At 50.2% G+C, this 71,122-nt stretch overlaps 1 protein-coding gene across 1 annotated transcript; it reads right to left on the bottom strand.

Annotated features, from left to right (window-relative positions):
* Positions 1-11,979: 11,979 nt before the first annotated feature.
* Positions 11,980-69,022, bottom strand: Rassf3 (Ras association domain family member 3). Its single transcript, XM_051176171.1, has 5 exons — positions 68,850-69,022; positions 18,473-18,580; positions 16,275-16,491; positions 14,831-14,940; positions 11,980-12,595 (listed from the first exon to the last, which is right to left on the bottom strand). Exons 1-5 carry the CDS (start codon positions 68,958-68,960, stop codon positions 12,446-12,448), a joined length of 696 nt encoding a protein of 231 aa, XP_051032128.1. The 5' UTR covers positions 68,961-69,022; the 3' UTR covers positions 11,980-12,445.
* Positions 69,023-71,122: the final 2,100 nt, after the last annotated feature.

Below are 71,122 nucleotides of genomic sequence, written 5' to 3'. Positions count from 1 at the left end.
TGAGGAATAATCTTAAACTTGTCACTATCTACAGAAAATGTTTTCTTTTTAAAATGATCCCTCACGAGAAGGCAGAGGGTACCTCAGCCGAGCACCGCTGGGGTGGACGGCCCACTGCGGCCTTTAGCGCGCCAGCACGCTTCAGGGGACTGTAAATTCCTTCTCTAGCCTCACCTGCCGTGGGCATCACCCGCCCAGGCTGTCACCCCACTCACTTAGGAAGTGCCCTTTGAAGGACCCTGTCACCGCTGCACTTTTCAACAAATTAAAACTACTTCTGTTCCAGTGGGGTGTGTCCTTTGTTCTAGTCCATAAGCAGCGACCCTCACAAGGCTTGAGAAGGTGGCTGCTGCTTGGGGGTTTGTGGTGGTTCTTTTGTTGCTAGAACCGAACTCAGGGCTGACAAACACACATACCATACATACATATATTCATACATACCACACATATATACATACATATGGTCAGCCCGCCCCACCCACATCACCTTTGAGCTACTGTGTAATAACAACTAACCTAGCAATGAAAGTGAACCATTTCCCCGTCCATGGTCTCATCATCGGGGCCTGGGAAGACAGCTCAGTGGACAAGAAAAGCTGTTCATGCAGAGGACCCCAAGTCCAGTCCCCAGCACCCACACGGTAGCCAACAACCATCTGTCACTAGCCCAGGGGCCTCCTGCATGCACACCAACACACATACCATTGTTTTGGAAAGAAAACGCATCCTGATAACTAACCATTGCCAGCTCTTAAGTGGATAGTCGATGCACCTTTGAAGATGCTGGCCCAGGTGTTTGATCCATTTTCCTAAGAGAGAAATGACTGACATCTTGTGGGAGTCAACAAATGTTCTTAAAGGGGTGGATACCTGATACTCGAGGCTTACTTTGTCTCTGCCACCACTTCGCACAGTGGGTAGACAGACTGCCTCACGCACTGGGTTCTGTCCCCATTACCACAGAAACTGGGTGTGGTGAGGCATCTTCAGCTGCAGAGTGAGGATAAATCCTGGTAAATAACTTTATGTGGCTCTGTTCCAAGTTAAGAAAACAACTGGCCACAAATTGTCAGCCCCAGGCATCCTGGCTTACTTCATAGACACCAAGGAGACAGATGTTGCAAAGTTGACGGGTTACTGTCTGGAAAAGGTAAGTTGGGGGCTGGAGAGATGGTTGCAGAGGACCCAGGTTTGGTTCAGCACCCACTCTGTGTGGCTCAGCCAGGCCCAACACTCTGTAACTCCAGCCTCCAGACATCCAACGCCTTCTCCTGGCCTCCACACATGCACAGACCCACACGTCTACTGAATTAAAAGTAAAAATCCTTAAAAACTAATCTGAGCGTGTCACGATGTCAACATCACCCGGATGAATCACAAGCCTGTTAGCCACACCCCCCACGCCTGTGGGTGTCAGGCAAAGTCCCACACTGAGGGACACACATGGCAGGCACATGGTGGGTTTTGATGCAGGTGAGGAGCAGGAAGCTGAACACCCTACTGTTTACAGCAAGCCTGCCCTTTGCCCCAGAGGGAGACATTACCTCATCCATTGAGGTTGCTCATTTGCATGAACAATGTTCACAGGCTCTCAATCTGATGCCATAGTTGACTCCTACCCAACCACTCTCAGCCAGGTAATAATAGCAGGTGGTCAATTAGTGGGATGCACTCCCCGCCCTGTCCACAGAGTCCAGAAGCCAGAGCAGCCATCCCCAAATGCTATGAAGTGGTCAGGAGAGCTGCTTTTTACCCCTGTAGTTATGAGTAAGGAAAATGAGCACATATATTACAATCTATGTTGTGTGTGAGCACGTGTGTGCCCAGGTATGTGGGTACGTGTTAGAGGAGAACCTCCAAGTTCTTCTCTTCTACCATGTGGGTCTTAGGAACTGAACTAGAGTCCTCAGGCTACACAGGAAGCATCTTTATCGCCACATGGGTGTGGGGACCCCAGCTGTGATTTTACTGGGAAAAAATCCCCAGGACGAGCTGGCTAACTAGACCAGCAGTTACCAGTGAGCTCTCTACAATTGGAGATCCTGCCCAACACACACACACACACAGATAAGCAAACATTCACAGGAAGCAAACATTCACATACATACACACAGCAAACATTCACATACACACACACAAACAGAGCAAACGTTCACAATCACACACACAAAACATACACACACAGAGCAAACATTCTCACAGCAAACATTCACAAACACACAGAGCAAACATACACAGCAAACATCCCATATACACACAAATATTCACATATACACACAGCAAATATATACACACAACAAACATACATGTACACACACAGCAAACACACATGCACATATGGGAAGGGTGTGAAGTAAGAGCACCATTTCTGGCAGTACCATAGTTTAGCAGTATCCTAAGTTACAATGCTTCAGGGCTGAGCTGTCTGTGCATAACTAGGATCCCTGCACCCAGCGGTCAGGAAGTCAAGAGCAGTCTTAGCTCTGCATCAAGACTGAGGTCAGCTTCCCTCCCTCCCTCCCTGTAAGACCCAAGCTGCTCAAGTGCACTTTCTCTCTCCCCCCTCCCCCCCCCACCCCGTGTGTGTCCATCCTCTTAGCCTGTGGCTCTAACTGATGGTTATGATAGATTCCTAAAGCATAGGAATAAATAAAGCAGAGAAATAAAAGGTGCCTATAATTTTGTTTACCATTAAAACTCAGCTGGATAGTGGTGGTGGTGATTGTGACTGTCTCTAATTCCAGCACTCAGGAGGCAGAGCAGGCAGATCTCTGTGAGTTCAAGGTCAGCCTGGTCTACAAATTCAGTCCCAAGACAGACACCAAAGTTACACAGGGAAACCGTTTCCAAAAACAAAAAAAACCTCATGGGCCAGATGTGGTAGTGTACACCTTGAATCTCAGCATGATCATTCTGTCCCTTTCTCGTTTTTGAGTAAAATTCATGGGGCAGATTTCCCCTTTCAGCTTAATTAATCAAACTCACAAAGCTAATTAGTAAAATATGGATTTTTAAAAAAAAAATAAAATCAGGATTTCAAAGATCCAGGTTTGAAGTTAGGAATGGCGGTGATATACCTGTATTCCCAACACCTGACCTGAGAGTCTTAGACCAATGGCTGCATGTTCAGGGTCGGGCTGGGCTGTATCCTGAGTTCTAGGCCATAGCAAAACTTTCTCAAAAAAAAAGGGGGGGGGGTGCTGGAGAGATGGCTCAGAGGCTCTTCCTGAGGTCCTGAATTCAATTCCCAGAAACCACATGGTGGCTCACAACCATCTGTAATGAGATCTGGCGCCCTCTTCTGGCACACAGGCATGCATGCAGTCAAAACACCATATACATAATACATAAATCTTTAAAAAAAAAAAAAAAAAGGGGGGGGGGATAAAAAAACCTCCTGGAACTTTAAGTCCATCTTATGTTTTTTCTCTTTTTTTGGCCAGGGGGTTGAGTTAGAGTGTGGTTGGCGGTTGAGCAGTTTTGAATAGTTTTGCTTTGGCACCAGCAGAGTTGCTTGGGAAGGAGCAAACTCAGCTGAGAAAATTCTCCGGCCAGACTGAACTGTGGATAAGTAAGCCTTCAGTACATTTCTACTGATAAAGGATGTTAGACAAGCCCAGTTAACTATAGGGTACCACCCTCACCGCCGTACAGGTGGTCCTGGGTGTGTAAAAAACACGTGATATCAACCCTGGGCGAGTGGTACTAAATGGTTAAGAAAACAGGCTGAGTAAGTCAGGAGGAGAAAGGCAGTGAGCAGCACCGTCCATGGCCTCCGCATCAGCTCCTGCCTCCAGGTCCCTGCCTGGGGTTGCTGCCCTGACTTCCTGGGATAATAGAGCACAAGCTGTAAAAGGAGCAAACAACAGACCGTTTCCTCCCCAAGCGGCTTTTCAGGGTCCTGGTGTTTTATCACCGCAACAGAAACCCAAATGAAGACAGAGGGGTTGCTAAGGATCGAACCCCGGAACATCCTAAGGCTGCTCTACCACTGAGCTTCTGCCCCTGTCCCATATCCCTTTTTGGATGGATCCCATTCTTTCTGGGATTTGCAGGGTTTGTCCCTCCTTGCCAAAGCTTAATCACAGCTTAGAGCAAAGCTGGCCAGTGGTAGAGGTCAAACCGGTCTCCAAAGGGGACAGAAATACACCGTCCAGGTGCAGTGACCCATACCTGTATGTAACCCCCAGCATTAGGACTTAACCAGTTTGTGGCCATTCCTCCTCAGTTCTCATCTCCCAGGAGACAGGAGGATTACAAAGTTCAAAACCAAACAGCTGGGATATGTTAGAACTTGTCTCAGGGAACCAAGGCCTGGCCACCCTGCTCGGCAGAAGCACTCACCACTGTGCACGCCCCCACCACATTTATGTGAACCGAATACCCAGGCTTACAAATAGACTCCCCACCTCTTGATACTAAAGAGTAGATGTGTCTTAGTGCAGTGCTTGCTAAATGTACTCGCACGTGTTGGAAAGTATTTTAATGGGCTCACCAAATCTTCTCTCCCAAACACTGACACAAGGGGAGAGCCCAGCTTAGACTGTCAAGCACCTGTTAGAGTGCATGTGCGCGTGCACGCATGCACACACACGCACGCACGCCTCCTCTGAGTGCTGGGGAAACGGCTCACACACTTGATTCTATTCTATTCTGCTTTTGCCCCTAAGACCTGAGCTGCTTTGTGTCCTTGCTTCCCTCCTCCTCGGCACATCCCCCATGCTTGTATTCAGTCAATACGATACACGGGATTCTTACTAGGGATCTGGAATGAGTAGCAATGCCTCTCATGGGAGCCACCCGCCTTCTTCTGCCCTCTCCCAAGACTGTTTCCACAAAGAGAGAAGCCCTCGGTGCCGCCCTCAGTCCCCTGCACAGAATGAGGAGAACCTGTTCCCCTCTGTCCCCCCCCCCTGCAATGTCCCAAAAGCCCCGCCCAGAGCTGAGCCACCTGCAGACACTGCAGAGGGACTGAGGCAAGCTGCAACTGGGTGCCTGGAGAGGGAGGACCCTGCTGTCCCCAAAGCGACCATGGGGCTGTCACCACACCTGTCTAGGAAGTCTCCCCCCCCACCACCACCACACTTGGGTGTCCCCAGCTAGGAGAGATGCAAAGGAAGCTGAAGATTATGTCTGGTCTCAAGGAAATCACCAACTGAGGAAATGTGTTTCTGTTGTGGGGGACTTTTCCCGGAAGCCATGGAGACAGGGCTTCGCTGTGTGGCCCAGGCTAGCCATGAAGCCACTCCTCCTGCCTGGGCGTCCATCAGGAGTGCTAGAATGACAGATGTAAGCCTCCGTGCCCCACTGGGGGGCGGGGGGCATGGGGATTGTCAAGCATGGAAACACGTGCACTAAACAAAGGTCGAGGCGTCCACATGGCCCTCACCTGTGGTCGGCATCGCTCCACGTCATCCTCACCTGGCTGATAGGACAGCCCATTGATCGATTCGAGGTTGTCAGGAAAGAGCACACTTTGTAACCGCCTCTGTGGGAATCACGGGGTGGGGGTGGGGTGGGCTGCAATTGAGCCTGAGCCTCTCATCCAATCGCCCTATGATTAAGTCAATCCATCTCCTCCTATAAGCGTGAGTTTTTAAAATACAAACGAGACACTTAGCAGTGCTCACTCCCGGGAGTAGATTCCCTCAGAGTCACACACACTTTGCTGTGACTCCACAGCCATGTCTGGTCAGGGTCAAACGCTCTTTAAGTCAAATGGGAGGCGACAGAGACAGAAAAGGTAACACCAGCTTCCAAAAGGAATACTGGAAGACACACAGAGTGGGTGAAAGGGAGCAGAACCCAAGTGCTACCTCAAAGATGTATTCTTTCGGGGCTGGAGAGATGGCTCAGCAGGTAAGAGCACTGGCTGCTCTTCCAAAGGACCTGGGTTCAAGCCCCACTCCCCCACATGGCCGCTCACAGCTGTCTGTAACTCCAGTGCAGACACGCACGCAGGCAAAACCCCAGTGTACATATAAAAAGGAACTCTTAAAGTAGATGTCATGTATGCGTGTGTGTATTGTGTGCAGTTGCCTAAGAAGGCCACAGGGGGCTGCCCGAGCTCCTGGAGCTGGAGTCACAAGCATTGTGAGCTGTTGAACATGGGTGCTGGGAACCCGGGTCCTCTGGAAGAGCATCTCTCCAGCTCCCTTAAAGGTGTCTAACTTTGTAACATGCACAGCGGGTACATCAAGATTACATAGGGCTGGAAATGCACACAACTCAAGGAGTCAGGCTTCTCCGTGTTTGGGGGGGGGGGGGACGGACACGTGGGGGAGCGGGGATTCCAGTTCATCTGCCACAGAAGCAAACTCCTCTCACGTTAAGGAACTATGAACAAGAAGCCTGCTCCCACCTGGCTGGCAGAGAGGAAAAGAGATTCCTAACTCTTCCCTTCGCCAGTGCCAAGCGAGGAAGGAAGGGCTGCTTTTAAGTTTGTGGTTAAGTTGTGCAAGCCACCAGGGCAGCCAGCCACACTGCCATCAGAAAAAAGGAAGGCAGGTAACAGCAGGGTTTTGCTTTTACCCCAACCCCCTCACATTTTCATGCATGTGCTTATGCATTTTTTTTTTTGCATGTGGTGGAATGTATGTGTGGAGATGTGCACACACATGCACGTTGAAGCCCAAGGTTAGAGGCACGCAGCTCTCTCTGACTTCGAGGCCAGCCTCCGACCAAAGCATTTCTACTTTGAAAAGGGTTCCTCTCGGAGAGGATGCTTTTAGACAAGCTTTAGAGTCAAATGACGGTTGAGAAAGTAGCGCCTGATGGTACCCAACACTCCGAGATCGGCATTGTGAGGGTTCACTACCTCATCTCACCCTCAGAGCAGCCCTGTGACAGAAGCCAACCACTCAGGCGCTTCCCGCTTTTCCATCCTGGCCAGGTCTCAGGTCACCACCCCTGTCGGTGGCAGGGTGGTGGCTCTCCCTGTAATATCAATATTGGGAAGCTGAGACAGGAGGATTACCATAAGCTGGAGGCTACCGTGGCTGCACAGTAAATTCTGAGCCAGTTTGGGCTACAAAATGAGACCCTGTCCAAAAGTAAAATTGGTCAGTTAATGAAACTGAGAGACTTGGAGTTTCTTTCCAAGTCAAGGGCAGAGCTTACTAATATAGATGAAAGATGATTAAAAATAAAAGGTAATAGGAATATGCGTATCAGCTGGGCTGTAGTATCAGCCCACGCCTCTGATCCCACGTGACTGGCCACTGGGCAGGGACCCCAGGCACCTTTAATTCCAGCACTTGGGAAGCAGAGGCAGGTGGATCTTTGAAATCAAGGCCAGTCTGGTCTGCAGAGTTCCAGGACAGCCAGGTGTAGGTATAGACAGTTTCTGTTCTGCTTAGTCCCACTACCCTTCAGTCTCAAATAAACATACTGAGGTTTACATTAGTTACAAACTGTTTGACTGATGGCTCAGGCTTCTTATTGGCTAGCTCTCTCAATTATTAACCCTATCAATCTACCTATTTCCATATGGCCTCACCGGAGAATGAATGCCCGCCCGGGCACCCTACCTTCCCAGTACCTCTCTCTTCCCAGAATTTTCATTGTCTTGTAGCTCTACCCATACTTCCTGCCTGGCAACTGGCCAATCAGTGTTTTATTTATCAACCACTAAGGACATTTCCCATCAGCCAGAGCTACACAGAGAAACCCTGTCTCAAAAACAACAACAACAAAAAACCTAACAAACGAAAACAACAAAACTTAGCCTGGTTCAAACAATTCCCTCCCTAGAACAGAGTGAAACTCCTTGAAGTTTAGAGCCCTGCTGTATTGCTGTGTGTATCAACATTTCAGAGTACCAACTTACCTTCCTTAGAAACAGGAGACGGAGCTCAGCGCCAACGCGTGCAGTTGAGAACCTGTTACGGTGGCAGAGTCCAGAGACAAACAGAACCTGAGTGGCTGGAGGGTGGCGGCAGAGCACACCTTTAATCCCGGCACTCCAGAGGCAGAGGCAGGTGGATCTCTGTGAATTCGAGGTCAGCCTGGTCTTCAGAGTGAGTTCCAGGACAACCAGGGCCACACAGAGAACTCTGTCTTGAAAACCACCAACAACAACCAAACAGCACAGACTTAATGTCTTCAGAAAAGTGTCTCTTGGAAGTCAGTGTTTGAAACCTTGAGCTGCTCCTGGACTCTGCAGCTATGGAGTCAACCAGGAATCTGACAAAAAGACACAACACCAGACCAGAAACCAAAGCGTAAACCCACCCCTGCACGAGAGCCTGATGAGATCAACCTGGAAGTACTTCTCCCTAGCTGGCCACTCCCCGCTCTGTCCCTTACAGCTTTCACCTGGCCTGCCCCCAACCCGTTAACCCTTAAGCCAAGATTCTGTCTAGAACACGGAAAGAAGCAAACAGCCGCTTGCAGCAGAAACCGGCATGTGGCAGATCCTATATACTTAGTTCCATTGCAGAGGACGCTGGTCTTGAGGGTGGCGGAGTGGGTCATCTCCCAGCAACTGTGGATGTTTGCTTGAGCTGGTCCTGAAGCCTCTTTTTTCCCCCGGTAGCTCCAGAAATTATTGGACCAACAGCAAGGGTAACTTTGGGGCTGGTTCCCTGATCCGACCCCTCCTCCCCAGCCAATCTCTTTAGCCTCTTCACGCCACGTGCCTTAGATAGCCCTTCCTGATGGTTCTCAGTAGCACTAACCAAGCTGGTACAGTGTGGGCCTTATAAATAGATTGGAAATGTAAACAGGGCGTGTGTTTCTTTCCTTTTTCCAGACAGGGTTTCTCTGTGTAGCTTTGGAGCTGTCCTGGAACTCAGCTCTGTAAACCAGGCTGGCCTCGAACTCACAGAGATCCACCTGCCCCTATCCCGAGCGCTGGTAATAAAGGCGTGTGCCACCAATGCCCGGCTAAAGCAGGCTCTTCCTTGGGCGGTTTTCTTTGACATAACATCTACGAAAATAATTGTTCTGTTGACTAACACTTTGCAACACACACACACACACACACACACACACACACACACAAACACACACACAAAAAAAAACCCTCCCACAATACATAAAAAAGCAAAACAGCTGTTGTGTTGCCACTTTGAATACTTCTAAGAAAAGTATAGTCTGTGGTTTTAGTTTTTGAGACAAGGTGTCTGTCTCTCTCCGTAGCCTTAGCTGGCCTAGAACTATCTACACTAGGCTGGCCTTGAATTGAGAGATCCAGTTACCTCTGCCTCGTCCGTGTTAGTTAAGAGATTTTTATTTTATGTGTATGGGTATTTTGCCTGCATGTGTTTGTGCACCAAATGCATGGAATGCCCATGGAGTCCACAAGAGGGCGCCAAATCACCTTGAAACTGCTGGGAAATGAACCCTGCTTCTCTGGATCAACAGTCAATGCCCTTAGCCACTGCACCATCTTTCCAGCCCCCAGAGTATTTAATTAGTGGTGGTGGTGGGGCTTATCAACTGACAGTATATTTTGTAAAGAAGCCTCCCCTGTATTACGCAGAAGTGTCTATCCAGAGTCCCTTCCTAGGGCCTGGCAGTCACTCCAACACGGCCTCTAGGGGGCAGTATAGCAGAACACTTTGATCAAGGGGAGGCAGTCCCCACCAAATCCAAGAGAACTTCTGCATACCAGTTGCAAAAACGGTGTAGGAACCTAACACCGAACATTCCCTGCTACTCCAGTGGCCTGTTTCAGGGGGACAAAAAGCCAACAGGACAAGAATGGCAGGGGCAGGCGGAGGTTTCTACGGACAGCCTGCTTCTGTTGGCGTCAGGCACAGGATCGCCACTTTGCAATGTTCTTCAGTGCTTGCATGACTTTTCTTTAAGTTTCCAATGTGTATGTAGTTCACACGGGAAACAATTTTAATGTCCAGCACAGGCAAACACAGGGCCAGAACAAGGAAAGAAAAACGGTGTTTAGAGGAAGGATGTGCCCCTCCCCAGAAACAAAACAAAACCCTGTGAACACTATTGAATTCTGGTATGTACGTCTCCCGAAGAGCTTGTTCCAAAACTGAATATATATTACCTTATCATAAATAAAGGCATACAAATATCAACTAACAACTTCAATTTTAATAGTAGGAACAATTTTGCCATTCCAGACACAATTACAGGGGAGAAACATCTTCCCTATAAAAATAAAACTTAGACTCATCAACATTATAAATATAGCTTTAAAATCTAGATTTAAAATGCTCCCCTGCAACTCCACCCTTCATTTAACACCATTCCGGTACCATCACATTCTGGAGAGAAAACAGTATTACAGCAAAGCTTAATTTCCTTTTTTTACAGGATTCAAACAATGGTTACAAGTAAAGCTCTTTGGCCTCTGGGGGCCTTTTCCTTCTTTTACGCTTTAAGAAGGCTGCAGGAGCCAGTGTTTGGGAGAACAGCAGTCTTCGGGAATCAGGAAGTGGCCGGTCTTCACTTCCTAAATCACAAGTGTGGTGCACAGGACAGTGATGGAGGTTCGGATGGATACAGATGAGGGTTCCTGCATCACTCACTCTACTTCAAGTAAATAAAATAAAATAAAAAAAAAAAAACTTCACAGATAGCCATCAGCTACTACTTTTAGGTTCTAACAGGGTCTTAAACTGAGAAACTAATGCCTCACAAAAAAACTCCAAGCCTACCGGGAAGAGTAATCAGAAGACCAGGTGGCTGGCCGGAGACAGCATACGCAAACCCAAGCCACGGTCTCAAGAGTAAAACCAGTAAGGAAACCAGGAAGGCATTCCCTGAACAACAAAGGCAGAGTGTTGGGTGACGGTGTCACTAAAACCTCAATGATACACTAAGAAGAAAATTGCATGCAAAATTAAACAAGATGTGCCGTTCATATTCTATAGCTAGTTCTACTGTTTCTGTTTCTTTTCCAACTCTTCCTAATAGCGTAGAAGATCTGATTGTCTCTGGAGCTTGTGCAGCACAACCCGAACTTGGATCTGCCCCCTCCCCCTCCCCCCTCCCCCAGGATGACGTTCTCTGACAAGTCAGGAGAGTCACCACAAGGGGACAGATACTCAAAAGGCACGGTTCATAGAAAGGTAAATAGCCGGGACACCTTGGAATTTCCAAAAGAATCCATTAAGTGTCACCGAGTTAACAATTCCTTGGGAATTTATAAACAACAGCAAAATCTATCTAGACTAAAAACAGACCGACTGTAAGACCCCTCCGGAAGCCCAGCACCGCCGGTCCCCCGCTCTCGGATCTGCAAGCTGCTTCGAGGGATGGCCATCCTCGGGAGGTTTCTATTGCACACGCACTGCTTTGGTTGGAAGGCACAGGCACACGTCCGTTAAAATAGTTCCGTAATGAAGGCCTGTGGTGCGGTCACCCGGGCGTGGACTCCTTCTTTGGGACCCTTAGTCAAATCTCTTCTAGGCAAGGATGTGGTAGGATTGGGCCTTTAGTCAACATCCCTGTCCTCTACTTTGTAAGAATTTTGGAGAGGGGTTGGGGGCGGGGGCAGTGATTGTCACAAGGTTTGCTGTGAGCCCTGAACTTGATACATCTAGCTAAGAGGTGGAGGGTAGACAGCTACCCTTACCTAAACTCCATTATTACCTCTGAGAACAACTTCTGGGGGGGGGGGGAAGAAACTGCATTTGACAGGAATCAGCCGTGCTCAGCCCCACCTACACAGAGAAGCTATATGCCTGGGGACCGTCCAGGACAGAGGCCAGGTCCAGCCGAAGGAGTCCTACCTCAGTCAAGGGTAAGCTGCCACAGGCATGCCTCCTTTGGACTTAGCTCCCAGCCCTTCAGCTCTGACCCCCAACTGTACAACTAGCAAATCCAGCAGTCTGAAAATGCACTTGGCATCAACCCTGAATGCTCTTAACTCCTTTACAAATACACCTTCCTCCTTTATCGCTAACTTAGACGCTACATCACCTCCCCAAGCCATGGGCTCTCGCCTCTCTCCTCTACCTTCGCAACATGCACTTTGCGTTCTTTGTCAAAACTCTTACAAAATCTTTTTCCCGACCCCCCCACCCCCCGAGATCCTAAATTCCTGTCTCTCAGGTCACGGGGACAGACTGTTCTGACAGAAGAAAACCAAGCAGCTAGTTCCACCACAGGGCAAGTATTCCAAAGCTGCACACCCTGAAGCTCAACAAAAATCGCATAAAGTCACTAGAAGAAAACAGGGGAAGTCAAGCCACAGTCCTCGTTTCCAAGCAATCCAGGGTGTGCCTGATGACCACAGGCTCACAGCTTGCAAGAGGTAACATTGCCATGCCAAGACGGGACAAGTTTGCAGAGTCCCTTGTGCCAATCCGTGAGGCGCGGGGTGCCGCGTGAGCAGGCTTTAAGAACTGTGTCTGGAGAGAAACGAGGGTGATTCCCAGCATGGTGGGACACGGCAGCGGCTCTCTGAGCAGACACCATGCCGCCCCTTCATGGTCCCGAGCCGTGCCATGCGGGCGGGAAGCCCTAGGCCTTAGCCAGGCTTCCACACCTCACCCAGGGCGTCCTCCAGCTTCTGCCTGTAGGCCGTGTAACGCCGTTTCAGGGTCTGAAGCTGTTCTTCTTCTTCTTTGTCCAAGATGCGCAGGAAGTTCTGCAGCTCCGGGAGGCTGAAGGCTTCCCACTGTGGGGGGCAGAGAGGGAGGTGCCTCGTTAACTCACGGTCACGATTATTTCAGTACCCCCCCCAGGACAGCTCCTAGTGCAACCAACCCTCCAGAGGGATCAACTCCCCATATCTGCCTCCAATTCCCTGCATCTGCATCCCAACTCCGCACATCTGCATCCCATCTCCCCGCATCTGCATCTCGAGTCAGTCTTGCCTGCCGCCTTCTCATCAACTCCAGACAGTTCTGGAGTCCATCTGCTTTCTCATCCGTCCTACATGCCAGCATCAGCCTTCTTGTCTACCTCTTGCTCTCTCCAACCACCCCTGGCCCTCCCACACACACAGCCACGGCAAGCACTCGTGGTTAAAAGCATTCAGTTGGCACCCACTGAATGTTTACACGAAGTAAGCAATGCTCTTGCTCCCCAGTCCCATGTTTATCCTCACTCAGCACCCCACCTGGCTTAGGGCATGCTCTCCCCTGCTCTGCTCTGCCTAGCAATTTCCTGCTCGCCCTTCGGATCTTGACGAGCACCTGCCGTCCTGAGGAGATTGTCAGGGAAGGATCTTCTCCCTCACCTTCCCATGCCAGGCTCCCATTTTGCCACTCAGAAGCCCTGCTCACAATCCAGACTGCAGTGGCTGGCACAACGCTTGCTTAGTGTCCTCCCTCACCTGCGCCCGCCCCAAACGGCAGCTGGATGTGTCTCACTACTCGGAGTTTGTTTCTAGTCCTTATAACAGTTCTAGTGCCTCAGAACGCCCCTCCCCACATCAGACACTATACTGCACGCGCACACACGCACGCAGGCACTACACAGCACACACAAATGCACACGCGCGCGCTCACACACGCAGGCACTACACAGCACGCACAAATGCACACACGCGCGCGCTCACGCACGCAGGCACTACACAGCACGCACAAATGCACACGCGCGCGCTCACGCACGCAGGCACTACACAGCACGCACAAATGCACACGCGTGCGCTCACGCACGCAGGCACTACACAGCACTCACAAATGCACACGCACACGCTCACACACGCAGGCACTACACAGCACGCACAAATGCACACGCGCGTGCTCACACACACGCGCGCTCACACACACACGCGCACACAGTAGGGAGAGGACAGTGTGAAGCATCGGTGGGCAATGCCATCTTTTGCCGAGCTTGACGACACAGGTGAACTGACTCCTGCAAGAGTCCTCTGACTTCCACACGCATGCCACACCAAGCCCGTGAGCACAGATCCACACCAAACAGTAAAATATAATTAAAACATTTTTTTTTTATAAAAGCACCAACTATCAAGGAAACTGCTTCACAAACTGGGTGACCCGAGCTCTACCCTGGGACCCACCTAAACAAATGTGGAAGGGAACCATCTCCACCTGGCTGTCCGCTCATCTCTACTTGCGTGCCATGGTATGATCGAAGATGTGTGTACGTATGTGTGATACACGTGTGTGGTCACATCTTCAGTCATCACCACGTACACATATTACATGTGTGTATGCATATACATACATATATATACGCATACAGTCCTGGCTGTCCTGGAACTCACTCTGTAGACCAGGCTGGCCTCGAACTCAGATCTGCCTCCCGAGTGCTGGGATTAAAGACAGGTGGCGCCACCACTCCTCTAATAATAACTTTAAAGGAAGTATATTTTAGTGTCACGTCACAGATCTCTCTGAGTGGAAAGGCTAGAATAATTAGATTTGCCTCAGGTCTTGTCCCCCATCTAAGCACAACGTTGGTCCCCTGTTCTCCCAGCTTCGTGGACTGACTGCCTCACAGGACACTTCAGACCTCTGAAGTCTGGGGACACGGGCTGGAGAGCTTGTCCAGGACCACTGAGAGCTCCAGATGACGTGTAGGGCAGCCTGACATGCTTCTCAGTGGACACCCTAGTACACCCATCATCCCCGGGGAGACAGGGATGCTCTTGCAAACAGAACTCCCGGGTCCTTGGACCGGATAAAGAGGGAAGCGGAGTCCCTTCGTTTCCCGGGGAAAGAGGGCTGGCCTGGAGTCTTGGTAGCAGATGTAGCTCTCTCTCAATCCTGTGGAGCTGGAAGAGGTGACAGCTGCTCTCTGTGTGGCTCCCGAGGGACACGTGGCAATATAGCGTCCTCAGAGAATTGTGCTCTCCCCTTCCTACCCCCCCCCCCGCCCCACCTCCTCGGGCCGCCTGTTCTGTGTAGTTTGATGCCAAGGTGAGCGGTTCCTCTCTTACCTCTCCAATTTCATGTTCTCGAAGAACAAAACTAAGCGTGTCGGTTCTGGGTCCTGCTACCAAACGCAGGTAGAGTGGGTGTTCCCGGTCAGAGAGCTTGCAGGCATACACTGGGAAAGGTGACAAAGAAGAGGTTACAGAGGACTCCAGTGACGCCGAGACAGTGTCCCCCATCCCACCCCCATCCTGACCATCACAGTAACAACCCAGACACCCCACACCCCGTCCTGACATCACAGAGGCGCCTACACCCACGCCTCTGTATCCCCAATCTAACCCTAACACCACGGGCCACAGTGCACAAACTGCCCGTATACTCAGCCTTGATGAGGAGAAAGCGAGTTCCAATAACAAAATAAAATAGGAATTTGCCTCAAATATGCCTATGATTCTCCCTGTCCTTCCTGTCAGAGCGATGGCAAATTTCTGTGGGGACTAGGAGGCCCCTTTAAAAACCATGAAAAGGTCTCAACCAAACACAAACCCAGACCTCTCTGCAGATTAAGAACTTGCCAGGCACTTGTCACACAAACGTGCCTCCACACAGAGGAACTCTAGTGTCCAAAGATACGCCAGCCACAGGGCGACGGCCGGCTCAGCACAACACCGCCACCTTAGATGGTGCAGCTGATGTCCAGGTGAGCTGGCAAGCTAGAAATGTCGTCAGCCCTTCCCTGTCCCTCCATACTTCAGATGCATCTTACACCGTAGTGTCCTGGTGACTGCTGCTCCTCAGCCAAGCAGCTGAGCCAGGCTTCAGGAGGGCCGGAGCTCTGCCTGCCTGTCTCTCTGCTCCCGAGGGCCTGTGTTTAACAAACTGGGGCAGTCACTCCGTGCACGTGAAGGACATTACCGTCACGTCAAACTCAGATTGATTTCTTCTATGGCTGCTGTAGGCTTTTCCAGAAGACTTATTCAAACGCCTCACCCAGGACACCCCACCCCATTTCCTGGGGTGACCTAAATATTCTTTCTATCCACTGGGCATGGGCGCTGATTCAGACAAATCCTAGCTCAAAACACCACTTTTTTACACGTGGAATGGGTTACACGTGTGCCTCCTGGTCCATGAAGCCACCGCACACGCGTGGCGTGGACTTCAAATGTGAACGCATCACTGAAGACTTCAACCACAGAAGTGTTCCTTTGTGTCCTCGAGGGCAGGAAAATCACTGTCACCTCAGCCTCACGAAACCTGCCCCCTTCTGGACAGGCCAGCGGATAGATCCTCCACACACGTCTCCAACACACGGCGGCCTCGGAGACCCTCAACCACTCTTCAACTCAAAAAAGATACTCTGTGACATCCATCGCCCACCCCAGTCTGCCCCTGGGCTCTGACACAGCTTAGCGCGCACGGTATCCATCAGCTGTCCTTCCCACGAACACCAGGGATGCACACAGAGCGGACAGGCCACGCGCGTTCTGAGTGTGGCGATGTTACCTTGGCCATCCCTGTGACAGCGCTTATAAAGTGCAAACTTGGTGGGGCTCTCCGTCACCAGACACTTCTTGAGCAGGGCCTCGATCACCTCCCCCACGGTGTTGGCACTACTGATGTGCAGTGTGTTCACACAGTCGCCGCTCCCGGGCGGGGTCTGAGTCGGTTTGTAGAGCTCCATCTGCACCTTAATGAAGCCAGTGTAGATCCCATTTGAATTCTGAAGAGGGAAGAGAGGCCATACTGAGTGGGGGGGTCGGCAGGACGGGGAGAGGGGTACACCGTCTAAGCCACACCACACGGGGCGACCTCAATGGGGACGCGGATGCGGCGGAGGAAAATGCTGCCGCTGCCCAGCCCTGAGGCTTGAGCCCCCGAAGCCTCCCGTGCTGGGTCAGCAGCCATCTGAGAGGACAAAGTTGTCCTGTCAGCACATGCCTGCTACACCGAAGCCGAGGTCATCTCCGCCCGGGGCTCCAGACCCCCACCCCCCTCCAAAAGGAAGGTCACAGTGAGGGCCCTGAGACCAAGTCAGCAATGAGTGGACACCAGGACAACGGACAGGCTGGCTTTGTCCCCAGTGGGAGCTGACTACCTCGGCTGCACCGTTCGGGACACGCATGCCCAAACCTCGTCAACGACAGGGATGGTTTCCTACAAACATTGGATCTCCGCTACAAAAACTGGACCGCCACTTCTAGCTGCCCGGGCAGTCTTCACCTCTATAAGAACGCATCGCTATCATGTTTTGTTAAAACAAATCATCAGTGTTGCTTTAATAAATACTATGTGGTAGAGCGTCAAGAACTTCCATTATTTTTCTTATTTTCTTCAGGGTCAGTTTACAGATTTCCTGGTTCATTCTTGTATGTTTTGCCCTCCAAGGAAGGGCACCCACGCGCTCAAAGACACAGGCATACAGTAAGTAAAACAGATGGAAGGCGGGGAGGGGGGAGGGGAGGGGGAAGGGAAACCCTGAAGCTGGACTAGTGAAGTTACCGATACCTTGGGGTTATCTGACCCCCACCCCCACCTTCTCCTGCTCCCTTTAAGGCCACTGGGGAGGCATCTTTTGTCACAGGGCTTCTGTGTGAAAGCTCCGGCCCACAGGTTAAAGTTCACATGGGTCACTTTTAAGCAGGTCACTGTGACCTTTCAAAGATCTCTACCAGTTCACAGGCAAAAGTGACAGTAACAGACCGGGGTCCACAGCCCTGGGAATCGGCACCAGAGCATGGTGGGTGCCTCAGTTCAGTGTCCCTGGCCCTGCTGGCTCTGTGCATCACACGGTGTAGGACAATGCTGTAGAAACTCGTAACGCTACCTTGAAGGACGTTGAATGCTCTATAACACGCTTTATATGGACGGTCAAGGGGAGAAAGCTCTTAGCTGACTACACGCTGATCCGAGGGCACAATAGATCCTTCCAAATCTATTCCACACCGGGAAGAAATCAAAGGAAGTCTTCCTAGGATGGGGGCTGCTTCAGACATGTCAGACGGCACCCCGGCGAGGAGGAGCCACAGATCTATTCCGGTAAGGTGTTAATGCACTGCACTATCGTGCCTGGGCCGGCACCTGCGTCACAGCGCGCACGTGGAAGTCAGGACAACTCTGGGAGTTGTCTGTCTCTTCCCACGTTCATGTGCAGTCCAAGAAAGGGTCTTCGCCCTCAGAGCCTTCTCACCCACCCCAATCTCACCTTCTGTGCCGGGGGCGGGGGGGGGGGGGGGAGGGGGCAGGGTGCCCCCCCCAACTTAATCATTTCAACCTCAGCTACAAAGAGATTAAACTCTGAAAGTTGCAGAAATGCCCCCTTTTCCTGTGGCCCGTGAACTGTTACTACATTAAGAACAGACAAATCGTACTAGGGAATCCTCGTATTTTTACTTTTTTGACTAACCCGTGTATTACTTGGTGTGTGGCCCCATGAGGGGCTACGTGACGTGGGCCACAGCTTGCTCAGGGAGGCCACGGTGGGCTTTCTCCTATTGCTGCTGCTGATCCCAGGCTACCAGGGCCCGAAGCTCCTTCGGAGGTCCCCGATTCTCCGAAGGGGTGTTGGTATTACAGATGTGCACCGCTCCATCTGGCCTTCTCATGGGTCTTGGGGATCAAACCTGCTAACTTGTACCTGCTGAGCCATCTCCCTGCCCCCATCTGTCTTCTGGGAAGAGCCAACTGAACCAGGAGGTACTTACCAAGGTCATCGTCAACTTGTCTGTGACGGCTAAGTTGTACTTATGGACTTTCTCTTTGGTTTCCTCTTTGCTGAGGTAATTGTGAGTTTCCTTCTCTTTCTCCACATCCTAGAAGAAAAACAAGTTATGTCACACATGAACAACGCGGGGGGGGGGGGGGGGGGGGCAGGAGATATGCAGAAAAACCAGGATTCTTCTGCACTCCTCAAAAGAGTAGCCAGGCACATTGCTCCTTGAGACCCTCGCCGCTGCTCTATTTCAAACCCAGCGGGCTGGCCACCGAGTGTGCTTCTCACCCCCCACACCGGTCTTCCTAGAGGAAAATCAATCCAGCAGCCGCTAAAACCAAGACTTCATTAAATATTATTTTGCAGATCTGTCTTTGCTGAATTTTCCTTCCACAAAAATATCATTTGGCACAGTACCAGCTACCAGACATTTCCACTTCAAACAATTGTTTATTTACCTATTTATTCTATCCCACACACACACACACACCGGGCAGGGTTTCTCTGTGTAGCCCTGGCTGTCCTGGAACTTATAGAGATCTGCCTGCCTCTGCCTCCTGAGCGCCACCACAGCCAGGCACATGTCTCATTGTATAACGCTGGCTGACCAGGAAGTAACAGAGATCTGTGCCTCTGCCTCCTGTCTGTAGCCACTGCTTCGAACAGTATTTACAAATATGCATCCCGAGCTTCTCCCAAGCACATTTTATTAATGTTATGGTCTCTCCAGCTTCACGGTCTGTATTAGTAGCAAACACAGCAGGTAAAAAGTGCCAAGTCACCAGCAGTAGCATCAATGATTTGTCAAACTATGCCAACCACCAGAAGGTCCCTATGCCAAGATACCAGTGACCAGACCTCTACCCACCACCCTGCCTACTTCTCCCTACATTCTCTCTCCCAGTAAACTCAAAGGGGAAATACCCACCCGTTAAATTCTCCCATGATCCTTTAGAATTCACTAATACTTTATCTCCTGAAGATCTCAAGTCCTACCTGGTTTTTGTCAACTTGACACAGAGAAGAGTCATTTGGGAAGAGGGAACTTCTCTTGAGAAAATGCCCGCGTTAGACTGAACTCCGGGCAAGCCTGTGGTACATTTTCTTGATTGGATGGTGGGTGGCCTTGGGTGTAATACAAGCGCACGCCGGCCATTCCCCACAGCCTCTGCATCCGTTTCTCCCTTCCGGCTCCTGCCCTGACTTCCTTACTCTAAGAAGTAAACCCTTTCCTCCCCAAGTTGCTGTTGATCACAGCCTGACCCTAGCAAGGGAAACGCTAGCTAAGGCAACACAGGTGCAGACGTAATCGCAATCCCCTCCTGAAGCAACGGCACCAGGCACCTAACGGCACCAGGCACCTAACGGATCACACTTAACTCTCCCATCAAAGCCCAGGCAAGACCGAGTTCTGGGAAGCGAATTAACCTGCCTCGAGGGAGGAAACTTCGATGCTGGCCCCAAATCCCAGCAACTCTCACCACCCGACCCTCCAGCAGCCTTTAAGTGTCCCCACGTGGGACCCTTCAGTTGATCCCCCCACAAATGAGCTAGTTAGCCTCTGTGAAAGGAGAAGTAACGCGAGAGGTCTGTAGCTGATAGGACCTTCCAACCGCATCCCCACTAGGTACCAGGGCAAGCTCTAGCTTACTCCAGGGCCTGTAGGTCATTTCCGCTAAACTGGATAGCTCTCCAAGGCTCTGGCGTAGACAAACGTTTGAAAATGCAAAGGACATTTGAACAGTCAGATTCAAACTCAAGCGGTGAAGGGGAAAGGGAGGCCAATCTGCAGGAGCAGCTGAATTCGGATGGTGTACCCCAACCAGGAAAAAGCATGAAGACACGCCTCTCCCAGGCAGCCAAAGCTCACCATGCTCACAGCTGGACTCTCCAGGAGAGCACTGTTCCATGCGTGACCCCGCGTGGCGGTGGCATAAATACACCAGGAATGGCCACCAAGGGACCTACTGGTGGAAGGCCATCCAGATATAAAAAGGTTCCTGGGTCCTAACGATTGTGATGGACATCAACTGACCACACTTTTAGTTTCTACACTGTTCTGGCTATCTCCAGGCAATACTGGAGAAATGATAACACGGACAATATGCTCATCTCCTTGGCTCTGTGGGCAAGGCTGAAGCTCCGTGGGGGGCTGCCAGGATCAATGTAGCCCCCACCCCACCCCTGTAACAACTGTTGTTACTGTGGGTTAAAATTTTCTAAAGAAAATGTAAAGTATGTAGCCCAAGCTGGGCACAGTGGCACCTGCACGCCTTTAACCCCAGCACTCGGGAGGCAGACAGATCTCTGAGTTCGAGACCAGCCTGGTCTACAAGAGCTAGTTCCAGGACAGACTCCAAAGCAACACAGAGAAGCCCTGTCTTGAAAAATCAAAACAAAAACAATTGTTCCTCGGAAGACAGGGTAAATTGACTTCTCCATAGATAGCAAACTTCTCGTGTCCCTTATAAAAGAAATGGTACAAGATTTGCCAGTTACTTAGGCATCTCTTCCCACACAGCTTAAATCCTCTCTGGGTTATTTACCATGCCTTTACAAGGTCGCACTCAGCGCTCCAGAAACAGTTGGCACTGCATTGAGAAAGTAATACTACCAAGAGACGGTCACCCTGTGTACACTCCGTACACATCGCAGCTGCATGGCTGAATCTGCATAGCAGAGACCACCCAGCTTCAGACGGGACACTATTCCAAAGCCGGTAAGGACTGAATAGCTTTGGGCTGGGCAGTGGTGACGCATGTCTTTGATCCCAGCACTTGGGAGGCAGAGGCAGGAGGATCTCTGTGAGTTCTACAGAGTGAGTTCCGGGACAGCTAAGACTGATACACAGAAACCCTGTCTCGAAAAAAATAAAACAAACAAAGAAAGAAATAGCCTACAGCCCCAGCACTCAGGAAGCAGCTAGCCTAGGCTACGTAGTGAGATCTTTAAAGAAAAAAACCTAGGGAAATAGAGTGGTAGCAAGCACAAGGCTTTGACTCTGACCCGGAAGCAATGCACACAAGCCGGGAGTTAATGGTGTGGGGTGACATGGGTAGTGACACAGCATTCCAGCAAGGCCGCAGCCCCTCCGCTGGGGGCGGGGGACACACCGCACCCCCTCGTCTACCACCGGGCCCCTTGGGGCTTGCTGGCCCTTCTGAGTCTGTTGGATCACTTCCTATTAGATGACGAGTCTGTAGAAGGTTATATCTGAAGAGCTCATGACCTAACAGCAAAGATGTCTTCTCTTCCAAGATCGAATCTGATGCTGCTCTCTAGGAAGACCAAGGGAGGGCCATGGCTCCACATAGGGAAACAAGCAGGCTCAGGCCCCAGACCACTGGCTGCACATACACAGCTGTGTGCCCTGGGGCTTCACCTGGATGAGAATCCTAAGGAAAAGAGGTGAGGGGGCAAAGGGGCTGGTTAAGAGCAAGAAAAGGGTTAAGTCGGCCTTGAGGTCACGGGCTCAGAGCCAGTCCCTAGGTCCCCTGGAACAGGAGGCCCAAGGCCTTGTTCGGTGAAGCAGATCAAAAGAGCCATGTCCCCAGGATAACCCACACAGCACAGACAACTCTTATGTAACGGTTATCTTCACTTCTCAGAGATTAGGCCAAGGGAACACCACAGAGCTTCGAGAGAGTCGGAGCCCAGGACCCACAGGACCCCTTCTGGGCTGAGCACTTCGTTATCTGAAGATCAACCTGGCAGTAAATCCTGGGAGAGCAGAGCATTTCAGAGCTGGGTTCTAAGAAACAAATAAAACGGGGTGATACTTGAGTACCAATCATACAGGCTTGTGCCTGGGAGGGGGGGGACAGACGGACGGACATGGGACTCACTGAAGCGGCCGCCATCCCCATCTTTGGATAGTCCAGGTTGAACGTGTCTGACCAAATCAGCTGCTCCAACAGAAACTGCACAGACTGAAGGGGGGTGGGGACGACAATGATTTCGGGTAGGGTCTAAACTGGGGAAGGACCCCTACCTTGGAAAAGGTTCCAACTGTTTAAGGCTTTAAGAGAGACTCTTGTCTGCCAGCCTGGGGAAGAATCCCTCCAAATATATGTCCACAGCCCTGGGGGGGGGGGGGGGGGGGGGGCATGTAACCCAGGTGGGGCAAAGAGCTGGGAAGGAAAAGGGCAACAAGCAAAGACAGGGTTAAGCCCCGGCGTGGCAGGCATGGCCTGCCTCCTCACTGCAGGGCAGGGCAGGGCAGGGCAGGGCAGGGCAGAGGCAGCCGCCTGTGAATAATGTATAGTTTTTGCTCTTGGCAGCCAGGGAGGGGCTGGTGCCACACCCCAGAGCGTCTGCTGGTTTCAAGTCATCTTTGAGGCCACAGGGAGAGTTTGGCCATGCAAAATTCTAACTCTACGCTGGTCCCAGGCTCTTGTGTCCCAAGACCACAATTTGGGTCAGCCTGGCTTCCTGGGTGGGGCCGCATTTTCCAGGCTGTTTTCTCACCGGTGAGCTTTCCTAGGAGGGGCACATCCACCTCACAGACTTGGGAGTACCTGCACCCAAGGTGCGTTCCCATAGGCGCATGAGTCAGCCTTTCCAAACACAGACCCTACAAGTCGGACAGAGGATCTGCTAACAGCTTATACATTACTCCAGTTAACTGTGAAGCTACATCAACATTTAAAATTCAAAACCACTGGGCAGCAAAAGCTCAAACCGCAATGAACAATACGAGTGGCTCCAAGAGAGGGAAAAAAATAGACATGTGTACAATCACTCCCTCTGTTTTAGCTTGGTGAAGGGACTCGAATTACGGTCTAGACGTACCCAGGTCTGGAATCTGCCAGTCCTAACCGTGTCACTAAAGGCAGGTGTCTCCAGGCTTTGGCTGTCTCACGTCTGTGAAATGTGCAAAAGCAATACCTGCTTCATACAAACCATAGGCTACAACAGAAGCCGTCATCAGACAATTATTCACTACAGCCCACTGATGCCAAGCTCTGGGCCAAGCTCACTTCAAGATCTGAGTCTCAGTTGGGGTCTCCGCCTCTTCCTGGCCAACGGCCTGGTGACGTTGGCCTTACTGATTGCCACTTCACTTGGCACCACAGGTGGTACTAGGGATGCTGGCCGCGGGTTCTATAGAACGAGGGACTTGGGAAACAGCTCAGTGGGTAAGCTGCTCACCACGCAAGCTTGAAGACTGGAGTGGGGATCTAGAGCCCTCAGCAAGGGTTCCTGGGCGCTGCAGGTAGGAGTGTGCAGCAGCAATCAACAGGGACCCTACCTCAAAACCCACTCCAGGGAGGCCTCTACCCTCCCGTGTGCCATTTCAGGAGTGTTCCTGCACCCACACACACGTGCATGCATGAACACACATACACACGTTAATTAAACAAAATATAAAAGAGGAAAGAAGGATAAGCAAGCTATGTAGACCTTCTTCCCAAGGGGGCTGGAGGGAAAAAAGATTTTCTAAGGAATGAGGAAGGCAGACCCCAGTGTGTGTGTGTGTGTGTGTGTGTGTGGTCCCTTCCTCATGGACCCTGGACACCGCTCTCTGGCACACGATGAGGCAGGTCTGGGTCTAGCCTGCATCCTCAGAGGGTAGCCCGGCCCGGCCAGCAAGTGCCTTCCCCCCACCCCCAGACTACTGAAGTCACGAATCGCCACTTTTCATCTGGCCTGCGGTTTTGAAAGCAGGCTACTGCCCACTGGGGTCGCATGAGCTTGGCTTACCCAGCGGCACAGAAAGCAGAGCGGGGCAGGACTTAGGATCCCAGCCACACGGGCTAACATACTAAAACGGCACGTCTCCTGGCCCCTGGCCGCCAATGGGACTCGGGGCCAGCTAAGGTGAACCGAGTCCGGGCCCTGACTCCTATAAACATATTCCGGCCAGGCCTGGCTCCGGTGAGGAAGTAAAACAATGCGTGGTGGGGTGTGGTGGTTAGTTTCAACTGTCAGCTCAGCTGGATTAAGAAAACACGGAAGACATTACGGAGGCCCACGGGGTATAATGGAGCTTGCAGGGGGTTGGGGGAGGGAGACCCACCCTGAAGGTGAGCAGCACAATCCCACAGAGCTGGCTGAGGTACGGGACTGAGTGACAAGCCGGCTAAGCACGCCCCCCCCCCCTTCTCTTCTTCCTGCCGGGCACCACAGGCCAAGTGACCCCAGCCAGCTGTCACACCTCCCTGGCCATTTGAACTCCGACAAGCCCTTCCTCCATGAAGCTGCCTTTGTCCTGTATCTGGCTGTGGCCACAAGAAAATCAACTAACACCTGGGAAGACTAACTGTCTGGAGCTACAGTCGTGGATGGGGCTGCATCGGTGCCGGTGAGAGCCAAGTTGTGACCGGCGGTGGCTCTAGCCTTTAACCCCAGCACTTGAGGGAGGCAGAGCAGAGGGGCAGGTGGATCTCTGTCAGTTCCAGGCCAGCACCCCCCACCCCACCCCACCCCAAGAAGTAAGTCCTCTGTGAGGAGAGCAGGCAGAGGAGCGGCTGGCGCGCTTAAGCGGTCCTTTCTCTAGGGGGCGGAGGGAAGGTATTTTTGCCGGAGTTTTGTTTTGTTTTTGTTCCCCAACCCCGCATGTACCCCAGGCCAGCTGCAGAATCTGGCTGAGGGTGTCCTCCTGCCTCCACATCCAGTGCCCACCCAGTCACCCCTGTATGGACAGACAGACGCGCCACTGCTGCCTCGGCAGAAAAGCTAAGGGGACACGGAAGGGGGGGGGCGTGTGGGTACCACGCGGGAACTGTTTCCTCTTACGCTTCCTCTCACACCGTCCCTTCAAAGACGCCCGGGGGCCTTGGGATGAATGCAAAGGCTCTGGGAAGCCCTGCAGTTAAGAAATCAGGAAAAATCACCCAGCCAAGAGGAGACTTTTAACAATGTCATGGACACGCTATGCTGCTCACTGTGACCCAGTGAGCGCGTTAAGCACGGACCTTTTTTTTTTTTTTTTTTTTTTTTTTTGTCTCTTCAGCACAGAGCCCAAGCTGGCTTCAAATCTGCCATCCACCAGCCTCCCCCGATGATGATGTGTGCATAGTTCTTGTGTCTTATTGGCCATTCACTTAGTCTGCATTCTCTGGGGTGTTACCAATACTCCTGAACCACATCTGTCATACCTGGTAATCTGAGCATCCTTTGACCCTGAGGCTACTGCTTAACAGTCACCTGTCTTCTCTCATGTGTGGTGGAATTAAGAGATGAGAACAGGTGTGCTCGGAGCATCACAACAGCCCCTGTCTGTCACCAACCCCTCCCAGTGCTACCCTGGCAGTCCCCTGCAGTGCATAAGCCAACTCCCCTGCTCCTGCTCACCTCAGCCTCAAGGTCGGCAACACAGGAAGCCACCCTCACATCGGCAGCCCATGCATGCACTACTCACATACAAGTTAAGCATCCTCCGTACCTCAGAGTTCTAGCTACCATGCTGTGTTTTGTTTTGTTTCTACAGCTTTCACTCCTACAACCCCCTCGTTCAAGCTAGCTGGGTGCTCAACATGCAGGCCTGGTCCACTTCACCAGACCTGGTCACGAATCTGGCTACGAGTCTTATTTGCAATCTAGTCTCTCCAGTGTCTTATCAACCAGTGTGATGTTCTCAAATCGTTATAAATCTACAAGGGCACACAAAGCCTTTTCAGTACCAGATGCAACATTTTATTTGCCCCTGCCGTCCATCTGTATCATCAAAGAGCAGGAGTCCTTCAACGCGTGCCCCTTAAATACCCTGGCACACCCGGCTGTGAAAGCAGGCCCTGGCCCAACATGTTAGGAAGATTAATTGCAGTTGTGATACACATTAAAAGCTTCATCTGGGCCTTCCGTGACCTCACTCCCTAGAGCCCTGGTTACCACTCCACCAATACCCTATATGGTTGCGTTTTTAAAACCGGGTCGTGTTCCAATAGTCAAACAGCCACTCATTTGTTTGGAGCCAGAACGCAAACTTGGAGGTGGACCCGAGGCTCCACGAGTGCCCCAGCCCGAGGCCCCAACCTTAAGAGCATCCCGGATTACACTTAGCCTTAGAAATCCCAGGTTGAAATGTTTTCAAAGGGAGCCAACCAAGATGCTCTCCTTTGGGGACGGTGATGGGCTGATACAATCCAAAGCCCGTTTAACTTTGTTCACACTTTGGGTGAACAGAGCAAGAAGGGAGAAGCCATGCTCGCACAAATTCCGCCACACTCACCGGAAAGGAATGAGGCGGGTGAGTTACGCTCCGCTCGGGCAAAGGCCAGAGGTTTTCAGAATGTGGCAACTCTGGGCCGGTTTCCTTGACTACTGATAGCACTGAACTGTGGTCTCTGGCACCACCTACATTAGGAAGGAAGGAAGCGAGCTGCACCAGGCAATGATAACACCTGTGACCCCAGGTTCCAGGCTAAGCGTCTCACCCGGACAGTCTGGAGGAAGACTCTGGAGTTGCCCACACACCACACTAGCCAACAGCAATTACTACCGGGTCAGGAGCCCACGCAGTGTCGCGTCGCCAGCCCTGGCCCTGGCCCCCAGGTCAGCCCAGGGAGACCGGAAGTTTTCCCTGTGGGGTTGGAGTCTGGAGGTTGAGTCTCACGTTGCTACAACCTCCATGGAACTTTCAGGAACTCTGTGGTTAAGGGGCGGTTCCGGAGGAAGGAAATCAAACGTGCCCGTTTGGAGACCCAGCCAGAAGGGAATGCTGTGACCTGGAAGGCAGGTGGGGCCCAGCTGGGAAACCCTGCGGGTGGCAGTTGCGCCACCAACAGCAGGAATCTTAAAAGTCAGTCACGGGCAGAAAGAAGTAGGCAGACAAAATGCGTGACAACTTTGCCAGGCTTAAAGAGAAGGAAAAAAAAAAGTCTTAATAAAATCATAAATTAGGGCTACATAAGTGATTCAGTGGTTAGGTGACTGTCCTCCCGGAAGACCTGGGTTCGGTTCCTACCCACCAACGTGAACTCCAGTTCCAGGGGGATCTGACGCCCTCTTCTGGCCAGTGAGGGGCACATGGTGCTCCGGAGCAAGCAGCCCAAGCCGTCATCTTCCTTTGGCCAATGGGGCCTAAGTACCGGGTGTGGGGGGAGGAGGAGAGAGCATGGGAGGGCATTGGGAGAAGGCACCCGTGGGGGCCGGCGGAGAGCATTCCCACTCCTTCGTAAGAACCGGCTTCCTGCCCCCTGCTCAGAAGGTGAGGGACCAGGGATGTCAGAGCACAAGCCAGACAGACCCCGAGGCTGGGCTCGCTCACACAAGCGATGCTCACACAGCGATGCTCACAGAAAGACCCGCCGAGTGGCAGTATTACCCTGCTCAGTGAGCCCAGCCTACTGCGCTAAAGCGAAGGACTCCCAACCCCGGTGGGGGCAAAGCCGTCTCCACTCTACACGAAGAAGGAATAAGGGTTGCCTTCATTCATTGCTCCTGTTTTGCTACCCTTTCCTTTCCAAAGGCTTCTTCCACAGTGCGCTGGCGGCCTTACGTCAACTTGACACAAGCTGGAGTCATCTGAAAGGAGGGATCAACTGAGAAAATGCCTCCATAGGTTCTAGAGTTTTCTTAATTAGCGGCTGATGGGGAAGGGCGCAGCCCATGGTGAGGCGCGCCATCCCTGGGCTGGTGGCCCTGGGTTCTATAAGAAAGCAAGCTGATTTCCAGGAGACAGGATGGTCACACCTGTCTAGGAAGGAAGGAAGGGAGGGATGGATGGATGGAGGGAGGGAGGGAAGGAGGGAGGGAGGGACTAGAAATTTGGGAGAAGTGGCAGGGGGATCTCTGTGAGTTCAAGGCCATCTAGGCCACAAAGAAACCCTGTTCCGAAAAATGAGAGGAGAGGAAGAGAGGGAGGCGGGGTGCGTATGCGTGTGTGTGTGTGTGTGTGTGTATGTGTGTGAGTGTGTGTGAGTGTATGTATGTGAGTGTGTGCGTGCGTGTGAGTGTGTGCGTGTGTATGTATGTGAGTGTGTGTAAGTGTGTGTGTGAGAATGTGAGTGTGTGCGTGTGTGTGAGTGAGTGTGTGTGTGTGCATGCGTGCGAGTGTGTGTATGTGAGTGTGTGTGTGAGTATGTGAGTGTGTATATGTATGTGAGTGTGTGTGTAAGTGTGTGAGTGTGTGTATGTATGTGAGTGTGTGTGTGTGTATGTATGTGAGTGAGTGTGTGTGTATGTATGTGAGTGAGTGTGTGTGAGACACTAGTTAACACCATTCCCTAAGAAGCACACCATACAGCTCACAGAAGGGTTTCTAAATGAAAGAAAAAGCACTTAGGAAGGTGGAAAAGAAGGGCTGCACAGGAGACAGAATGTTTGCCCAGCAGGCGGGCAGTCCTGGGTTCAAGCCCTAGCAATCCACAAACTGGGTGTGGTGGTGCATGCCTTCAATCCCAGCACTCAGGGCAGCACCAGGAGGAGCCGGAGTTCAACGTTATCCTTGGCTACTTTGCCAGCCTGGGAGATGTAAGAAAGAACTGCCTAAATATGGAGATGTGCCAAGATGTTAAGTGTTTGTCCTTCATCTGGGGAGATCTGGGATGGAGACTCTCTGTCTCTCTCCTGGGGGGAAAAAAACGGTATTAAAATAATTACAAGCATCTCAAATACCGTCTTCAGAGTTTAGATGGCTTAATCAGAGAATTAAAAAGTGCAATGTGGGGCTGGTGAAGGCCTTTCACGTATAAAAAATAAATAGCCTGGGAAAGAAAAATCATCATAAAGTAACCAAGCACTTTACCAGTAACACTGAGTTCCCTTTTCATGTGTTCACTCCACTGGCCCCCAAAACAAACAGAAGCACTGGCCAGGCCAGACGGGCAGCCAGCTGCATACAGGGACGGCAGAAACAATTTCCCAGAGACAGCAAAGAGAGCTGAGGTAAGAGGGGTCATCACTCACACACACACACACACACTCACACACACACACACACTCACACACGGTACTGCCTAAAGTCACACAGCTGCCAATTTATAAATAAAGACTACCCCACAGCTGCCCCGAGACCCGGGGTGTTTGTCTGTAATTGACACTATCTCCTTGCAGGGGCGAGGCTCTTCCACCCTGCCGTTTCAAGCATCCTCCAGTGGAGTGCACAGGAAGCTGACAGCCCGGAGGAAGCCGGCTCCACCTTTCCTTCGCTCAGGGGGTCAGCGGCTGGCCCTCCCCCACCGCCCTAAGGGTCAGCCCACAGAGGCAGGGAGGGCTGGGGCCTGGCTGGATGGCGGCTGCTCAGACTGAAGGCTCACTGGGGTGGCAGGAGCAGCGGGAGACAAGGATGTGACCAAAAGACCGTGTGCGCCAGCGGGCACCTTCCAAGCTGCCCTCTCCATGCTAAAGACCCAACAGGAAGCCGGGCCCTGCAGGCACCAGAGGCCGGCCAGCAAAGCTGCAAACACAGGATGCTCATGTGTGGCATTGCCTGAGCAAGTGTCCCTGAGGACACAGGATGTTTCACCGGGGAAAGAAGGAAACGCTAGGCCAGGAACTGCATGGGATTCCGATTGTCGGGGCCACACTCCTTCCGAAAGGATGTCAAGGTTCTGTCTTTCTTCCTTTTCGGCTCAGTCTCCGCCCCTGAGAACTAGTCAGAGGACTAGTGGATATGCAAACCCAGCTAAACTTTTCAAACAGACCCTTATGGATGTCCTACAACTCGGGGTACCAGAATGAATGACATTTGTCCCCCAGGGTCACCCAGGCCCTTGGTGTCCAATTCCTGACTACAAAAAAAAAAAAAAAAACAAAACAAAAACAAAAACAAAAAAACTCCAGGTGCGACTGAGTGGGCCTAGGGCACACAGGGCCTAGGGCTTCCTATTTTAAAACTCCGCCTGCTTAGGAACATTTTCCTTTCCCTTCCAAATTGTCAAAGCATAAACGGCCACATGCCACCCTACTGTGGACAACCCTCCAATCAGAGCGCTGAAACAGAGACGAGGTGACATCATCTGCACTGCGGATGCTTCGAAGGCAGGGTGCCACGCGGCGGTCCAGACTGTACACTGTAATCCATCCCATACCCCTGAGGCAGGACGTTTATCCCCACAGCGCAGCAGATGCCCAAACAGAAGCTGACGTCACAGATGAAGACTAGGACCATAAGGCCTGGCTGACCCCAAAGCCACGCCCTTCTAGCCTCTAAAACCGGCTGACAGATGGCTATGTGACGTGGGAAACAGTACCTCACCACGTATCACTTTCATCCCCTCAGGGCTGAACCTAGGACCTTGTGTGCACTAGGCAGGCACTCTACCACTGAGCTTCATTTCCAGCCCTACTGGAAGATGAGTCCGAGGAAGGCCACTTGTCCAGAGACAAACCGTGCTCTCTGTATCGCCTTCATCTTCATACACCTTACAAGTAAAGTAGCCAGTGCAGCCAGGCATGGTGGCGCACGCCTTTGAACACAGCGCTTGGGAGGCAGTCATGGAGGATCTCCATGAGTTCGAGGCCAGCCTGGTCTACAGAGAGAGTTCTAGGACCGGCTACACAGAGAGGCTCTGTCACGGAAGGGGAAGAAGCTAGTCACAGGTGAGGCAGATGGCAACCCCTGCCCTGAGCAGCCTCGCCCTCCTGACTGACCAATGTGGGTCCCCAATACACGTAATCCCATGGGGCCACTGAGCTCTTGCTTATTTTTCCTCTTGCTTCTGGACCTTCAATTCCTCGATTTTCGTGTGAGAAAAAAAACAAATGTCTGTGCAGACACCACTAACTAATAATATTTTGCTTCCTGTTGCTTAGTTAGTGGATTGACTTTGGCCTCCGACAAATATTTACTCGGCACTTAAATACCTTAGCAAATAGTTGCATTAGGTAAGGACATACCGCAGTGACAGGAGCGAGGGCTCAGCGCTGAAGGACTCGGGGAGAAGACAGGAGAGGGCAGGGGTGAGTACTGAATGAGCACAGGAAGGACACCAGGGAAGGCTCCTTGCAGGGGAGGAACCTCCAGGAATTGCCCTGGGCGGTCGCAGGCACATAGAGACCCACAGAGAGTAGCCAGGGCAGCTAATGCAGGGCTCTGGGAAACCAGAACACATAGCTTCAAATGGGCTAATTTTAGACAAAGAGAAAATCCTTAGCACGCTGCTAGAGGGTATTTTTAGAGTCTGTTTCGGCTAGCCATCACCAACCCAATAGTTCAAGGCAGAGAAAAGCGAGGCAGAGGGAAGAGAGCCCAAGAAAGCTACTTCCTCTCTGCAGGGCTTGGAGTGCAAGCCTGTGTTGGGAGTCCAGAATCAACCATAGAAGGAAGGAAAGAAAATTAAAGGGGGGGGGGGGAGACACCTACAAAAAGCGTTTTCCTTCCTCGTGGCTCACTTCTTTCATCCGAAAAGAGAATACGCAATCTGCCTGCCTAACTAGTCCCATCCCCTGCCAAACAGCAGAACTATTATTTGCTCGGGGGTGGGGGTGGGGGTGGGGTTTGCTGCAGCTGCCCTTTCTCCCTGCGTATCCTGAAAAAAAACACTGAGTGCTGCAAAACACATCTGAGCAACAGCAGTCAATTAAGCAGAACGGTGCCACCTCAGAGCGGGCTTAAACATTCCCTAAGCAGGGCAGGCCTGGGCCTCCCTGGGCCTCTAAACCTTCCCCTGTGGACCAAAGCTGAGGCCAGAGCGAATCCCAGGGTTTGGAATGGGATGCTGATGCAGCTTTGCTGTCTGAAAGATCTGGGTCTCTGGAGAACCAGGCTGCACCGCCCAGAGTCCTGCCAGCCCCGAGGAGAGCACTTCATCACCAACTCAGCGCCGTTTTCAGAGAGTCCGCTGCCCTCACCCCTGGCTCCCGCTAGTTGAGTCTGAGAGAATAACGTTTTCAAACGGCTGGTGCTGTTACGCTACCAACAGCGGTCGGGGTGATTTGGGGACATTGAAAGACAGCCCCGGTGCACCCCCTTTCCCACAAATGCTACGTGTTACTGCATGAACCCCCTACTACGTGGGGGCTGAGCTCATGCCTGTGCAGGCCTGGGGTTTTGTCTTTGAAGACCATGTGTCGTTCGTTCAGCTTGAGGTCTGGATCTGGGACGCATGAAGCTCTGTGTAAAGCACCTGTCTAACATGGCCGGAAAAACAGAAATTCACCAGCATTATAAGACCCAAGAAAATCCATGACTGTCCCTGAATTTCACCCCGTGTTAATCTCATGTTCTGCGTTCCCAGTGAATCCCAACAGTGTCACAGCTATTTCTGACAGAACCCAGGTTCTCACAGAAGTTCGTCTATGTCTCTGATTTTTCTTTCCCTTCCGTCCTTCCTTCTTTCCTCTTTCTTATTTTTGTTGTTGCTTGTGACAGGACCCCATGTAGCCCAGGGTGGCCTTTATTATGTAGTCTAAAATGACCTTGAACTCCGGATCCTCCCAGCACGTGTTGTACGCCATGGGCCATCGTGCCCAGCCTGCCTTTATCTTATTTTAAGACACAGCAAGATGATTCTAATTTTCCTTGTCATTCAAAGAATGGATTAGGCACGGACACAATGTGAAGAAGTAACTTGATTGTATAACTCCGCCATTTCCCAGTATCCAAAGGCCTCTTGACAGGAGGTTTCCCACTGGTTCCAGATCCCAGGGTGACATTAGCATCAGAAATCCCCACGAGACAATGGCATGAATAACTCATCTCCACCTCGGGCCTGCTCAGTGTGCATGGGGTGGGAGGTGACAAAATCGGGCGCCTTCTTCACAGTGAAGCAGGTTATAAAAACTGACTGGCTCCCTGTTCCTGCGGAAGCTAAGAACAATCAACAGTAATTGGGCCATTTTCCAGAGCCACTGGGAGGAAAGCAGAGTCTGAACCCTCCCGGACATCTTCGGGAGGCTGGGAATGCAACCATTCCAGTCGGGCGGTATTCTGAAGCCCTCAGGTGGTACAGCAACAGGCAGCTGAGGCTTGACCTTCTGCCTGGAAAGCCATCCCTCTCAGAAAGAAAAGTTCCCAAGGCAGTACAGTAAGTAACCTACAGTCTGGCTGCTCAAGACCTTCCCACCCAGGCTCTTGTGACCAAGGAAAAGCAATCGCTCATCACTACTTTTCTGTCTTTGTTTTTCGAGACAGGGTTTCTCTTGTAGCCGTGGCTGTCCTGGAACTCAGAGATCTGCCTGCCTCTGTTGGGATTAAAGGTGTATGCCCTCCCGCACCCCCCCCCACTCCCCGAACTCCTGCCAAGGGTCTCTCTACATAGTCCTGGCTGTCCTGAGACTCACTATGTAGACCAGGCTGGATGGTGATTCAGAGATCCATCTACCAGTCTGTGCTCTGCCTGGAGTGCGGAAATCCAGCTGTGCGACACCATGCCTGGTTCTAACCCCGTTTCTTGCCAGCCAAAGAAACAGACTGAAATCCTACGCCGTCAGAGGGCCTTGTTTAAAGGAAGAGATAACCCACAGTGCCTTAACCACTGTCTCGTGTCAGGATTATTAACGTTGGCATTTTATAATAATGATAAAACCAAAAACCAAACAGTAAAAACGTTTATAAATTGGGCAGTCTCTGACCAGAGGCTCTCAAATATTCAGATGCCGAGGGCACCGTGGCAAGCACCTATAATACTAGCACTTGAGGAGGCTGAGGCAAGAGGGTCCAAGTGAGTTCAAGTCGAGCTGGATCTACACGCAAAACTTTGTCTCTAGAAGTAAACAAAACAACAAACCAAAACTGAAAGCAAACAATTTCTAAATGCTACACTAGTGTGGTTCAACCTTGGCGTCCATCAGAGGCTACATGCACTTACGTGGAATCTTCACAAGAATCTCATAAACTGAACGCGAGAATGACTTGAAATACTAGAAACCTATAGGGTTTTCAAGGGCTGGGATTCCACCCAGACAGGTACTGCTAGCGTCTCAGAGTACCACACCCCCCACTGAGGACTTCATACCTGTTAATTCTGATTCTTGGCTCTCTCTTAAGTGGTGTGGGAACCTGTTAATAAAATGACTTAGCGACCACCGTTAAACTGAGACAGAACTGAGATGGTACGCAGAGACACTCACAAGTTTCCCCGAGAGCCATCTTCACACTAGGTCCCATGCTCCTGAACTAAGAGGCGCCCCGCTAAGCAGCGGGTAGGAAAACAGGCATAAACGCTATAGAGTGAGCTCACGTCCCTGAAACGACTTGTGAACGAGTCTAGGAACAAGATAGGCGGAGGGGAACGGTGCTGAAGCAGTACTTGTCCACCTGTGGGCCTCAGCCCATCAGACCCTCCCACAGGGCCGCCCGGACCATCGGAAGACACGAGCATTTACGCTATGACTCTTCACAGTAGCAAAATCACAGCTGTGAAGCGGCTACAAGAAATCATGTCACAGCTGGGGTCTGCACAACGTGAGGAGCTGGATCAAGGGGTCTCGGCGTTAGGATGGTTGAGAGCTGCTGCTCTACAGTCTGGGTCCTTAACTCGTCCACTGTATTCCCCGACGGCCTGCCTCTTGCCCGCTTCCTAGGTAGTAACAACAAGAGCTCTGTCGAAGTTCCGGGTCCCTGCTTTAAGGACGGTCCTCCTAAGGGGTCGAGGGGGCAGGGCAGGTGGTGGACTGAGAAGACAGGAACCTGACTGGTGTCGGCGTGTCAGGATGGAGGGTCAAGAGTTTGGGACTTGTGTAACAACCGCTCCCACCGCCAGACGCGTTTTTCCCAAGGTACCCAGCTGCAGCTCTGCGTTCTATAACAGGATATGACAGGCTGACACCTACAGTGGCTAAAATTGACTGAATGCTCGACACTACTCTAAGCATTCCCCATCCAAAGACCACACACTCACTTCTCTTCCCCCAAGCCCTACGCTTTGTTACGGGGTTCTCAATCCCAGCAGGCCCGGGAACAGACGGGAACGTTTATGTCAACACACGGGTAAGGTCTGGTCGCCATCTGGGACTTACGGACACATTTCACAGGAAAAGAGTCAGTTAGCATCCTTTCCCTCAAAACGCCCCTGGGCTCACATGCACAGTTACTGCATGGAAGCAGCCGCTTTAGTTTCTCCTTGGTAATACCAGTACAGCCAACATTTTAGCCATTGTTTTTCTCATGTGTGTGTTGGGAGGAGGGGGCTCGCTTTGTGTGGCTGTGTATGTGTGCACAGGTGTGCACACGGGCGGGTGCTCAGGCAGCCGAGAGGACGGTGTTTGCGGTCTGCCTCAGCTGCTTCTCTATTTTTTAAGGCTTCTCGACAGATCTGGAATTGATTCACCAATGTAGCTAGAATGGCTGGTTGGCAAACCAGCCCGACTGAGAGACACACACACACACCCACACACACACACACACACACACACACACACACGTGCCAGCACACCCCGCTTTTTACATGAAGCCTCAGGTCTCAAGCACTGTAATAGTTGATCCTCTTCCCCAGCCCCAAAAGTAAGAACCAGGAATTGAACCCAGGACTCTGCACATGTTGGGAAAGGGCTCTACCAAGCGGAGCTGCCACCCCGGCTCTCGCCTTTCCTTCCTGTGCATGGAGAGGAGAGAGAGGGCCTTGAACCCAGCACCTCCTCCCTGTTGGGACAAGCACTCTGTTTTTATCTTCTTTATGGCCTCCTTTCTTTTAATTGATTAATTTTAAATTTCAATTTACATTCCAACCAATGTGCACCCTTCAGGATTCACCACCCACTCCTCCCAACAGGGAAAGGCTCCCATGAGGAGTTGGGGCGGGACCAAGCCCCGCCCCGCCCCTCCCCCATCAACTCTGAGCCTGGCATCCCCTCAAAGGGAATGGATGGGCTCTAACGAGCTATGGCACCAGGGGTAGATCCTGGCGGTACTGCCAGGGGCCCCTCAGCTAGCTCAAGCTTCACACGTGTTTCCGGTATATGTAGATGGCCTGCTTCCTTGAGTTGGGATTTTCATGAGTTGGATCCTAGCACCCAGAGCCAAGCCTGGACCACCTGGGGCTCAACAAACACCTCTGAATGAAGGAACAAACAGGTGTTGGGGGTCACTGACACCGCACAGAGACCTCTTCTGAGAGTCTGAGCAGGCAACAGCACCTAAGGACTCCTTATTATCAATAACACAGACAGAACCCAAACTCGTCTACACGGCTGAGACCGTGATCTGCGTGCAGGGCCTGTGGGCGCGGATCCTCTCCCGCCAGTCCAGGCTTAGAGCACATCCCCTGGGAGCACATCCCCCCGGGAGCACTCCCCTCTGGTAAGGCACTGTGGCAGGGTGCTGTCCTACTGAGTTCCAAGACTGTGACACAGGGCAAAGCTGTCTGTGTTTAGGGGAGAGAGGCCAGGGCCCACAGCAGCAGAACCGGGCCTTGCAGCAAAGAAAAGCCAGCTGTTCCCGACCCCAGCCAGCCCCCACCGCGCCTCTGCGCTTTCTATGTGGAGTGTATTTTAGCTGCTGGAAGAAAGCATATTAGCGATGGACTGTGGTGGCGCACAGTCCTTTGATCTCAGTGCTCGGGAAGTGGAGTCAGGTGGATCCCTGTGAGTTCAAGGCCTGCCTGGTCTACAGAGCGAGTTCCAGGACAGCCAGGGCTACACAGAAAAACCCTGTCAAACACACACACACACACACACCACACACACACACACACACACACACACACACACACACACTTCCCCAATTCCCACAAAGAAAAAGAAAGTTTACCACTACCTTTATAAAAAAGGATTTTGTGTTACCCCCCTCAAATATATGGATGACTAGGACTGACTTATGAAGCATGTGCTGGTCAACACATGTCCCCAAGCACGATCCTCCCTCCAGACAGCTGTCACAATGGCTTCCAAACATAGCAGGTCATGTACACCAGTTCAGGCCTAATGCTTGTCAAACTTTCTCTACTAAATAAATAAATAAATAAATAAAATTAGCATCTGTTTCCAGCAATATCAGGGTCATGATTTGTAGCTTTTGACCTTTCTAAACTCCTTGTCAAACTGTACTATATTCTAAATTGCTGTGACCTCTGCCCCCACCCACACTAAGGTTAAAAAAGAAGTCGGGAGGGGGCTGTTTTTATCTACATTTTAGTACAGGCATGAGGGTTAAGAGAAAGCAACACTCAGAAGCCTGGGTGGGAATCGTGCACCACCACAGCAAGGAAGGCATACCCCAGTGCAGGCGTGGGCCCTGTGGGGGGGGGGGGGGAGTCTCCTGCTTCTGCCTACAGCAGTCTCCTCTTCAGCCCAGGCTGGACCCTCCAGGCTCCAGCTCCCTGGCGCCAGAGCCGTAGCCGTGAGCCACCATGCCCGGTAATGGAATGATGGGGACAGAGCCCAGGGTTGATGTGTGTGCTTGGCAAGCACTGTATCCGCTGAACGACACATCCCCAACGCCGGGTGACTTGTCAAATTCAAAAACAAACTCAGCCTCAAACAAAGGAGCCCACAAAGGACCGACGCCCTCCTTGCTCTCAGAGTCACTTCAGGACACCGCCTCAAGGGTGGGCAAGCACAGGGGCTGAGGGACAGGCTCCTCCCAGCAGGCAGGAGAGTGACCACAGGCCGGAGTTTATCTTGGGAGGAATCTTGTCTTATCAGGAAATTTCTTTGCATCTCAAAACTATTCCAAAAATAGCACATCCTCACCTCACTTCACCTCAGTCTCCTCCCTCAAAGAATGTATTCAGCAGATGAAGAGCCAGGTCTCCAGACACACTAATGGGACCAAGGAATGTCCTCGAGATTTTCCCAGTGGCCTTCACACTTCTCTTCCACTTCTTGGGGTTGGAGGCATGGCGGCGGCTCGGCGGTTAAAGGGAACGCAGTGCCCTTGTAGAGTGCAGTTCCCGGCATCCCCTGCACGACCACCTGTAACTCCAGCTCCAGGGGAGCCCATGACTGTAGCCTCCATGGGCACCTCACTCAACTGTTCAAATGTGCCCCTCACACACAGAAAGAACTTAAAATAAACAAGCTGTCCTTTGTTTCCTGTGTTTTCGTTAGTTTCCTGAAGTCCTGGCTGCATCCATCGGAGACCATCAGATAACTCCAGCAGCGTTGGGGCAGCGCCCAGACACGAAGCTACCCTGGCATCATGAGGATGCCTGCTCCAAAAGAATTTGTAGGACGTCGCCATGGCTTCGGGAGGATGGGTCTTGCTGGCACCGGATTTCATCCACGTACTGACTTCTCGGGGTCAACACCTAAGTAAGGCCACCCCACAGAGAAGCAACCTCACGTGAAGCCCCTAACACCTCTGCACACACTTTTGTGGCGCCCCAATGCCAAGAGAGACAGGTGCTGGGAATGATTGGCAGGAGGTCAAGAGTAGCAGAGCCTGAGTCAGACCTCGCCAGGCGGTGCTAAGTACTGCAGGTTAGCTGGCCCTCGGGGCTCCAGGGGACCCCTCCCACCCCACCCCCCACCCTAATCACTCCAGGGCTGCAGAAGCAACCACGTCTGGCTTAAAACAACAACCATGGGTTGCAGGGGTTGAAATCATGGTCTTGTGCAGCTCAAGTCCTCTATCTGCTGAGGCATTTCCACGGCCCCGGCTTGGTTCCTTTTTAACCAACCAAATGTTAAGCTGCAAAATAGTGGAGTTTACTCTCTGTGTTCTCAAGAATGCTCATCCAGGTTGCCTCTGGGCTCCTCACACAGCCCCTGACTGATCTGAAATAGATTACTGTCACCTGACTACCTGTGTGCCTGGTGCCCTAGGGAGTCAGAAGAGGACATCAGATCTCCTGGGACTGGAGTTTTAAGACGGGTTGTGAGCCCCCATGTGGTGCTGGGAACCGAACCCCAGTCCTCTGTAAGAGCATTGTTTCTTCTGCTGAGACGGCTCTCCAGCCCCCACATTATCATGTGACTAAAGACACATAAGCTTCACCATTTCAACCTTTGCTTTGTTCGTTTGTTTTGACAGGGTTTAGCTACGTAGCCCTGGCTGGCCTAGAACTCAGAGACATCCTGCCTCTGCCTCCTAAATGCTGAGGTTAACGGCCCAACCCAGCCCAGCTGGTGAAAACCTTTGATCCCAGGGCGTGAGAGGCAGAGGCAGGTGGATCTCTTCCAGTGTAAGGTCAGAGTGAGTTACAGGACAGCTAGGGCTACACAGACAAACCCTGCCCCAAAACATAAAAATAGACAGACAGACAGACAATGGAGGCCCGGCCCAACTTGAGCCATCCTTAAGTGTTTGGTTTTGAAGTACTAAGTTGCTCGGTGTTGGATGACTGTCGCCGCCATCTATTCCCCCCAACCAAAACTGTGTGTCCACACTAACCTCTACCCCTGTTCTCCATCTCCACACGCGTTTGTCTCTGGCTTCTCTGGTTACTTGGCCCTATACTTGTCCTTTCAAAGCTGACTTCTCTCACGCAGCTGCTGCATCTGTCAAGCTTCTTCACTCAGACAACTGTTTCTGTTGACGGTCCTTAAACAGTCGAGGGACCCACGTCAGGAAACCCTGGGTTTTCCGAGGGTGGCACATTTTTCTCTGATCAGTTTTTGCCTGAGTGGACCCGAGTGTTTCACCTCCGGGCTTACACACTCAGTCTGTGTAAACGGCCTCCACGGCACAGTTCGGGGACTGCTCAGCATTCCTCCACACCACACAACCTGCTCAGCCTTTCACTGCGACTGCTCGAGGAGAGCAGAGAGCAGGAGAAACCAGCCGCTCCCACCAAATTCATGTGGCTGCAACCGAAGTCCAGACAGATGCACGGGCTGAGCAGGGTGGGCTGTCCTGGCTGAGTTTAAGAGTGCCAGCCACCCGTCACAGCAGGGTTCTCGTCCTTCAATCTGTGGGTCTTCCCTATTTAGCTAAACACCCTCAAGGAGGCATCTAACGGTGTCTTCGGGATAACAAAGACTACCTACTTAAGAATATATGCAACATCTTGGTGGTGATGGCGCACACCTTTAATCCCAGCACCCCCGGTAGCAGAGGCAGGTGGATCTCTGTGAGTTCAAGGCCAGCCAGGTCTACAAAGTTCCGGGATAGCCAGGGCTACACAGAGATAACCCTGTCTTGAAAAACAAACAAACAAAAAAACCCAAAAACGAATGTTCACCATGAGTGCCAGGACAGTCTGGAAAAACCAGGGGGAAAAGAAAAAAAAAAAGAATGTTCACCGGAATTCACCGTTTACCTTTTTATCAACCAAGAAAGAAACTCCATAATGGTCACCGCCCACCCTGCCCCCATTAGTGTGGCCTTCAACTTTATAATCGTTTTTTAGAGACAGAAGTTTGCCAGAGGGATGCGACCCACGGGTTTGAGAGCTGTTGCTCACTGCTTCGAGTTTTGGTGCGGTTGTTTCCCGATGGCCCGTCGGTCCCGGCACATAAATGTGAGGACCGTACTCGCAGGAGTCACGGCAACGAACACAGGAGAAAACGCTACAGTCACGCTACAGTCATCGTGGACATGATTCTTCATCCCCTCAGCTTTAAGCAGGGAGTCTGGATTAAAACATTCTGCAAGAATCTGGTGCTGGAGTTAAGATGACTCCAGTGGGAGCTGAGTAAGCAGAGAGCCGGCAAGCATGAAGGGGCTTCTCCTTCTGACACCGACTTGCTCCACAGCTTCTGTGCAGGGGACACACCAACAATGGCTCTCCACCAACCCGGGGACCGTGAGGGTCCCCTGAACTGGGACTCATGGCCTGCACCTTGCACAGGCTGCTGGGTAAAAATGTCATGGCTGTTTGTTAACGGTCCTGCTACGTACGCATCAGCTTGTGTCTGCCCATTCCAAGTCCCAATCCCCAGCACCTCTGGATTGCCGGGCCTTACATCAGCATGACCATTAGGGTGGGCCCTGCTCGCGCTGACTGGTCTGGTACCCTCCCTTAAGGGATTTTGGAATAGCACACAGAGAGGATGCTCTTCTACAAGCCAAGGGCGAGGCCTCAAGCCTCAGAAGGAAGCAGCTCCATCTCTGGCTTCCAACCTCCAGACCCGAAGGGTGAACATTTCCATTGTTCAAGCCTTCCTATTTGTGCTTGGCACCTTTTTTTTTGGGGGGGGGGGGAGGAGAAACCAAAATAAATGCCAAGACTTTAAACATAAATACAACCGTAATATAAATACCACCGTTATAAGCAAAATGGAGTTTTCTGTGTCCTACATATTTAAGATTCTAAGAGTGATGTCTGTTGTCACAGTGGCATTACAGTATTCCATATTGAGGATAAAGTGCCACTAACACAGAGACCAAGAAGGGGAGGGAGAAGGAAGGCAAGCCCTCATGTGTGTCTGATACTCCCAGAGTCTGGGAGCCCACACCAGCCTAACAAATTAACCATCTGTCTCCTGTAAAAGCCAACAACAAACAAATGACATTGTGTCTGTGGAACTGCGGTCCTCGGGTGTGTTTTCAAATGTTGCCAGAAGAAAATATGCAGGGTGGTGTTGGGGGTGGGAAGGGAGGGAGCTAACAGTGTCTTTATTTAATAAAGTTACATACTGCCAGGCAGTGGTGGTGAGCGCCTTTAACTCCAGCACTCCAAAACAGAGGCAGGCGGCTCTCTGTGAGTTCCAGGACAGCCAGGGTTGTTACACAGAGCAAACTTGCCTCGAAAACCAAAACCAAAACCAAAAAAAATAAATAAACAAAGTCATTAATCAGAGACAGGCAAGGCCCACAAATTTCATTCCAGCACTTGGGTAGCAAAAGCAGGCAAACCTCTGTGAGTTCAAGGCCAGGCTGGTCTATATAGGGTATCCTAAGCTGTCCAGGGATGTATGGGGGAGGGGAGAGGGGGAGGGAGGGCAGGGAGGGGGAGGGGGGGAGACACTAGAGCTGGTCCAGTGGTTCCATTCCCAGCACCCATGTGGCTCACAACCACCCATAACCCCAGTTCCAGGGGCAGTGACGCCCTCTTTTGTCCTTTGTAAGGACGGACGGGGAGAGACAGACAGACAGACACACACACACACACACACACACACACACACACACACACACGCACGCACGCACGCACGCGCAAAGGTAAAACATACAAATAAAATAAGTAAAAACCTAACGTACAGATCTGCTTTAAAATCAGGATAAAATACCTAGGGCTAGCTCGGAGGTAGAGAGCATGTTGGTGTAAGGCTCTGGGCTTCGTGCCCAGCATCAAAACCAAACAAAAGAGAGAAGCCTGTGTTATTGGCAGGACTGGCAACCAGCAAAGGTCTGGCCCAACAAACAAGGTCACATGGACAAGCAGGAAGTTTCGGGGCCCTGCGACCGCACCTGAGTAGGCCGGGGACTTCCCAAGGAGTGGCTCTGCGTATTTTAAGCAAAAGTGTACTGAGAATCCACATAAAAATGCTAAGCTGCCGGTCACTGCACTGACAGTGTTCTGTGGGAGAAACAGTTGCAAGACTCCTAACTCACACACACACACACACACACACACACACACACACACACCGGTGTCTCCTGAGGTGAGAAAGGAATTCCTACTTCAGTGCACAGAGGACAGGCGAGGGGCCGGGCGACGTTAGCAGTCACTGAGAGGGTGTCTTTGAGGTTCTGTTTCCTCCTCTGCTTGGAGATGAGCAGCTTCGATTACCCAATCGGCCAAGGACGGCGAAGGATGAGCAGGCGGGTGAATCCACAGCGCAGGAAAAGGTACCGTTTAAGGTCTCCGTGTGGAGTGTTAACCTCATCCCAAGATGTATTACCTCTACCTCAAAAGAAAGTCAAATAGTCCTCTTCTATTTCGTGCTGGTCAGGATGGCGCCTGCAGCGCAGACGGGAGGGAATGCCCCGAAGCCCCCAGGGTGCCCCCTTGGCTCTTCTGTTTTATGCCACCAAGTCCTGCTTCCAAAGGGCTTTGAAGTGGGAAAACTACCACGAGTTCAAGGCTTGCCTAGGGAACATGGGGCGTCCCCATATTTAGAGTTCAAGGCTTGCCTAGGGAACATGGGGCGTCCCCATATTTAGAGTTCAAGGCTTGCCTAGGGTACAGGGGGCGTCCCCATATTTAAAGTTCAAGGCTTGCCTAGGGTACAGGGGGCGTCCCCATATTTAAAGTTCAAGGCTTGCCTAGGGTACAGGGGGGCGTCCCCATATTTAGAAGAATGAGCCTCAGCCTGGAGAGATGGACGAGTCGGCAGCTAAAACCACCTGTTACCCTTGCGCAGGACGACTTAGCTTCGGTTCCCAGCACCCCCGTGGCGGTCCACAGCCATCTGTAACTCCAGCGCCAGGGTATCCGGGGCCGTTTCTAAGCCCCACGGGCCCCAAGCTTGAGTGTGGTACAGATACCATGTGTGGGCAAAACACCCACACAGAAGACAAAATGAATAAATCTAGGTTTGAAAAGTAGAATCAAGGTGAATGGAAGAATTTACTTGTAAGACCTGGGACTCTGAGCCGTCACAGGAAAACACAGGTACAATAATAATACTTTGAAATGTAAGCAGATTCCAAAGGCTCAAGGGGCCGTGGCCTCTGCGGGCATCCGCACTCAAAAAGCCGGCAAACATAACAAGCCAGTTTTAAAAGAATAATTTTCCTAGAAAACGGAAATTCTCACAGTAAAAGCGAATAAGTCAGACTCCAAAAGATAAATCACAGATTTTACACAGATTCATAAAATCGTATGTTGTATGTACAAACATGAGACGTGCACACAGAAGCCTGGGGAAATGACAGGCATGGAAGGGTGAGATAATTAATAATCAATGGTGAATGGTGTATGAAATTATCTATGGGATCCATCACCGCACACAATAAGCATATGCCAATAAAAGCGTACATAATGATTTCTCAAATATAAAAAGCAGAAGCTGGGTGGTGATGGCGTACACCTTTAGTCCCAGCACTCGGGAGGCAGAGGCAGGCGGATCTCTGTGAGTTCGAGTCCAGCCTGGTCTACAGAGAGTTCCAGGACAGCCTGCAAAGTAATAGAGAAACCCTGCCTCAGAAAACAAAACACAAAAAACATTTACAGTTTTGGAGCAGATTCACACTCCTGATTCCAGAATAATGTCGGGACAGGCACAAGAGACACTTGTGAAAGTGCAGCCCACATGTGTCCTCTAGGGAACGCGGTACCAACACCCCAGCTCTTCATCCCCCTCTCTGTGGTGTTACGGCCAGCCATCAGCACCTCTAGCCTGGACTCGAAGGGGTCCTGGGTTACAGCCCACAAGCGCATACAACAATTTTGGAGAAGAGCGAGGGTTTTCATTTACCTTTGGCCAGGGTGGAGGCAGGGAGTGAGCTCAGGTTTAACAACAAAAAAAAAAAAAAAAAAAAAATAGATAGTAGTAGATTATAAATATGCGGAAATCATTTTGATTCCTGAAATAGGCTTTTGTGTAGCCCAGGCTGTCCTGAGGCGCAGGAATGACCTTGAGCAACTGTCTCACCATCCTGAACCAACATGCCAGTTCTAAGGAGGTGCTGGGAATCACACCCAGGCTTTTGTGCACACTAGGAAAGTACTAGATTAACTGTAGACAAACTAACGGTCCCAAGGAGGAAGGCTTTCTTTGCAGTCACAGAACTAGCTCCTACTCTGCCAGATGGAGAACATAGTTCCTTAACTGCTCCAAGCACTCGGGGGCTTCCTCCTAGGAAAGGGAGATAATGATGGCCCCTTCCCTGAGACAGGACAGAAAGAGTTAAAGACTAGAACTCACTCAGCAGGGTGCTGGGCCCCCAGGGGGCACTTGATTGACTCTGCAGCCCTGCACTCCAACCTCTAGGGGTTTCCATAGTGGCCTTTCAACAAAGAAACAGGAAGGATCAAAACCTGGGAAGGCAATTCCTACAGGAATTTCAGCGCGATTCCTATCATTAAAGAAGAAAAGAAAAATGCCCAAGAGTTTACTAGCCAAGGTTGTTTCAAAGGAAAAGCTGGGCCGAGTCCTGACTTTGTGTTGTTCTCCTGGTGTGAACTGTAGGTTTTGCTTTTGTTGTGGTTTGTTTTGGGTTGCCCCTGAGACAGCGGCAACCTAAAGAGGATGTAGTTGAGCAGAACCTTTATTTTCATTGCGTCTAGGTCATACTGACCAACAGCCTTCTCCCAAGCTCCTGTCTGAAGGTGGAATTAAAAACCACTAGAGGGACAACTAGAGGGATGGCTCTACAGAAGGCCAGAGTAGTTTCCTGGCACCCAAACTGAGAGGCCCAAAGCTGCCTCTAACTCCAAGCTCCATTGCGCCTAATGCCTCTGGCTCGTTAGGCGTCTGCACACGTTCATGCGCACACCCACCCAGAGAAACATAAACCCTGTAAAACAAAATCACACACAGCTTAGGCCAATAGCTCAGTCCTGATTTGCTCTCCTGTATTGGGGGGGGGGGGGTAGGAGGGGCCAAATTTCTATAACCACCACTGGAAAGAAAGTACGTGAAGCGAATGGAATCTCATACATTGATTGTGGACACATACATTGGTAAACTGATGGTCTGTACCAGAGCCAATCCTCTATCTCCTCTAGCATGCAGCAATTCTGCTCTTAATTATCCAGAAGAAAGAAACGGGAGTGTGTGTCCACCAAAATGTATGTGCAAGAAAGTTCCCAGTGCTCGTGGTGAAATGGGGCCCCGGCATCACCCGCTCCAGGGCTTGCAGAGCCTGGAGAAGAGGGGGCAGACTGAATGCATGAGTCTGACTATGGGGACTGGATTCCTGAAATCCTGCCTCATGGTTAGGACATGGCTGATGGTGAGGGGGCCTCCATCCAGTGTGGAGCACTGATTTATGATCCGTCAAATCGCTCCAAAGCTAGATATGGACCCTGGAAGCCACGGCAGAGCAACCACTGCGTTTGGCATCGAGCCTGGATCAGTGTGTGTACTGTCCGTGATGCCACGCATGTTAAGGCCATTTGCTAGGTCATTCAGGGTGATTTATGAGTAAGAGGCTTAGTCCACTGTCGACATGCCGGGAAGCGCAGTGGCACCTGGTGCTGGAGAGGGGGCTGAGAGCTCCACATCTGCATCTGCAGGCAGCAGGAAGAGAAAGTGACACACTGGGCCTGGCTTGGGCATCTGAGACTTCAAAGCCCGCCCCCCCAGTGACACGCTTCCTCCAATGAGGCCACGCCTCCCAACAGTGCCCCTCTCTGTGAGCCTATGGGGCCGTTCTCTTTCAAACCACCATAATCCCTTTGCCATTCAGTGTCCATCTCCTTGTTACTTCGTTGCAGAATAGCAGGGGGATCAGAGATACCTCTGCCAATAAGTTCCCACGCCACAGGACCCCGGGACCAGATAGATCCACCATGAAGGGCTCTCCCATTGGTTTCTGGCAGTAAGTGATAAACTCTGGAGCAGCAACTACACTGTACAGCAAAACTGTTTTGAGGGCCTTGCTGGAGAAAATAGTTTCGTAATGTTCTATAAAAAGGAAAAAGGGGTCGTGGGGAAACTGGAACGATCAGGCTCAAGCCAGTCCAGCGGGTACCTTGGAAACCACAAGGCACACCTGGGCAACTAAAGCAGGAAGAACACGATAAGGAAACACAGCCTCTTTGCAGCTCAAGGGACAGCAGGTGCCAGGTTACTCCAAAAAACCCTTTCTCAATTTATGCCGTCCTTGAGATCCTGGGCACCTTTCACCTGCCACTTGAGCACTCTGAGAAGGCTTAAAAAGAGATTTTAAAATAAATTAGGAGGCTGGAGCTGGAGCTCAGTTGGTAGAGTGCCTGCCCAGCTTGCACCAGCCCTGGAATGGATGCCCAGTACCAATGCCCCATGACAGGAGGGTGTCCTTGAACACCTGTAACCCCAGGTCATCCTCAGGCTAACCAGGGATGACAGGAAGGACCCTGTGTCACAAAAAAAAAAAAAAAAAAAAAAAAAGGGAAGTAACTTTGGGGGGGGGATGTAATTATCAACCATTTTGTTTGGAAATATAGATAAGTTGACGGTGTACTTCCCTAGCATATGAGAAAGCCTGAATTAAACTCCCAGGATAACATAAAACCAAGCATGATAGAGCATGCCGTTTTATGGGCACTGAGGTGCTGTCAGGAGAATCTGAAGTTCAAGGTCACGCTCAGCTACATAGCAAACTCTTAGCCAGCCCGGGATACATAAGAGCCTGGCTCAGATAGATTGATAGAAGGGTAGATGAGATGATAGATAATACGTGGCAGATAGATACTGCACACCAAAAAAGGTTATTTGTTCAAGTGTCCTGTTCCTGTACTAACCCTGAAGAAGGCACCAAGACCCCGCAGAGAGAGAACAGAGAGAGTGTTTCCTTTACAGGCCCCACCGAGGTTCCTAGGGAAAAGGCAAGCATCAAATTAAACGGGACTTTACATAATAAAAGCTGTAGATCATTAACACACGATAAATATTATCTGCTCCACATTGGACTTTCCCCTCTGAACTACAAATATTCACAAATCCTTTAGGACTGTGAAAATAAACAACCACCACACCAGTTCATTTCCCCTTGTTTCTTTTGAGACAAGGTGTGTCAATCTCTGGTCCTCCCTCCTCGGACTCCAAGTGCTGGATCACCAGTGTGCCCGCCCCTCTGACCTCTGATATGTGAGCACTTTATCTCCAAGCATCCTTCCTTGAAGCTGAAACCAAAAGAACCTACGAAACTGCAAACCTGAGTCCACTCCATGAATAGGCAATCAACGCATTCACACTCTAAAGTCTCACAGCAGGAGAAACATCAAGACACTCCTAGTAATATTATTCGCAACCAAGCAAATGGGAGGTAACAATCAGAGGGCTAGCAACAGAAAACGGCTTCCAATGGCCTACAACCATTGGAACCAAACTCGGAAACAAGGCCCGAACCACAGAAGTGACTGATGAGAAGATACAATGTAACACGGCATTGATTGATTATATAAACAAACAAACAAACTGGGGTAAAGAAAATGAGCCAAGATATAAGACCCAGGGCTTCAAGAACTACAAATTTTCATCTTCTAAGATAGATAGCAGCCAAAAAGTATAATGTATGTAATTAGCCTATGCATGAATTGCTTCCTAATGCTAAAACAAAAAGCTTTCTAGCTTTTTGACCTTGTAAATACTTATATTTACCTTGACACCATGAGAATGCCCAAGCCATTTCCTTTCTATAGCAATACTGGATTCTCTAGTGGAAGAATCTCATTTGAAACCATGGAAAGACATTGATTTACAATGCCTGTCTCCCAGGTGCATGCCACATTATTTCCAGAGAGTATCAACACAGATCACTCCATCCCTTCAGATGTCGGTGTCCAAGACACACTGCATACATGAATCTAAGTCTCTCATAAAACTCTTTCGATTTCCAGGCACTTTACAACATTTCAAATCACACCAGTGCTTTCTCTCTGGGAACACAGAAGATACCCACTCCATCTCAAAGCTTTCTTTCCAAAACCAAAGGCAAACACCCAAGCTGCCCGCTGTTCAACAACAGTGCCACCGTGACTCAGACACAGCGACACTACCAACTGCTCAACAACAGTGCCTCCGTGACTCAGACACAGCGACACTATCGGGTCTCCACAGGCTGACTGGCTCTATGCTCATCCATACCGTGTGTTGGTCATACCCCACACACTGGGGAGTTCCTTACACAGAGAGAAAAGCTTTTATACCAACCCAACTGTACATAGTACCGAGAGACCTCTGTGCACTGTGCGGGCTCACTAACACTGTGAACACTTGCATAATACTGACTGTGATAACTGTCCCCTCAGCCACAAAGAAGTTTCCAAAAGCTGTGTCATCATTAAGAGCGGTCTCTAATTAAGGTTTTCAAAATTTGTTTCAAGGAATAGTGAATGAAGTTCTGAGGCTGCTCACATATTACTGATTGTTGTTTCTTTCTTTTTTGTTTTTTTTAGAGGCAGGGTTTCTCTGTGTAGCCCTGGCTGCCCTGGAACTCTCTATGTAGACCAGGCTGGCCTCGAATTCACAGAGATCCGCCTGCCTCTGCCTCCCAAGAGCTGGGACTAAAGGTGTGTGCCACCACCAACACCCAGTACTGACTGTTTCTCTTCCTTTCAGATGTGTAAGAAAAGTTAAAGACCTGCGTCCCACAAGTTAAAACGAATCACACATCCCCGTATGACACTCTGGGATCACGCAGGCATTCGTTCGTGTTGTACATGAATATTTCTCAGCTGACGAAGGATGTAATCGGTAAAGGAAACAGGAACGCTGGAAGCTCAAGGCCCAGGAGTTTCCTGGGAACATATGCAAATGTAAAGCTCTGCAAACAGTTTCAGGAATGTCCCTTTAAGCTTTGCCACAGTAAGGGCCAGTGGCCGCCACTAACCTTCACACTAGTCCTGCCAGCTAATATGGACCTGGCTCCTCTCCTCACCCTAGGTCCATGCGCTCAAGCTCCAGCATTCAGTCCTCAATCTCTGACCTCTGTTAGTGCGAAGTCTGGCTGGCTGGACTGTGGCTCCCCCTACTCTGCCCAGCTTCTAACCCATTGCCTCTCGGAGCATCTTCTCACAACGGAAGCAGCAATGCCCTTGACAAAGGCCTGAGGTAAAGGGTCCTGTTTGTGTCTGGGGACATCCAGGTGCGTTTCATCATCCGCCATCAACATCCCTGTGGCTGTCAGCGGCTTCCCATGATCCTCTGCTAGACCACTGTGCTCATGAGGCAAAGACACTAAACCACTGCTCTTCTGGGAATCCTGCAGAGTCACTGCCCTGGGGATGAAGCATGCATTCGGATGTAGGAACACTAAGTCACAGAGGACTGGACACGGCTTGACAGACACACCCAGAACTATACCGATCTTCTGCTAAGTGCTAAAAATGCCAGGGGACTTAGAGAATTTACTGTTTAATAAACACTCACTTCATGCCTGCAACATTTAAAAAGAGGATGCAGAAGAATGCAGACTGTATGGTCTATCCGGCAGGAAGGTCAAATAAATAAGTCAAATGTGTGACCAGGCCTTTTGCCTCCAGATAGAGACCAGTCACTTTGAGGAGCATGGTCATCTTAGAATCCCAGAGTTTGGAGGGTGTGGGAATGGGGTCAGGAGGGTCAGGAGGCTAAGGTCACTCCCAAGCTTTGTAGCAAGAGTTTGAAGACTGTGTGTCAAAGGGAGATAAAGTAAAGAGAGATAAGGGCTGGCTTAGATAGATGGCTTAGTCACCTGGACCTGAGTTCAATCCCCAGGACCCACCAAAAATAAACAGATGAAAAGCCAAGTGTAGTAGTCGTTGTGTTTTAAGCTAAAAGAGTATATATTTTAAATAACTCTTTGAGAATTTCACCGCGCATAGTTTGATCATATCCTCTATTCCTCCCAGCCTACGCCCTCTCCCTATGTTCATTTTAAATAACCTACAATTCCAAACTGTGCTGCCTACACGCTTAATGGGTACCGGGCCATCCTCTGGAGAGCGGTCCACCTACCATGGCAGCACCTGTAAGGTAACCTGACAATCCACGACCAGGAAGCCGTCAACTGTGTGTAGCTACTCAACAGGGTTGGAGGGGATAGAGGGTTGGGGGGGAGTGTCCTCTCCTGATTCTCCTCCACGTCCCGTGGCCCTGGCTTGATCTTGTAGGTCCTATGCAGGCGACCACAGCTAAGATGAGTTCCTGAGTACAGTGGCCACATCGTGCCCATGCCAAAAGTATTCTAAAGAACATTCTCTGGCAGGGTTAGCGCATACCAAGCAGAATAGCAGGGACATCAGACACAATGGGAAAACCACCCCTCCCCAACCCCCAACACTTCCTCACCCCTCCCCGCCACACCCCTCCCCAACCCCCAACACTTCCTCACCCCTCCCCGCCACACCCCTCCCCAACCCCCAACACACTTCCTCACCCCTCCCCGCCACACCCCTCCCCGCCACACCCCTCCCCAACCCCCAACACACTTCCTCACCCCTCCCCGCCACACCCCTCCCCGCCACACCCCTCCCCAACCCCCAACACTTCCTCACCCCTCCCCGCCACACCCCTCCCCAACCCCCAACACTTCCTCACCCCTCCCTGCCACACCCCTCCCCGCCACACCCCCTCCCCAACCCCCAACACCTCCTCACCCCTCCCCGCCACACCCCTCCCCGCCACACCCCTCCCCGCCACACCCCTACCTGCCACACTGACTCGTCTCACTCCAGGGAGCACAGCAGCCAACCCACACCCCTTGTGTGTGCAGGTGCATGTGTGCATCACGCGTGTGCATCACGCGTGTGCAGGTATGTATACACATGCAGGAGGAGACCAGAGAGCATCCCCAAGTGTTGCTCCTCAGGAGGACCGGGTCCACCTTGTTTCTAGAGACAGGGTCTCTCACTAGCCTGGAACTCGTCCTGGGTGAGATTGGCTGGACAGTGAATCCCGGGGATCTGTTGGTCTCCCGCTTCCCAAGAGCTGGGGTCACAAACACAAGCCACCACACCCACACGTGCATGCTAAGCACTTTCCCAACCATGTGAGCTGGCGCCCGAGCCCGAGGGACTCTTAAGCACAGCGTGACACCGCTGGTGGACCCTTTCTTCGTACTGTATCTGTGACTCCCGCAACCCAGGGTTTCTGACCGAGTTTAAGTGTTCTTTTTGTCTGCGTGAGACTCATTCTTACTGGCACCCAAAAACGGACGAATTAGATATACCACGAGTCCCTCAAGCTCTCTCAAAAGATCTTCTTCAGGAGAAACGACTCTGCATCTCCTGCTCATTTCTCAAACACAAACAACTAATCAGCTCACTTCGAGTCCCTTCACCCAATTTCAAAATCCCTCCCAAGAATAACCACTGTTTCTTTCAGTGCGCTCCAACCATCCGTTAAAGAATTAATTAATCGGGTACTTTGAGGAAGAAATGGAACCCAAAACGGAGTCCCAGCACCAGGATAGTTACTGAAGCAGTGGGCTGAGGACCCAGGTCTCCCAATGGCCAGCCCAAGGCCCTTTCCATTTCCCCTAAACCTCACTTCCACGCAAATGCAGAATTTATTAGCACTCTCTTATTATTGCCCCACTAAAAGCAAAAACGAAATGAAAAGCCACTTACGGGCCCAGTGTCTTAACACCCAACTTCTTCCTGATTACGGTTCTGATACAACCTGGCCAAATTAGAACCAGATGGCAAACTTAACAAATAAATACTTTTGGACAGGGGGTATAATTCACTAACGCACTCACTCAGCATGAAGGTTCCATCCCAGCAATGCCACCACTGAATGAATGAATGAATGAATGAATGAATGAATGAACGAACGAATCCCAGCAGAATGCCCTCTGTGCTGTGCCAGGCACCATACACACACTGCAAACATACTGTCTGAGAGTAACAGCCTCTGTAGGAACACAGCAGCTCAGCACTTTGTCTCCACTAGTAGCGAGCGGCGAGTGTGAACACCCACAAGCCTGGCGGCGAGTGTGAACGCCCACAAGCCTGGCGGCGAGTGTGAACGCCCACCAAGTGCTGCTGAAGCAGAGCATGCACACGAGCGACAGAGTTCTTGGTAAAACTCTGACTGGGTGACTAAATTAAATAAAGATCTATGAAATGCATTTTCATCGTCTTCTCTGTGCGGGCCGCCTTCTCCCTACAACAAGAAAATCCAAGGCGCCCGGTGAAACAGGATGCCGAATCGCCATAGCAAGTCCCGCGGATGCTGCATCTGTGGTCTTTGATTCCCTCTCGTATTGCATCGGGGGCCATAGGGGGTGACTGACCGAGAGATAGCCTTAGGTTCACGCCTGTACACCCAGAATGGATCCCCATCAATCAACTCATAACTACAGCATTATAAACCGGAGTTGTGGTCTGTCCTTGTCAAGTTCACAATCTGGATAGTCTAGAGGAGGTAAAATTAAGCTTGCAAGTCCCCTGATAATATCCAACGATGCACCTGGAAAGATTTCTTCATACACAACAAAATCAACTCCACATGAAACTTAAAACTTAGATATCAAGCTGGCCGTTGGTGGTGCACACCTTGAATCCCGCCCAGTACTTGAAAGACAGAGGCAGGTGGATCTCTGTGAGTTCGAGCCAGCCTGGACCACAGAGTGAGTTCCAGGACAGCCAAGGCTACAGAGAGGCCCTGTCTTAATTAAAAAAAAAAAAACAAACCAACAACAAAAAACACTTGAAGATATCAAATGTTCTGATTTTCAATTGATCACTTTGCAGAAGAAAATAAAGACATGGAATTCACCTTCAAAACTATTTATTAACCCACACACACACATAGGCTAAAAATTTACAACCAGTTAAATCAGAAGATGCAGGCACAAACTGTTCTGAAAGCTTCTACCCAGGCCTGTCATGCCAAACTGGCAACTTCAGACTGACAGCCTAGAGACTTGTCCTGAATAGTATCTCAGTCAGTTGCTCGTAATGTCTGTTTTTAAGATTAGGAAGCCAATACTCCAGGGACTTAATAAAGGAACCTCCTGAAGATTCCAGAAACAGTAATGGCAAATTCAAAACTAGTGTCTTGCCGGGCATGATGGGGCACAACTTTGATCCCAGCACTTGGGAGGCAGAGGCAGGCGGACCTCAGTGAGTGAGGCCAACCTGGTCTACAGAGGGAGTTCCAGGACAGCCAGGGCTACACTGAAAAAGCTTGTCTTAAAAACGGACCCCACCCCCGACACACCCACAAAACCAAACCTAAGTCTCCTTTTTCCATTTCCCCAGCCACCCCACAGAGCAACGCGGCTTAGTAAAAACTCCTACCTTTTGTCAGGAATTAACAATGTGTACACTAGAAATAATAAACTAGCCAAAGGTTCCCAAATCCCTGATATGAACTTCTGGAACTCCAGTTTCTAAGTATCTAACTGACACTTCTAGCCGCTAGTTAAGCATGTGATACACAGACATACACCCATACATGTAAAATAAAAATAAATACATCTTTTTAAAAAAAAGACCGTGCTGGGCGATGGTGGCACACACCTTTAATCCCAGCACTGGGGAGGCAGGGGCAGGCAGAATTTGAGGTCAGCCTGGTCTACAAAGCGAGTTCAAGGACAACCAGAGATACACAGAGAAGCCCTGTCTCAAAAAAAAAAAAAAAAAAAACAAACAAACAAACAAAAAAAGCATTTATCTGTGAGTCCTTTAAAATTCATGGCAACCACTACAGCTAAAATTGAGATTATTAATTAATTATTAATTATTAATATATTAAACATGCTAGTAAAGGCATTCAGAACTAACATAAGGCCAGCTTCAGACAACCAATTTTCTTGGTAAGAAGCACAAACCCAAAAAAAGGGAAGGGGGGGCCAGGGTAGAAGGTGAACATCGGAACCCAGAAGGCTCATCCCACTACTATCCCCCAGGGTAGAAAGGAACGCTGCAGGGTTCACCAAACAGATCCCATGACTCTGCACTTGAGTGCCTGCATTCAAACTGTGCAAACTTCAATCTGCAGAGCTGCAAACCCTCCCAGCTGAGGCAGGCACCGTGGGAGGGCGGAGCAGCCAGCTAGGACAGCGCTCTGAGGGCGGCAGCCATGGCCTCGGGCCCCTTAGCAGTTGGTGTACATTATCTCATCTCATCTGAAGTCATGAACACCAGAAAGAAGACAGTGACTAAGTCCCCAAACAATGAGAGCAAGACCCCCCACCCCGCTCAGGAAAAAGGAACAGCTCCCAAGAGGAAGCGCAGCTCTGTCACTGCATCAAGAGAACAGAACTCCGCAGCTGGGGTCCTGCAGCCAGGCAAGTAACAAGAAAGGAAGCTTGCTCTTTAAAAGAAGGGCATAGCTCTGTGACACACACTGCTGTTTATATGGCCAAGTGTCTTCCCTCCAGCCAGGGTGGCCTTGCTTGAAATGAAAAGAGCTGGTGACGTCTGGATTTTAAGTGGCCTCAGGCTCGGAACGGAAGGCAGGGGACAACAGCTCCTCTCCCAGGGAAGGAAGAGATAGTATATGGCAAGCAGTTAAAGAATGTTAAATCCCCTCCAGGGGTGACTGGTGTCCCTTCTCAAACTACACCGAGATGCCCTGCCTGTTTCAGTTAAGACAGCCCGGGAGACATCCAGTGTTCCGCCATCTCTCGCCCTTCCCCTGACTAGGCCGGTTCATTTTAAATCTCTCAGTTCAAGGGGTCAAATGTCACACATAGTGGGATCTCTCAGAGACAGCAGACACTAACCCTTTTTAATGCTACCCAGGCGACCAGTTTACAGATGTAAAGGCATGCGATGACTTGTCCCTGGCACACAGCTAGCTGGCCTGCTTTAAACCTACTGTGGGTGGTAACTGCTTCTATCCTTCAGTTCTTCATTCAGAAGCGCATGTCCCCGTGGAGATCAATGGGAAAGCACTGCTTCCCACCCTCAGCATCACACACACACCGCATATCCATTTCCACGCATACATGTGTGTGCGCATATACAAGTTAGAATTAGAGTTTGACGTCAGGAGCCTTCTTCAATCGCTCTCACTGAACCTGGAGCTCACCAACGTGGTTAGACTGGCTAGGCAGCACGCCCTGAAGACCCTCCTGTGTTCCCTTCCCAGCAGGGATCCTTGTCCAGCTTTGCTTTATCTTGTTTTGTTTTCCAGACAGAGTTTCTCTGTGTTAACAACCATGGCTGTCGTGGAACTCGCTCTGTATAGACCAGGCTGGCCTTGAACTCAAGAGATCCACCTGCCTCTGCCTCCTGTGTGCCACGGCCATGGCCATGGCCACTGCCATGCTGCTCACACAGCTTTTAAAAAGCCTGATCTAGATCCCAGGACCCACACAGTAGAAGGAAAGAACCAACTCCCTGAGCTGTCCTCTGACCTCCACACAAACATAGTGTGTGTGTGTGTGTGTGTGTGTGTGTGTGTGTAAAAGAATAAGCAAACAAAACTGAAACAGCTCCCTCCAGCAGGAATGAATCTGAAGCTGACATACCTTTTGAAAAGTATTTCTTACCCTAAACAGCCTCCCTCCAAATTCTCCCCGGCAACTGCCAAGGATGATTAAGGAAGGGGTTAGAACACTGATTCTCAACCTATGGGTCTCAAACCCTTTGGGGGTAGCATATCAGATATTTGCATTACAATTCATAACAGTAGCAAAATTACAGCTATGGAGTAGGGACCAAAATATGATTGGGGGTGACCACAACACAAGGGTCGTGGCATTAGGAAGGGTGAGAGTCAGTGGCTGGAGCGATGACTCAGTGGTTAAGAGCACTGGCTGCTGTCTAGAGGACCCGGGTTCTATTCCCAGCACCCACGTGGTGGCTCTCAACCCTCTGTAACTCCAGTCCCAGAGGATGCAATACCCTCTCATGACCTCTGAGGTACATACATGTAATGCACAAACATACACTCAGGCAAAATGTCCTATACACAAAATAATAAAATAAAATCACAAAAAAAAAAAAAAAAAAAAAAAAAAGGAAAGAAATAAGGAAAGAAAAAAAGGAAACAAACTCGGGAGGCAGAGGCAGGCAGATCTCTGGGAGTTCAAGGCCAGCCTGGTCTACAGAGTGAGTTCCAGGACAGCCTCCAAAAACTAGAGAGACCCTGTCTTGAAAAACAAAACAAAACAAAAAGTTATGCAGCAAATGCCCTCTAGCAGAGACCAAGGATCAAACTGAGCGTGGCAGTTCTGTGCTAAATGTCTGTGCGGTGTGGTCAGAGGAAACACAAGAAAGCAACTTTCAAACTTCAGCAGTCTGAACGGCAGAGCCTCCCCCACAAAGGAAGGCTGGCCCGAAAAAGCAATCAGCAAGCCTGTTTAAACAAACAGGGACAGACCTGAAAGGGCCAGAAGTAACGTTATTGTTTCTTTAACTATGTACATAATATTTACATTTTCCCATAGCTGGGAAATTACTCACTGTGGCCCGGTTTCCCTGAATTCACCCCTTGCACGCCATGCCTGCATCTGTTGACATCTCGAAGCAGTAAAACCCTCGGTTGCCTTACTTCTCATCTGAGCACCATAGAAATCTCGCGAACAATCAAGTCAAATCAAATCTAACTTTCCCAGGATTCTCCACTAACTGCAAATCACAATAGCAAACGTTTCCCATGTAACGCCACACATTCTTCACGTGTTTAAATGTTTGAAAAACTGAGCCCTGTGCCTGTAAAAAATGCTAGAGCCAGGCTGAAAAATACCGAGAACAAGACTAAGGACTGAGTACACCAAAGAGTAACTCTGTTTATTATAGTTACTTACTTATTTATTTGTTTTTTCAAGGCAGGGTTTGGATTCTCTGTGTAGACCAGGCTGGCCTGGAATTCACGGAGATCCTCCTGCCTCTGCCTCCTGAGTGCTGGGACTAAAGACAGGCATGTATGCTGCCCAGCAGTAACTCTTTCTAAAATGTTCATTTGGTTAATTAAAACAAGAAAAAGCTGGAAGAAGAAAAAGTTCTATCTGAGTAGAAGGGAATGATAGTGGCTTTCCACGGTGGCACAAACCTGGGTGGATGGTGATGTGATGCTGGGCTCCTAGACCAGAAACTAAAAGTGCTCTCTGTAATTCTCCTTGCTGGGTGGCTTTAGTCATCTGCCCTATCGTCCACCTTCTTTTTCTTTAGAATTCATTTCATGTGTGTGCATTGGTGTGAAGGTGTCAGATCCCCTGGAACTGGAGTTACAGATGGCTGTGAGCTGCCATGTGGGTGCTGGGAATTGAACCTGGGTCCTCTGGAAGAGCAGCCAGAGCCCTTAACCGCTGAGCCGTCTCTCCAGCCCATCATCCTTTTTCTAATATCCTAGTCTATTTAGTTAGATGACTCTGGCTCCCCTGAAGCCTACAAGGTGGGTGACAAACTGAGGCAAACTGGAGCTACAGTCCCCTTGCTTTCCCCGCCCTTTTTACTCTTGGCTCCGCCTTCTTGGCAATGCCTGTCCTGTGACAAGAGCCATAACCATTCCAGAAGCTCTCAGTATCAGTGATGTCAGCCTGCACTACTGTCTCAAGGATTTGGAAGCACAGAGACATGGAATGTCCCTCTACTACAGGGTAAGTTTAAAAAAAAAAAAAAAACAAAGCACATATAACCTGAAGTTCAGCTGACCACGGGAAGAGGGAACTATCAGATCAACAGACTCAAGACTTCAGATTTCACCAGCCCACAGACAAAAGAAAGGTCATACAGGTCGTGGGTGAAGCCTAGCTCACACGGAAAGAAGACCTGAAACAGAAGAGTAGTAAAGTCCCAGTTAATTAAAGAAACGGAAACCAAGTAAGACTAAAACACTCTGAACTTCTTGTTGCGACAGTTGCTGGCGACGGCTCTCTGAAGGGCTGGACTTCCAGGCCACCACAGCTGGGTCTTCTTCCTGCTTTGATTGACTGACTATACCTAAGAGAGCCCCAGGTCAGGGACAAAGAAACTGACTAAAAAGGCCAAGGCATCGCAGAGCTACAGCCAGGGGAGTGGCCGGATCACACGCTCAGTCCCACTCTGTGTTTGTAGGTCTAAAACGATGAATCCAAAACGGAAAACTTCACACTCAAAATGCTTGTGACTGGCAAATAAAAATTATAATCACCAAATGCTGGGAAACTACTCATTGGCACAGAACCTGCTTACAGAAGCCTAACAGCCTGCGTCCAATTCCAGCAAGGAGGTAATAATGATATTTGTGCCTCATTTGTAGAAGTTATTGCCATAGATCTTTGGCCATAGACATAAAGGGAAAATAATACCTATTTAACAAGCTACAATATAGACATCAAATGGAAGCCCAAACCACCAGAAATATTCCAGAATTTGATTTAAATAACAAAGAGAAGTAAAAAAAATTACATTATAAATGATCCACAGTAATAGCATTTCTGGGTAGGCGTGCAAACGAATTGCAGAAGAGGGGCCTCTCACTCGAAGGCCACAGTAACCCACACCAACAGTTGCGTGAAAAATGGCGTGTGCATGCAGACACTGTTATTCACCCTGAAAGGGGAAGGAAAGCCTGAGGCATGGTACGACGTGGACGAAGACATTAACTGTGTCACAAGAGGACCAACTCAGTACCAGATGACCGATGGCCCTTCGATGAGCCGTCAAACTCAAGACGGTTAACGGAGACTAGTAACTGAGCCCTGAACCCCTAAGACCCCGCCTAGCATGCAGTCAACACTTGGAAAATGAATTTTAGAAAGCCGCCCTCGGGGATGTCTCCAGCCTTCCCTCCCTCACGGCCCCCACTGCTTCGAGTGAAGAAGGCCTGCCTTGTTGATTACATTCCAAGTCTGTAAAAGCTGAGATCGTCGAGGACAGCCACTCTCCTGGTCTCCACTTTCCAAATTTATCCTTTTCCTTCCCTCATTATCTCACTTTGTTTAGTAACTGGAGAACTGCAGAATGTAGTTGGTAAATTATTCTTAGCTCACTGAATCACGGAGCAGCAGTTAGCAATTACAGTCCATAAAATACATATTAAGCCCTCTGTCCTAATGCTCTGAAGTAATGAGTCCCATTCTCTCTGTAAACTGAACACAGGGTTGCATGTGGAATGCCATTACGGCCAGTTTGATCCTATTAGCTCACATATGTGTGTGTGGGGGGGGGGTGTTCACCACACACAACTCTCATAACCTCAAAATGCTGGTATGCATGACCCAAGGCAGGCCAAAAAGGAACCGTTCCTCACAGCACTGAGCAAGATAAAACTCTTCCCAGAATACCTCGCTGGTAACCCCCCACCCCCACCCAAGCCACAGCCACCCGGACCATGAAGCTTTAAACTCTGTTTCAGTTGTCAACCCTATGCAGCCGAAATACAATGCAAGCCATATGCACGACTTTTAAGACCCCGGGTGTTTAAAAGTAGGTGTCCATGGTTAGATGGCTTAGCCAGAAAAAAACTGCTTGCAGCCAAGCATCAGGACCTGAGTTTGATTCCCCAGACTCACACTATAGAAAATAAAAATGGACTCTGACAAGCTGGCCTTTGACCTCCATACTAGCACAGTGGCATTTGTGTTCAAACAGACAGACAGACAGACACACTCACACAAATAAATGTAGGCCAGGCACAGTGGCATACACCTTTAAATCCCAGAACCCTGGAGGAGATGCACACAGATAGATCTCTGAGATTTTGAAGCCAGCATGGTCTACATAGTGAGAGGACTCTCTGCATAAAGAAACAGACAGACAACTTTCTAAAATGAAGTGTTTTTAAATAAAGCCTTTTAAAAGAAATAGGTAAAATTAATTTAGGTCAATAAACCTAAAACATGGTCATTTCCATGTGTGACATATTTCACATCCTGCACATGTGCAGTACGTATGTTTTCATTCGGGATGATTTTTGCACATGACTACGCCCCAAGACAGCATGTATCGTATTTTGTATTCATAAACACTTCACCGTATTCTTAAAACTACTGTGACATGTCTTATGTTCTTTCTTCCTTTTGTGGTTAACCCTTTAAGATCTGGTGAGTATTTTTTTTACTTACAGTCCATTCCAGTTCAGGTCAGGCACATTTCAAGGACTTACAACTACAGGAGGCCAATGTGCTGAACAGCACAGATTTGGAAGAGCCACTATTTCCTACGCCAGTATTGACATGTTTTTAACATGCGTTTCAAATCTCCCTCATGTACAACAGGCTCCAAACACATGTATTCTTGTCAAGAGCACACAGCTCACTGACTTTCTCCATTAAAAACAAAGTCTTAGCTGTTGCACACAGCACTTGAGAGGGAAAGATGGGCAGGTACCTGTGAGCCGGGGGTCCAGCCTGGTCTACTACCCAGCAAGCGCCAGGTCAGCAAGGACAAACCGATCAAAGGGGTCTGGGATGTAACTCACTGTTGGAATGGAAAAGTTTACCGAGCTCTAAGCCCTGCTTTCGAGAATCTGGACTGGGGAGTAGGGGTGGGGGACTGTAAGGAATAAAAACCACCCGGGCGGTGGTGGTGCACAGGGAGGCAGAGGCAGGTGGATCTCTGTGAGTTTGAGGCCAGCCCGGTCTACAGTGAGTGCCAGGACAGCCAGGGCTACACGAGAAACCCTGTCCCAGAAAAAAGAACGAAGAGGAGGAAGAGAATAAAAACCGTTTCAAACCGTTTCACTGGCTACTGTTAACTAGGCTAAGGAAAATGAAAAATACCAGGATAGAGATACAGCTTGGTGGGTAGAGAGTTTGCCAAGTGAGCACACCCCGCTCGGGTGTGGCAGTGTGCACTTGGAACTACAGCACTTGTAGAGGCTGTAGGATCACAAGTTCAAGGTGACCCTCAGCTGCAAGGCAAGTTGGTGATGAACAAGTAAGTGCCTCAAAGAGACTCGCTCAGTCCAAAAAAAAAAAAAAGAAAAGAAAGAAAACCGGAAGGGAGGAGGGGGAGGGCTGGGGGAAACCAGAGGAAGTTGTTTACTTTGGTTTACGTTTTGGTTGGTTAACCAGAAATCTGATCCAGTCTGCGTACGGTTTTCTATCCTTAAAGATGATGGAACCAGTTATTCACTAATGAATACACAGAGCAGTGATTAGCTTTCTCCAAACAGGAAGTCACAAGCAAGGAGCTGTGGGGTGTGCCTATGGCCTCGGCTTGAGCCCAGTCAGGAGCTCAGAGGCAGCAAGGGGGAAGTGTTGTGGGCTCCTGCCTCAACAACAGAAGCTGAAACATCGATGCTTGCACAAGGTAAGGAAGGCCTGCTTAGCCCGGAGGACGAGAACCTCCTGATGGTTCCTCTGCTAAAGCGTCGCCCAGTCCAGTTCCCTTTTCTTCAGGGGAACTTCTAACTCAACTTGGTATTACAGGTATATAAAGTAAGCACACAAAACTCAAACATGACTGATAACAAGTCATGAAGAAATGTATTTTAGGGGCTGGAGACGTAGTTCAGTTGGTAGAGCGTTTGCCTAGCATGACTGAAACCCTGATTTAATCTCCAGCTCCCAAATCAGAAGCTAAAGTCATCCTAGGATGGATGGACACATCGCTGTATTATGAGTTCCAGGCCAGCCTGAGCTATGAGGGACCTGCTCTCGAGGAAAGGGAGGCGGCTCAGAGGCTTTCGCCATGGGGCCAATAATGTGAATTTGACCTCTGGGGAAAAGGAAACCAACTCCCACAAGTGGTCCTTTGACCCCCACAGGAGCACCATGACACAAATGCATACACATACATGTACACACACACACACACACACAGAATAAATGTGTGTAAAAAGTATTTTAAGGGAATTTGTTTTACAACAACTCTTTGGGGTGTGCGCACATAAAATTTTACTGCTCAAGACAAGCCTAACAAGTATGCAAATTTGTTTGTCTTTAGTGAAATTTAACACACACACATACACACACACCAAAGAGCTGTAAATTTTACCACTCAAGACAAGCCTATTTAGTATGCAAATTTGCTTTTGTCTTAAGAGTGGTGAAATTTTATATATATAGGCAAGTTTGCATACTAAAAGATAGTTATGCTTGTCTATTTGCATATAACAAATTACATCCTGACTGGCTATCCAATACTGACAGACACAGCATCTTCCACACTTTTCTGAGTTGGCCAATATTTTATTTTATATCATGGATGCCAGGGATGCTCCAAATTCGCACACATACCACAGTACAAAATGTCGAGAAAAAGCATGTGTTCGGTCAGAGCACTATTTCAAAACATACAGCGTTCTCAATCTGTGTGAGGTGTTTCGGTCAGCATCTGTGGGTGCTGTGTGTCCTGTCAACATGCACTTCGTAGCAAGTGAGCAGAACCAAGGGTACAGCGACTTCTGCGACACAACCAACATGTCAAGTGGGGTAGAGAGTCATTGTGCGTGTGATTTTCAGTTTGTTTTTGGTTCAGAAACCTTTCACTATTATCAGATTGCCTTCTACCTCCATATTCGATTACATGACTCCATGGCTTTTCTAAGGAGTGAGGGTGTACCACCCACCTCTTCGCAGAGAGATTGGGTGTGCTTGCCATGACACGGTTACCATACGTGATGGATGCAGCTAAGTCATTTTCCACCATGGTTTCTGATAAGGGGCCCCAAGGCTGGCTAGCGGCCTTCCAAGCCTCCAAGTGTGGCTTTTCTCAAACAGCAGCTGCTTTCGCCAGGGAGGGAGGAACTGATGTTCAAGGCTAGGAGCTAAGAGCTCAAACCCCACTAAGGATGGGGTCAGCCTCATTTTTTCTCCCCACTAGAAAAATAATGGTCACAGTATGACAGGCACTGGCTGCCAAGGGAAGTCTAAAAAGAATAACCATATTATTGGATATTTTTAGTCTTTCTTTTTATTTTTCTTAATGTTTTTTCTTTCTTTTTTTAATTTATTTTATGTAACAAAGTCCAATTAAATGAAAACAAACATTTATACACAATATTTGTAGTCTTTCTTTTCATAATTTTTTTTTGTCACTGCTTCCAAATAATTCCAAATCTCGCATGTTTGCCAAAACAAGAAACACCATCATGCACTGCTTGGACAAGGCTTCAGAAGGCTAAGGCTGATTTCCCTCTGAAATGCAGTTAGAGAAATGTGCCTCTGTGAATCCTGCCGACTCAACCACAATCCAGCGGATTAAGACCATAAGAACGGCCATGCAAAATGTGCAAAGGGCTTACACCAAGCAAAACTGCTGTCGGGGATGTCTCGGCGGTTAAGAGAACCACCAGTTGCTCTTCCAGAGAACCCAGGTTCAATTCCCGGCAGCCATCTCTAACTCCAGATCCAGGATTTCTGACCCTTCTTATGGCCTCTGCCGGCACCAGGCACATGGGTAAGAAGTAGACTCTTGCAGACAAAACACCAAACACATAAAATAAAATTGATTTAAAAAAAAAAAAAAAGGCTGCTGATGGGACTATTTGCCTTTAGTTATAAAGGGTTAAAATTGGTGTGGCTAAAATATTCTTTTGCCCGAGTGACCTGCCTCCAGAGGAAACACTAACGAAAGCAGTGCAGGAGCTGGAGAGATGCTCAGAGAGAGGTTAAGCGCCCTGCCCTGCCTGCTCCTCCTGAGGACCCAGGTTCAATTCCCAGCCCCCACATAGTAGCTCATAACCAAATGTAACTCCAGGGGATCCAATGCCCTCTTCCGACCTCCACAGGCGCTGTATATAGATGGTACACACATGCAGGCAAAGAACCCACACATATAAAATTGAAAAATAATAAAATTTAAGAGAGTACGACACATTACTATTGAGCCATCTAATAACCCGATAGTCATAAAATGACTAGTATAAGGATAAGGAGCCAGCCCAAAAAGCAAACTGCAGGCTTCTGCGGGACACTGCAGGCTTCTGCGGGACACTGCAGGCTTCTGCGGGACACTGCAGGCTTCTGCGGGACACTGCAGGCTTCTGCGGGACACTGCAGGCTTCTGCGGGACACTGCAGGCTTCTGCGGGACACTGCAGGCTTCTGCGGGACACTGCAGGCTTCTGCGGGACACTGCAGGCTTCTGCGGGACACTGCAGGCTTCTGCGGGACACTGCAGGCTTCTGCGGGACACTGCAGGCTTCGCGGGACACTGAAGGCTTCTGCGGGACACTGCAGGCTTCTGCGGGACACTGAAGGCTTCTGCGGGACACTGCAGGCTTCTGCGGGACACTGCAGGCTTCTGCGGGACACTGCAGGCTTCTGCGGGACACTGCAGGCTTGCTTTCCCAATTCTTCAGATTAACTTGCTAAAGCTAATGCAGGGGTACATGAGTCCTTTCAGCTTCTGGAGAAGACAGGATTCTTGCACTTCCAAAGCAGAAACTGCATCCCTTATTCTATTACCTACCAAAGACATGGGCTGAGGTGTAGCTCAGTCAGAAGAATGCTTGCCTGAGTGCCCAGCCCTGGGTGACCTCCAGCACCCCACAATACTGGGCATGACTCTTGCACCCAGGTGAGGCAAGAGAATCAAAGTAGTTCAAGGTCCCAGCACTCGGGAGGCAGAGGCAGGTGGATCTCTGCGAGTTCGAGGCCAGCCTGGTCTACAGAGTGAGTTCCAGGACAGGCTCCAAAACAGCACAGAGAAATCCTATCTCCTAAAAATAAAAATTAAAAAAAAAAAAAAAAAAGGAAGAAGTTCAAGGTCATCCTTAGCTACACAGAGTTTAAGGCCAGCCTGGGCTTTGTGAGACTGTCTTACAATGAAAAAGAAAAAAAAAAAAAAATCTAAGTTTAGCTGATTATATTAATAGGCCATGAACGTGTCCTGTATTTCAGGGAAGTTTGATTTTTGTAATACAGAACTGTGAACATTTTTGGTTCTCCTTAAAACTAATAATAGGTAGACCTTTTCTTCTTTTTTTTTAAAGATTTACTTATTTATTATGTATACCGTGTTCTGCCTGCATGTATCCCTGCAAGCCAGAAGGCACCAGATCCCATTACAGATAGTCGTGAGCCATCATGTAACTGGTGGGAATTGAACTCAGGACCTGTGGAAGAGCAGCCAGTGCTCTTAACCACTGAGCCATCTCTCTGGCCAGCCCTAGGTGGGTCTGCTGAAGCATGGTGAGTCCACAAACACAGACTGGGAGCACTTAAAGGCAGCATGTGCAAGAGTCAAACTTCGAGAGACACTTCATACATACACATCCATATTTGCAGGGGAAAATGGAATTTTAAGTAATCTTTTTGCTAAGAAGATGAAAACGGAATCTGAATGAAAAGATCCACACTCCAGCCTTCCTGGTATCTATCTGAGTGAGAGCCTTAGACAAACACTCAACAATTTCTCTCCTCTCCTAAGAGGACTCCTAAGATCACTGCTTCAGAGGGCTCTTGGGGGAACCGTTAGATGGGCTATCATCAAGCCAGGAAACCACTCATTCAACTAAGAAATCATTCATTCAACTGGTATTCACTGACAAGTGCTGAGTCGGGCAGTGCTTCAGGCCAGGGGAGACGGCATCCCCTAAAAGGTCATTTTTAACTCTTTCGCGCAGATCTTCAGCCTTTTTTTTTTTTTTTTTTTTTTTTTAAACGAACAGGGCACGAAATAATATGAGAAAATGACACCATTTTCCTTACGTCTCTTTTCATTATGGTCAGGGATGGAAAGGAGTTGGATCATCTTTCCTTGCCTGGCAAGAGAAGAAAGAAAACGTCTATCCCCCACCCAGCCCCCCAACACACTCCCTCCTCCTCCTGTATCCAGAGACTTCTTGCTTTCTTTGAATATTTGCAAGAGTTCCAGAAACCATATTCCTTAGCTCTTCCAGCAGGTGGCACACCATAAGGGGGGGGGGGATCACTGCTATCAAGGACAGATCCCCATGGCAACGGCTCTTCCCACCTTTCAGGGGAGAGGTAAAGGCACCGGGTATGTTAGAAGGGTTTGTCTTGCCCCATAATCATGAGCACAACAAACTAAAGAAATCTGCCTGGAGTGCTTTGCTCTAAGTGTTTTTTACTTCCTCATTTACAAATATGTAATCAGGAACTTAAGATACAGTCACTTCTTTAAATAAAACAAAATTAAACTTCAGGGCTCAGACAGGCATGATGCAACATGGCTTTAATCCCAGCACTCGGTAGGCAGGGAGGCGGGGATCCCTGAGTTCGAGGTCAGTCTGATCTCCACAGTGAGTTCCAGGACAGTCAAGGATATGTAGAGGGGCACTGTCTCAAAAATAAGTAACTGAATAAACAAACAAATTCTGGCTTCAGAACACTTTTCCCCAAGAACCCTTCCTTTAACTGGCAAACAACTGCTACAACTTAGCACCTTGCATGAGCTATGCTAGATGGGACAAACAGGAGACAGAGCTTCAAGATACACACGGGAGGCAGCTTTCAACACAAGCCTCACACACTTGTTCATGCCAGTGCTCAGTAAGCAGTATTACTAGATACAGACAGGCATGCACATACACATGCTAGATGACTTATAAGCCAATGCATACCAGCTGAACTGGCTAACTGTATATAATCCTAGAAAGAAATGCTGCTGGTGTGTGTGTGTGTGTGTGTGTGTGTGTGTGTGTGTGTGTGTTTTGGATGATGGATGATAACCTTGAATTGCTGATCCTTCTGCGAGCGCGCACGGGCGTGCACACAAACACACACACACACCCCAGACTGTGAACCACCACCATCCAGATTAAGCCGTGAGTGCAGGGCAAGCTCTTTAACTGATCCTACATCCCCAGCCTACTGCAGCAACTTCTTTAAGAGCAGGGAAGGATTCTTAAACTTAACTCCAACCACAACATCCCGACTGGTCCTTGTGGAGCAGAATCTCACGCCTGTAGAATTCAAGAACTCTAGCGGAAATTTCTGGAAACTGCTAGTCACCTCAGGAATACGCTTCAAACATAAAAATGCAAGGAGAAAATGCAAAGTGGCGGAGGGAAATCAAGACCAACGACAAAGAGAAAATACAAGGTGAACAAGAGCCATTTCTCTCCAACCCACAGGGGGTGGGCGCCAGGCGGGGAGTATCTTAAGACTTCCAAATTCATGCCATTAGCACATTTTACTGAAAATAAAAGACAGCACCCACCTCCAGCCCTTCCCTAGGGGTTGGCTGTTGGTAGGAATATGACCACTTCTAAACCCTCCTCCTCCCTTTAGCTTGGAAATTTAATAGGCCAAAAAAACTAGAACTTCCAAATCTTATAAAGAAATTTTGCTTCAAAAAATACTCCATTAAACTTAAAAAGGGTTGGCAAGGACAACCTGGGCAGAGGTCCTCTCCACCAAAGCAAAGCCCCCACCGTCACTGGGCCCCTCAACGGTTGGTTTCTCTTGTTTTTCATCTCCAGAGCTCTGACAGAAATCTCCGGTGCAAGCCTGTTGTGTTATAGGAACAACAAGTTTGTTCCGTTGCATTCTCTAAATCTGATAAGAGCATGGTCTGGCTAAACAGACTCCCTGGTGCGGCTTCCCGAGCCAGAAGGCCACAGGTTCAAGCGCCGATCTTACAAGTCAGACCAAGGTGCCCCGATTGGAAGACTTCCCTAAAAAACAATAATCTCTGTCACGATCTGCGAAACTGGCACAAGTTCCCGTACTGCCTTTTCCCAAGCCACGCTTCCCACGGCACCCTTCCTCCAAAAAAGGAAGAAACCGGCGTAAAGCTCAGCCCTCTGGAGCTAAGTCTACCTAGTACGTCCGCGGCACCCGCACACTGGCCCTGACGGGAAACGCCAGGCTCGGGTCCTGCGATCCAGACTCCAGTGAGCCTCAGCGATCCCCTGGTCCCTTCGCCGCACAGCTTGCCCGTTCTGGGGGCTGCTCGGCCACCCCGGGCCACTCACTGCGTGCCCTCGGGCCACTCACGGCCATCGAGCGGACTGCAGCCAGGACGGCGCGGGGCCCCGGCCGTTGCCCCTGAATGGTTGCCGAAGGAGCCATCCGAGTGGCCCGGGGACCGCCAAGCCCCCGGAGCTGCTCCAGCAGTCCGCGTCCCCGAGCAGAGCGGCCCAGGCCATCTGGCTGCTTTGCTTGGCCTTCCACCTCCTTCCCTCGCCGCGGGCGCCCCACGCCCACTGCACAAGTTTCCAGCACCTTTCAGGATCCGAAAGGGCAGGGGCCACTCCCCGCACCCCGCAAGCCCGCAGGCAGGCGAGCATCGGCCAAGCTCGGGAGGGGTAGACGACACGTGGGGCCGGGACCCCGCGCACGCCACTCACCGGCTGACCCGAGCGGGACTTGCCCGGAGGCGCTCTCCTGAAGAAGGAGGTCCTGGCGGTGAAGAAAAAGTCCTCCGCGTCCTCCTCGAGGCTGCTGTAGCCGCTGCTCATGCTGCTTGTCTCGCGCGCAGTGGGCCTCCCGGGGGCGCAGGCGGCCAGGCAGGGGTAAGGTGCCCGCCCTCCCCGGGAGGTTCCCGGCGCGCGGCCCCGAGCCGCCCGCCGGCCGTCCTGCTGCAGCTGCGGCCGCCGATCAAGCCGTCTGGTCCCGTCCCGCAGGCTCCGCCGCCCTCGCCAGGCGCCACCCAGCTCGGACGAGCCGTGGCCCCGCCCCTCCCGGGCCCCGCCCACGGCCAACCAAGACCCCACCCCGAGCCGGGCCCCGCCCAGTCAAAGCCCCGCCCCCGGGCCTGCCAAGACCCCGCCAAGCCCAGCCCCACCGCAGGCCCCGCCCCTTGCCCGTCAAAGCTCCGCCCGGGTCCCGCCCCCACCGGCCGCCGCTCCGCGTGCGCGCGCAGGTGGAGCCCCGCCCCCGTCCCCCTAGCCACGCCCCTCTGGCCTAGCTTCGGTGCGCGGCGAGGGGAAGTCGGGTTCGAGTGCCACCCCCGCTGGGACTGCGCTCGCCAGTGCTGCCCCCAACCTCCCGGAAATTGCAAATTCCACGGTGACCCTCCCGTCCCCCGCCGCTGGAAGCGAAGTTTAGGAGGGGGCGGGAATGCACCGGAGGACTTGTTCCACTCTCTCCGTCGGGATCGCGCTTGGCCGAGCCCGTACACCTAGGGGCGTGCTGCTCGTCCCTCCCTGACCGTTATAAATTAGCAGAGGTGGGTGGGGAAGAGCGTCCGGGTTGTGCTTGTTTGAAATAAAACATCCTCTCCGGTTGAACTTTGGGTCGTCCCCCCCACCCCGCGCTCTCCCGCCTCCCCGTGTTGTGGATGGCTAAAGACGTTGAGGTTTCAGAGGAGAGGCAAATCCATAATCTCAGTGCAATCCGATGCATTTAGTTAAATGCACTTTGTAAATGTCGCTGGGGGCAAGTAGATCAGAGTACCCTGTACACCCACACACCAATTTCCTTTTGAAAAATAATTTTAAAAAAAAAATCTTGCAGTAGCTAAACTTCCTAAAAATGAGTCCTTCTCTTTGCTTTGAGTCACCTCAGGGTCGGTTTTTTGTTTGTTTGTTTTGTTGTTGTTATTTGTTTTTTGTGGCTTTTCGAGACAGGGTTTTTCTGTGGGTTTGGAGGCTGTCCTGGAACTAGCTGCGTAGACCAGACTGGTCTCGAACTCTCAGAGATCACTTGCCTCTGCCTCCCGGGTGCTGGGATTAAAAGCGCGCACCACCACCCAGCGGACGGGACGACGACTTAAATCCTATTCATTTCCTTGCTGAAGAGAAAGAGAAGGCTAAGAGAAAGAAAAGATCTGCGTCCTCTCTTCTACCCAGAACGGAGACTGGCTAATCCGCCTTTCTCCAGGCTTACTCACCCAGAGGGACCTCAGAGTCACAGCCTGTTTTAATGGCTTTCCATTGAAGACTTCTTCCCAGGCACCCGGCAACCTGGCGACTGGAAAGATGATCGAACTGTACTGTATAAACTGGTTCCTTGTGTTATCTCTCACATAGACAGATATAAGATAAGAGGACGCTTGATGCAGGAGTTGTCTTGTTTGACTCTTACTGTTACATCATTCAAATATTACCATATCGCAACAACAGTGTCTTCATTAAATACTCCAGTTTGAGTAAGGGGTGTGTTAACTTATCAAACATGTTTTATTCTAAATGGAAAGGGTGAAGTCCCTTACCCAGAATAAATTACTCCATCTTTGATTGTTTCGAGGGGAAATATGCTTAAAGTACCCTGTAATCTACCACACGGGGGGGGGGGAATATATATATATATATATATTTTTTTTTTTTAAAGTCCAGCATGTTGGCACTTTAAAACCATCATTCTAGAGGCAGAGGCAGGCAAATCTCTGAATTTGGGGCTGCCCTGGTCCACACAGGAAGTTCCGTGTCACCTAGAGTACATAGGGAGACCCTGTCCTTGAAGATTAAAAAAAAAAAAGTATGATTTGATAACAGTGTAATGTCCCTACTTTCAAGCAACAAAAAGCAAAAGCAGCATAATTGTCATAGTTCTATATTTTTCACATAGCGGCAGTGTGTGTGTGTGTGTGTGTGTGTGTGTGTGTGTGTGTGTGTGTGTTTTCCAGACAGGGTTTCTCTGTGTAGCCCTGGCTGTCCTGAAACCTGCTTTGTAGACCAGG

The sequence above is a fragment of the Phodopus roborovskii genome, unplaced genomic scaffold (genome assembly GCF_943737965.1).
Source record: "Phodopus roborovskii unplaced genomic scaffold, PHOROB, whole genome shotgun sequence".
NCBI classification, from domain to species: Eukaryota; Metazoa; Chordata; class Mammalia; order Rodentia; family Cricetidae; genus Phodopus; species Phodopus roborovskii.
Note: the sequence above shows the minus strand (reverse complement) of the source record. Positions and strands in the feature narration are given on the sequence as shown.

Excerpts from the sequence above, each read along its gene's own strand:
- Rassf3 (XM_051176171.1), bottom strand. The coding sequence starts at position 68,960 with ATGAGCAGCGGCTACAGCAGCCTCGAGGAGGACGCGGAGGACTTTTTC. Across the intron at positions 18,581-68,849 it reads AGTCCCGCTCGGGTCAGCCG|GATGTGGAGAAAGAGAAGGA; the intron begins GTGAGTGGCGTG and ends TTTTTCTTCTAG. Across the intron at positions 12,596-14,830 it reads GAGAACATGAAATTGGAGAG|TGGGAAGCCTTCAGCCTCCC; the intron begins GTAAGAGAGGAA and ends TGCCCCCCACAG.